Below are 72,089 nucleotides of genomic sequence, written 5' to 3' on the forward strand. Positions count from 1 at the left end.
TCGGACCTACACAACAACGTGAACGTATGTTAAACCCTGATACTGCTTATAGTTTGTTTGTTAAAACCCGTTCTTACCGTGTAAATAAAATATTACGATGTCAGCAATTATTTATAGATTTCACAGGCCTCTTACGATTATTGGAGCGGACTGATAATCTTAGGTATGGGTTGCATTGTTTGAAATAGTGAAACGCCTGTAATTACAGAAAATGATTTTTTTTTTTTTTTATCAATGCTTGGACGACGTCGAACGGAATCAGGGCTATGTGGTGTATCGGAATACAACTACACCAATAAAATATAAAGAAATTGATTTTTACATGATTTCCTTACGAATGACAGACATCTGTACAAATATAGACGTACTATGTAAACATTAAAAATATTATAATTCGGTGTGTTATATAAGCCACCGACAGGGAATGGTAGAGGTATCTTACAAACATTTTCGTTCCTCACCAAAACACTAGTTCAGCACAGAGCCATCCTCATTGGGGAGGCGGATATTTCAGTCGCCCCCACGTCCTTTATTTTCTTCAAATTGTTGTTATTTATTATTTATATCACTAGTAAAATTCATAAATGTGAATACACGTATGAAGTTCGCACCCCCCTATAAAAGTGTCTAAGGCACCACTGATTCGACACGCCATTGAAATACTAAATTCTATAATAATATTGTACTGAGACTTCGAACCGATGGTGTACCGTGTAGTTGTAAAACGTGCTACTAGATCGCACGACATGTAATTTTATGCCGTTTAAAAAAGGAAAACGAAAAATAATAAAATTGTTGGAATAATAACTTTTAAAGTGTATAACAGGTAATTATATCAGTAGAAAAATCATTCAGTTAATTTAATATATCAAATAATAAGTCTAAGCATTGGGTCGAATATGTACGATAGAAGTATGATAACTCTTAGGGAGCTGATTGAGTATTTCTGCTGTTAATAAGTCGTAGCCTGGAAATTTAAAAATTGTGAAATGGATTTCAGTTGATGAGAAATAGAGGAGTGAGACATTTTTAGTGATGATTCAAGAAATTGCTCGACTTCTTTGATTTTTTCCGGGAGGAGTGTAGTATTGTGTGGTTGAAATGTGTCAGCAAAGCGGTTTGTAAAGATGTTGAGTAAAAATTAAAAGTTTTAGAAAAAAAAGTTATAGTTTATAACTTAAATTATTATGACTTAAATTATTAATTTTTATCTTACAAACGTGATAGTTTAAATTTTAACTTAAAGTGTACGGTACCATTTATTTTTTACTTTTTTAGCTGTCTTAAAAGAAAAATAATGATAGTATATTTTAATAAAAAGTAAACAGAAAAAAATATTATTCGTTAATATTTTCTATGTACCATGTTCCATTATTTGTAATAAAAAGTTAATGTAAGAGATGATAAATACTATTTTAAGATGAATTAATTGGCTTTAGACTTTTTAGAAAAGGTTCTTATTTTTAATATATTTTAATATTACACGAGTATAATTATGTCTGGAAATTGAGTTAAAAAATTCGATGTAAAAGTAATTTTATCACGTATTAAGAAAAAGTAATAGAGTTGTTACAAGTCTGGGTTTAAATTAGAAACTAATTTTTCTTAAAAGTGAATTTAATTTATATAGTAAAATATTAATTTTTTTTCAACCAACAGTAAAAATGGTTATGGTGTCATCAATTAACTCAAAAGAACTGAATATTACGTTTAATAAGCATGAGATTATTTATGTTGACGAATATTTTTGAATATTTTCGTAAAGTTCAAAATTACTACGTCGAATGTATCTTGAATAACAATTATAAGTTAAAATAATGCTCATACGAATTATCATGGTTTTACATCAAGCATTGAACTAGTAGTAATTTTGAATTTCAGGATTAAATGTTTAAATTTTTTAACAAAAAAAAAAAAAATAATAATAATAAAAAATAAAATGATGTATATCATATAGTTGCTATTACGTTACAAGTGCTTCCGTAAATTTATTACAGGTACGTGTAGGTTTTTATTAGTATCAGGGTAATTTATTATATCTAACCGACAAGTTACTGCGATATTTTATAATTTAAATATTTAAATTTTATTTTAATACACGTTTTTCGTCCAAACGATTCCTATGTGGTGTGAATAACAGTGTGCACAGTTCGAATGTTATGCGAATTCATAACGAAACGAACACATAAATCTGCTGTTTTATAATTTCTATTTTTTTTTTCGTCATAATATTAATCGAAACAAAACAAAATGAACGGTATTCCTGTTTCGCATTGTACTGCAGCGATTTTACACATGGATAAATCGGATTTTTTCCCCTCCAAAGGAAACGGAATAATTACATAACCGTACGGTGTCAAAATAACCTAACCTAGGTGCAGCAAAATTTCGTTTTTAGATATCTGCGCACATAGTATATAATATGTATACATATTTTAATAACACAAGTTAAACCGACCGGTAGATATTGCATCAGTTAGAGATCGAGGTACACCGAAAATATACAATCCGCCCGTTCGTCGTACACATTCTTACATAATATACGCATGCGTGCGCACGTACATTAATTGGGTTAATTTTCGGCGATAAACACGTGTAAAACACGTACGTCTATGTAAATCGAATGAATTACCATTGTTTTATTCAGATTTATTTTTCTCGTTTTTAATTGGACGCATTGTTACTTTTTATCCGTATAAAATATGGACGATAAAACACTGTTGATTATTGTCGAATTAACGACGGGCCATCGCGTCGCTGGAACGCCGTAAATGATGTTATAACGATCGTCCGAAGGAAAAAAAAAAGAAAAAAACAACAACAACGACCGAAAAAAAAGGGTTGAGGATTCATTAAGCCGTGTTGGTTACATGTAAAACAAATATTCGCGCGCGCGCGCGCGCGCGCGTAGCATGTGCACGCAATATACATAAATACGAGTATGTGTGCTCGAGCATGATTTGTAAGTAAGCATAGCTGTTCGGTCTCGGCGGAAGGTAAGTGCTAAAAATATACAAGTAAGTACGCGTGATTCCTAGGACCCTGGATATAAAACGACACCGAAATCGGTTCCTCGTGGTTCATATTGTTTTCTATTCGCAGACTTACACGTTACCAAGGCGTGAATGCCGCACTCGCATAGCGATGTGCACATTAACAATGTTCGCCGTGCCGTCAACGATCTCGTGTTGCAGGACGTCGTGTATCCCGCGCGCGCGCATATTTACCATCATTATTATGACTATTATTTTTATTATATTTCTCGAACCTACCCCGATCGGCGATTCGGAGGGACATCGCGCAGATAAACCGGCCGAGAACAACCCCGCCGGGTAGAGTTTATCGGTATTTTTCCTCCGCTTTTATGGGGTTCAACCTGCACAATAAACCGGGTACCGGAGCGCGGTACCTATACCTATACGTATTATTTGCATACATATGTATTTACTGCCTCGTGTGATGTAAGATATTGATATTGTTATCGCCACGCATAAAATCCGCCTTTTGAATACATACGTGCGGCATGTGTGTGTGCGCGCGCGCGCCCGTGCACTCGTCCCACTGTCGAAAAAATACAGAAATGCATTGCGCGCACGTCGCGCGTTATATTACGTTATTATGCCCACGAGAAATGAAAATTTAAATTTTTAACGCTCACGTGTATCGCACGTATACAGCACGTACACAGCTTATATACATGTAGTCGTCACAGACTCGAATATTGTCCCCGTTCACACACACACACACACACATATCAGATATTTGTTTTAATATACAGATTATATATTAGATTATATCGGTAGCTATGTGTAGTTGCAATAAGTATAATAACCGTTGTAAGAAAGAGAAAAACTTTTACAACGGTCGCTTCCTCCGACAATCGAAAGCATATACGGTCCACGAAAAATTCTAACAGCACGGCGTTGAAAAATTGTCAACGTACTTAATGTAATTTTAATCTAGTCGAAAAAAAAATGACGACCGACAACTCTTCAGCCCCACACCCCACCTGCTTCCGTAACAGTTTACAATGGAAGAAAAGCGTAAAAAAAAAAAAAAGATACGTTTACTATGGATATTTATACAATTCGGATGGTCGACGTTAAAATATTCAATACATTACCCGCGATGCCGTTTGAATTCCTATTATTTTCGAGTTTCTCAGATAGTTCTCAAGAATTTTATTTTCTGCAGACGAAAATGTCTGCGCTGTATACAGAAAATATATCAATGAAGAATGTTGATTCGAACTATTTGCTGTTAACGAAACACGTATTTCAAACATCTTCCAAAAACGTTAATAAGTGTATTGGTATTATTTATGCTAAAAAAAAAAAATAAATAAACTCTATAAATAATAAACTCTTAAAATAGTTATAGACGATGGACGAACTTATCAACCCGATCTAATGGAATTTGTGTAGTTAATAATTTCTTGGTATTTTATTGCAAAATCAATAACTATAGCGAGTAAAGATCTATTTGAAAACACTCTTTAGACATTCATAATGTATGATATATTTATACATATATATGATATTGATAAGGATTCATAAGGATATATTTTAATATAAACATCCGATTATTGCTTAACCCTTATTGGGCTCAAAACTCGTATAGTAGTGGTTTCGAATAATCATTATTAAACATTCAATATTTTTTATAAATAAAATGTAATTTATTCGGTAGTTTACACTTGATTAAACTTATTCTTGAAAAATATTTTTACTTACATTTACTTACATTTTTACAAATATTTCAAGGTCTTAATAATAAAATGACTTTTCTATAAACATTTATTTTCTGTATTAAAAGTTAAAATTTGGTCGAATCAAAGTCTACATAGTATAGAAGTCATGTTCTCTTCAGTTCATTCAGTCGGCTGATTATATTAATAATGAGGTATTAAAATAAAGTGTTTAAAATAACATAAAAATTAATTCTTCGTTTACAATCCCCTCCAAATAATAACCAATTGAAATTTGGTCACAGATAGTTGTTTTTCTGTAAACAGATTTCATATTGCATATCTCAGGCATACATATCGTAATAGTAAAAGCTTATTCAGTATATATACATAATGCACTTTTCTACTAAATCTATAAAAGTAAAATATGACAATTAGTATCTTATTGATAACGTAAATCTTAAAATGTATCGGTAATATCAACAATAATTATTTTACACTCGTTACGGTTTTAAGTTTCATTTTCGCATCCGATGACTTGGTAAATAATGTTCATGTTCGTCTGACTCTATTGATCTAAAAATTAATCAGATTCCATAAATCATTTGTGTATGTTTATCTTTTTTTTTCACTGCGGTTACTTTTAAGTTAAGCATTCGATAAAATAAATCCGTCTCACGGTCTAGGGTCTAGGGAACCCGATATTTTACCCGTATAATTTTTACGTAATTTATATTATTTATTAATTATATTAATTATATTATTAATTACGATATTTTACGATAATACGCGTATGATTATTTTTATTTTTTGTAATTTTCTACCGAGGCTAATAAAGTGAAAAATAAAACACCCTTACCGACGATGATGTTGCGCCGGACGTTTCTGAGCTTAGAGCTTATAAACTCTGGTTAACAGGCCACTACTCGTTAACTTTGAATTCTCAATTCGATTAAACGCGTATTTTTCACATAACATAATTCATATTACACACAAGCGTCTAATATCGGTTTGTTAATTTCAACACCTATACCGTGGGACCAACCAATTATTCGTTTACCTCGACAACGGATTTGCATGTACCTATTTGCACGTGATACTTGTCGTATGTGCACCGACTTCCAACACGTCATGGAATTATGTTGGATTCACTAATCGTATACAAAATATTCGTGCATTTCCGTAGGGAAAAGTAACACTCAAGTTTCATGATTAGATTAAATACCGCGATCGAGTTTTTCTTTTGGGTAAATAGGAATTACAACTCTGATGCGATAGACTATAATCATTCAAATTACAAAGCACGTCCATTATTATTTCTGTTCCGTGGAATTACAATTCAGAAGAAACATATGAACATATGCATATTATTATTATTATTAGTCGCACATCTCCGGGCTATCGGTTTAACATAAAATATTTTTTATGCGCCTACCATACTCCGAGTACACGGTTTACTGCTGTAATGTAATACATAACGCTTCAGATATTATTCTTCGGGTACTGATGTCGAATAAAACTTATGGTGGCTGTAAACTGATTCGTGGATGCATATATTTATCAGTCGCGCGTGTATCGCGTGCATTCAATAAGATTAAAACAATAATCATACAGAAACCTTGCGCGGTTCCGGTAGAGTCGTACGTGACTCGTGTATTTGAAATTCTCTTTAATTTCATCGGAAGAGGTTTTTTTTTTTCTTTCATAATACCGTGTGTATGCTTACAATAAATGGTGCGTATTTGATATACACACACTCCATAGTCGTAATACAAAAAGCTTTTTGGTCATGTGTGCGAGTAAAATAGTAAATTATATTTCTCTCGAGTCACCGAAAAAAAAAAAAAAAGGAAAAATAGTAATAATAACAAACAAAAGCAATAACAGTAACAACAACCGTGTGTGTGTGTGTGTGTGTGTGTATATATATATATGTATGTATATTATAGTCTCGTAACAGATTTAATCTCGAGTAAACAAAAACGAACAACTTCCATAAAAATGTTTTTCTCCCCTCGTGCGCGCCGCGTATAGTCGTCGTCGTCACGGCCACCGGGGGCACCGCCGTCGTCGTCATCCCCCCAACGGGTGGGCTACCACCGCATGTTTGTACTGGCTTGGAACAGCAGCGAAACACAATAATATACTCGAATCATTCCTCCGCACCGTTTCTCTCTCCCCCGTGCATTCCTCTCTTTCTCTCTTCCCCGCTGCTCGCTCCCCTCTTCCTGTTATTCAACCCCTAGAATTTCGTTCTCTCATTCTCTCTCTCTCTTTCTTTTTCTCACTCCCTCTTCGTCCCACCGTCTGTCTGCCTGTACACATGCGCACGCGAATCCAAGGAGCTGCTGGTATAATGGGCTCTTCGCCCCCTCACCGCACGGCCGGCGGGATCCTCTTTTGCACTTATGTTGTGTCTCAGGACTCGTGTGCGTGCGGTTTCGATGAGCTTTGAAAGTTTTAGATGTAAGCGCGCGCGTGCATACGTTTCTGGAGACCACTCCTCGGAGTCGATTCCCGTGTGCGTATTGCACACGGATACAAATACAGTTCGGCGGTCGCGCGCACGGTGGACGGCGCTTGTGTAAGATTCACGGATGTAAAGTTCAGGCTGAAAACCACCTGGACCGGTCCGGACGTATCCGCGAATATGTTTAGCGAAAAATACGCTTCTGAGACTACCGTCTTGCTCGAGAACCGTTCCGAATCCGTGAAAACTAACATTACGTTTCGATGAATAATAATCGACGAAATGCATAAAATTGCAAACATCAACGGCTTGCCGGCGGTTGTTTCGAAGTTCACATATCGCTTTTCACCCATTCCACGTGTACGACACGACGTTCGTTCGGTTTTGTACGGACTCGTTTTCGCGCCGGCCGCATGTAGCGCGTACGAACACAAGACGGGCGCGAGAAACAATAATATCGAAAAAAGACGAGGGGCCGTGAAATCGGGACCGCAACGTCGTATTATTAAACTTAATGTAATGCTAAACTTAATGTACCCCGTCTTGCTTGCACGCACGCGGCACATGCACGTTGTGCAGCAGGTGCTTACGTCCGACGTACAAGTACACATCCATACACGGAATAAGGATATAATCGTGGACACTGCAAAGGAGACGGGAAGAGGGAAGACTTTCGGGTTAAAGTTTATACACACGCACACGCGCGTATATATTATCCGTCGAGCGAGTGTTATTAACTTTAGCCCGGCAGGGCGGCAGGGAAAGGGATCGAAACGGCGTCTTAAAACTTTAATTAAGCCGGTGCGCGTAATGTTCAAAGTTATTCGCTTCCGCGCGCGCGCGTGTTTGCCTTAAGTCCTTTGAGCTCGTTAAAGAAGCACACACGCAGCGCGTTCGCGAATACGATACTGTACGCGGAACGGGGTAATGAATATTTTTGTCCACTTAAAAACTACATACGCACTCGCGCACGTCGGTGGAAACATTATTTTTATTACGATTATTTAAACGGCGCCCGGGTTCTTATTGAGATTTTTATGCGGAAATAAACGCGTGAACGTCGCTTTAACGTACAAGCGCGCGCGCGCCACCGATTTTTAATAATAATATTATAAACGACTCGTGTTTATCTGTTTTTTATTCGAACGACCGACTGCGTGTAAGCAACCGACTGTGTCGTAAAAGGCGGCGAATAACGGAAAAGAAAAGAGACCGTAAACACTCCGTAATTCGGGCTCAGTACCTACAAATTATTATTATTATTATTATTATTATTATTATTATTATTGTCGTTATTGTATATACGACCAAGCGACCGTGTTCGAATCGCTTGTGTAAATTCATTAAGGGGTATTAACGGAATAAACACACTTGTGGTAACGTAATAAAACGTCGGTGTTTGTTCGTCATCACCTTTTCACCTGCTTTTCAAACGATCAATTTACTGCGCTAATAAAAATACCGTTTTGAGATAAACGTTTTTTTTTATTTATTTATTTTTTTTTTTTATTGAGATTTTAACAGCATATTTCAATGTCTCGACGATCATTGGACGAGATATATGTTATATCTTTATTACTACTATAACGCGACTGTTATGTTGTACAAGTCAAATTATTGCTTAACTCTTTTTTAACTAACGCGTTATCGACGTTATGATTACATAACGAATAACAATACTTATATACACGTGTACGTTTGAATAAAATATTTAGATTTGTTTATACTCAACACGAAATTAAAAACGCGTTAACTGTAATTTGTAAACGTACAATTACATTTCAATAAAACTAACGCGCGCACCTGTAAAACAATACATACATATTCAGTTGGAAATAGTCGCCAGTATCCAGTTTAAAACAATCTCACGCGCGCTGCAGCAGAGGAACAAAACAGAAAATTATATTATGCCACGTGAAGTCTACGCAAAACTATATTATACAATTTTATTTCATACTTAAATACTAATCACCGATTAAACAGTTTGTAGTAAAAAGTTGAACAATGCACTTTGAGGTTTTGTTCGTGTGCACATAAAGAGTGCGATTAATATTTTTCAGATCATTAATCTGTAAGACCCTGACAGTCCATTGCATAGAGGGCTATACTTTGACGTTATCCGTACATATTTTCAACGGTCTTCGAAATCGCGTTGAAAACGTATCCACGCAATATCTTATGTATGCAATCGGATTACCGCGAGGACACGCTTATGCACTCGTCCTTTGGAGAACGCGTTTCATTTCTCGTGTACAATTTCTTCCTTTTATGTACCACAATGCTTACGGCGAACGGAGAACGTACACATACGTGCACGCACACTATGCGCATTATATGTTTCGAAATATAAAAAAGAATCGCCACGTTGCACACGCGGATATTTTCTTTGCACATGTATTATTGCGTGGCGTTTCCCCAAATAATTCTGCGGTATCCATTCCGAGAACTACACTGTGCACGAGCAATTGAACACCGACATACGGTCTGCATGGTTTTATACACGAACGCGTGTGTGTGTGTAATATCGTATCCTTTGTGTGTCCTGCTTGGTCTCCTCGTGGATCCTTCCTTCTACTGTGCATACGTGTGTGTACGCGCGACGTTGAACTCTCCTTGGTCGTATTTGCGTTGTGTCCTGCACACCATTATCTTCTTGGTCGCGTTTTCCCGTCTTTTTGAACACACACACACACAACTATATCAGTATACGTATACTATTAGTTTGAGTGCGTTGTTCAGTGTACGGTACATAAAACTCGGGACGTATATAAGTTTACAATGCAAACCTTACCTACATAATACGTTATATTCTGTTCTATACACGGTAGCGTTATAACGTACATTACAGGACTGACAACTCCGAGTACAATTAACGGTGAACATATATCGTATCGGTACGTTATATTGTGTACAGGTATTATTTCTCGCACGATTTGCTGTAGTATTCGATGCGGAAAAATCGTTTTACATATCGCATGTATTATTCGTATTATTTTTATACGTGTGTACGCGATAATGTGAATCTCGCGTCTGTTCGTTTATGATGATGTTATAGCGGGAAAACGGACGGAACATATTTTATTTCAAATACCGACCGCATATTATCGAGAAATAATAGAACGTCAAAGTACGTTATTGGTTGACGTAAGTTTTTGACGTGTCGTACAATTGAATTGCTGTGTGTAGCATGGTGTTCGTTGTTAAGAACTAACAAGTTAAAATATGTTTACGTGTTACATTGAAATTAGATCACTGAAAACTAACTACAAGGTAATAAAATAAACGCATTTCGTGTTTATAAAAAAAAAAAAAAACCCTGTTGAGATATTAAAAACTTAAATTACTTGATTAAAAATTATTTCAATATTAACCAAATTTGAGTAATCCATAGAAACATTTATACGCAGACTACGGAACAATTGAAAATCATTATTAAGTTAAAAAAATAAACAAATTTAATTACCGAATCGAGTATACAGTGCGTATATACCTAAGATTTGATTTTGATTTTTAAGTATTAAGTTGAAAATAATTAAAATGTAGTCAAGACCAGATTATTCATAATTATTAAACTTTAACATACTACAACTTTGCCAATTTTGTAATTATAAAATGATATTTTATACAAAAAATACCGCACACGAATATGTAGAAAAAAATGGTGTTTTTATTTAAAAGAAAAAAATCAAGTTATATCATGCATGAGCGTACCGAACGGGTTAAAAATTTTAAATTTGGCTGAAATTGTGTATTTCGATTGTTCCCTTTCATTCCCCGAAAACTCCATTTAAATACAAGATCATCAAACTGAAATATTTATTGGTACCTCTTAGCGTGAACAACTGTATATTATTAAAAACTGTGCCGCATTCAGGTATATGAATAACGAATAATGCAACGAATTTCAAAATAATAGCTACGTAAACCGATTTAAATAGTAAAAACGAAAACAAATGCATTAAATACTTAAAATCTTAATATAAATGCAAAAATAGACAATATTAAAGTGTTATACTCGAACCATGTGGTATATACTGGTATAATAGGTAAAACGACCTGGTGTTGTTCGTTCTGCTTATTTTTCAAAACGTACTGTAGAATCATTATAACATTTTCGTGGGCCTGAACCCGTTTTCATAATGCAGTTATATTACGAGTATATCTAACAATGTTTTCGACCTTATATTACCGTGCGGTATACATGGCGTTATAATTTCCATTCCATTTGTACGTCTAAAACTAAATTAAATAAAGAGAAGATTTACGTTTTTTAATTTTCTATTTCAGTTTTTCTGCAAACAGCGTTTGCATTTATATTATCAATTAAACGTGTGTATGTGTGTGTATTGGATGTGTTTTTGTGTGCGGGTGTGTTTATACTGTGTATATGTGCACATCCAATTTTCGCTTGCGCGCGGCCACGGTCCCGAGAGCATTAAGTTGATGTAAAAGTTTCGTCGGAGATTATATTTTGTACTCCCTTCTCTCTCTCTCTCTCAGTGTATCTCTCTCTCTCTCTCTCTCTCTTTCTCTCACTCCCTCTCCCCCCCCCCCCGTCCAAGGGGACTATCCAACGGAATTGAAGCATAAATCACGTTGGCCCCAATATACGCCCACACTCCGATTCACCCTCTCGTTTCCGTACTACCCCGGTCGCATTATAACTTAATTAAGGTTTGGCCGGGCGGTGCACACGCAGAAAACCAAATAAATAAAATAAAACACACCGCCTGTGTATACATTTATACGTATTGCATGAATACGGCGATGGAACGCGAAACAGACGATATCGTGTCCCGCAGTCGTTCGTTTCTGTCTGAAAACGAGGAGGAGATGGGAACCGGAGTCGCGTGAGTTGTCGCCGCTACATTATCTCACCGTAAGACCACTCTCGGTTATTCAATTATTTCGCCTCGACGACTCGACAATTATAATTACTAGTCCGGCGAAGCGATAAACTGTCGTGACAAATCGTTCGTAGAGAAAACGGCACTTCAACTGTTACACGTAATCCAATTATTTCGTGCAAACGGAATGGCCGACCAACCCACCACCCATCCCGCACCCCATCGGGAACGAGTATACGGACATGTACGCGTGTGCGTGCGATAAAAATATATATCGTACGCGTGAAGGTGTCTTCGGGGCGATAAAAATTAATATCCCAAAATATTTCTGGGCACCGAACAACAGCTCTATAATACATGGCTGCCGAGCGAACCACGAGCAACGCCATCACGGTCGATGTGGCGCTCGATTACGCGGAGCGTAACAACACTCGGTAATGCGTATGTGAACGCGAACGAGCTACCCGGCCGTTCGAATGGTCGACGGTGCCCGTAAGACGCACGTCAAACGATCGTGGCCAGGGTTTTTCGAAAAAAAAAAACCCGTCCTAGATCCGTTAAGTTATTTTTCGCCGACGCACAACGAGACGGTTCCAACGTTTGGCTGGCCAAAAGTCCCGTTTTTAAGACCTACAGAACCCTAAATCTTACCGTCAACTATTTTTCATTTGAACATTTCGTGGATAAATCTGACAAATGTAGATCCAATAAGTTTGATGTTCAACTGAAGTGGAGTCGGTTTGATTAGAAATATTTTTACGCGAAACGTGTTAATTTAATTCAGCCAGAATAATAAAGAAAAATACTTTTTTTTCGAAATTCACTTTTTTTTTTTTTTTTTTTATGTTAGTTTACGTAGTAGTATGATAAAAAAAAGGTGTTACGCGAACCTAACCTAACGTAACCTACCGTAGGCAATCTACTCCTATACAGCGGCCGAAAGAGTTTCTGGGATGCAGGAAAAGATTTTTCTACGTGAAAACGATTTTCTCCTATACATATTCTTCTGTGTATATACAATAAAAAATATGCATGAATATACATTATTCTAATGCATATTCAATGATGGATAACGTAAGAGTCGATTAATTGAGTTTACTTTATGTAAATAAAGCCCAAAAAATACAAAGTAGGTAAAGAAAAAATTCAAAGTATTCAATGTTCACTTCACATTTGTAATAGATACATAATACGACACGTTAATTTTATATTTATTGCGCTGTAATTTAAATGAAAAACTAAAAATAAAATTTTAATGATTAAATAAATCGGCTCACAAAAATTATTCCTATGTATCGAATACCTACGTGCAATAAGCAATAAATCCTATGTAAACTATATATTGCACTATTATTATAATTTTATCGCCTTATCTTATGTCTGAAAAATATTAAATACCTACATTTTAATAGTGGCTCAAAATTATGTTATATCTCTTACCGACTGAAATCCACTTGCATTAAAATAATACACAAGAAAAAGTGTTCTAGTGTTTCATCCCCTTTTTTTTCATTTTAAGTTTAGATATGAAAAGTTAAATATTGTCTGCATTAATGTCATGAATGAAAAAAAAAAATAATAATGTTTGGCGTCAGTTGTTATTATTTAAATAAAGTATCTCTGTATACACAATACCGAGGGGGCTGGGAAAAGTTTTTTGATTCTTCGCGATCTCCAGAGAAGAGGGTGCAAACCGTCGTAGTATAATATCTCAATTATTATTATAATATTAATTTTGTATTATTATGATTGCAGTCGTGAAATATCTCGAGCACCGTTATTACTCCAATAGAAAAAATTATAAGACGACATGACGTCAACGTATATGTACATGTAAACTCTCTTTTGGTTTGGATTTTGTTATTAATTTTAATAAATGTATCGATTAGGTGGTGTAACTCAAATTTTATAGTATCCATAAAGCGCTGAATTGAATAAATTTACTCGTTGATTTTCATATAAACATTACACACGTTTAACTTTTAAGCCAGTATACACATTATAATATATAGGTACCCAATATGAGCAATTATAATACAAGAAATATCTGTTTGTTGAATTATAATACACAAGTAATATATAACATATGGACCAATGTTGAGATTTATTTAAACAGTTAAATATTCATAATTCTTTCAACGGTTCATAAGTATATTTGCATATTTCTAATTATTATTTGTACTTTTTAACGAGATTTTAAACTATTTGCCGTAAATATCTCTTTTCTAAAAAATAAACCATCGTATGATAATTACTGTATTTATAAATAGTAATTGTTGAAATGTTATTGCATCGAATCTGAACGATTACGGACGAAAAACATGTAAGGTCAAAATCGTGGAACCGCGATGCGTTCAACAATTTTAATCATAGCGTTTTTGTGCAAGTAAAAGATAGTTATCAAAATATCGAAATCAGTATTTTTCTTTAGTTACCTATCATTACGCAGGTCGTATCCTTCGTATCCTACGAGGTAACCGGTTCTCAAAAATATGTTACAAATATGTTTCTCGTTAATTTCTCAAATATATATATATACATATAAATGTATATTTTCTCCCACCATTCTGTTAAAACTAAACAAAATATAATTACATTCGTAGCTGTAAATCGATAAAACGTGTAATTATTATTTCAAATTTTGTTTTCTTGCATAATACGCGCTACATCGTTTGTTTAATTTTATTAAAGCACCTCGGGGGGGGGGGGGGGGCGAAACCCACCATTGATTTTATAATAATATATTACGAATTGATAATATATTATAACCCGGCCATAATATATTCGTGTACGCGTGAGTAGTGTAACGTGTACGAAAACCGCGCGGATATATTATAACGTCGCAATAACGGTCTTTTGGAACAGAACGCATCGATGAGATATTGCTGAACAAAAATAAATATGGTACACGAGAGCGGTTGACACTGCGCGTTAAGCATTATATCGTTTTGTCAGGGACAGGCCCGTCTCGTGTGGGCGCTTTCTACCGGGGTTGATATCGTTCGGTTCACTGGTTAGGTTAGAACCCGAGAAGAGAGAGCACCCGGACTGAATTGTAAATATATACTATTGTCGTGTAAATTTGCATACAGATTTGTTTTCGTAATAATAATTTTCGTGTCTGCAGCGTACGACAGCCGCACGTTCTAATTTCCTCGTCAACTACGGCCTAACGTATTGATTGTAACGTGCATGATACGTCCATCGGTAACGCGGAATTAATTTTTCCTGTAAAACGTTTCACCTACGTAGCATATTAAAGTTCGCATTAATACGATGCGCGTTCGTTGGGATCTACATGAAACCGTCGGTTAGTCACGCATTATTATGCGCCCGTTCGTCGTACGGTTTAATTATCACGTGTAGTGTTTCGGAAATGTTTTTATTTTTATCTCATACATATTAATGCAGTAATGGACGTTTAAAAACGACGACAGCCGGTGCACTATAACGGGTCGAATAAAAATAAAATATTATACGTACACGTACATAACGAGTTCGTAAAAAGGGATTAAGCCTCGTTGGTCGTGGTCCGAAGGATTATAATAAATTTTGATTTCGACGAAAATTCCGCGAGCGAGACTCTCTCACTCCCTCTTTCTCTCTCTCACACACACACACACTGTACACATTTGTATACATGTACATAAATAGTTTAAACTCGTAGAAAATGTATTGAAATGTATACGGCGTGTTTTATAATATAAAACCCGATGTACCATTGAACGGGGAGAGAGCGTTACGCATAACTATTAATTATTAATGGTCGTTGCGTCCCGCGTAAAAAAATCGTAAACCTCTCACGCGTAATACCTGACAACTTTTTACAGCGCACCAGTCGATCAACAACGTATATTCGACGGTAATGTATAATACGTGCGAACGTATTATTTCGGCGTCCGTGAGATATCTTCGGAAATCGTTTTCGCGAGATTTATTGAACCGCTCCTCGGTACGCAATACCAGCGGCGAATTTAAGGGGGGGCGAAGGGCCTCGGCCCCTACATTGGCCAAAGTTAGGTTTTATTGATTCAGTAGTGTTTCTATTTTAATCTTTAGAATTTTATCTTTTATATTGTTTCGCTCAAAAACAATGGTATAAATGATATATTATTATATATAATATAATGCTATAATGTATGAGAATTTCAACTTTTACTAATTTTGGCAATATTAACTGTAACAACATTGACAAGTGAGCGGTCTTACTCAACGCTAAAATGCATAAACACATATTTAAGAACAACCAGTGGCGGCGTGACGGCAGATTTTTGAGTCCCTGGACTCAAGTCACTGAGTGGGTAGGTGGGTGGGTATTGACCATTGGGTATCGAGTGGGTATGTAGCATGTAGAACGAATAGTGGGGGAGCTCTTTTTACAAGCTACCCTTAAATTTCTTTTTAGGCGGGTGGGTGAGGGTTGGGGCAAAATCCTAACAGGACTCATGAAGTAAAATATTTCGCGCCGCCACTGTCTTGAACCAATTATTCACACAACAAATAAGGTAAACAATGAGCAAACGAATCATAGGAATAAAAAAAGTATTCGATCTTACGCCTTTTGATTTTGACGGGTGGGCAACTAATTTTTGTCATACTTTTAGCTAAATAGGTAACCTAACATATACCATAATAAATCACTTCATCCAGGACTTATTATATCTTCGTTTTTACCATTATGATTTATTTTATAATATTTTAATATCAAATTATAAAAACTGTACATAATTAATTAATTAATTTTTTTGTACTTTTTTATCTTTACAAATAAGTAAAAATCAATACACGATCCTAATTTCATATTCAATATCTTTATAAACGTATTTTTACTTCACCGGATATAGTTTTCTTAGCAGATACGAAATTATCATGCTTTTATCTTGCTATATTTGTTTTTTGTTAGTTAATTAAGTAAAAGGTGTTAGCAATATTTGCAAAATTATTAATTAAATATCTTTAATTATTAGTTGAGCCAATAAATTAAGGTATATTTATTACTTTTTGTAAATTTGGAAATTGTTTTAGAGTATCTTAATGATTTTCTTTTAGTCTAATCTTATCCTTTGAAACTTTATGCCCTAATAAACTACATATTGATCGAACACATTTGTTTGATTTTAATTAAAACACCGTCACTCCTAATTTGCTAAATACTTCTTCAAATCGATGCTGGCCAAACAGATAATTTAAATTCATCGACTTTAGATACAATTATTTCGATTTACAAAAGACAAAACCTTTTTTATAAATCATAAAATAAAAATACAAAGTAATAAATTTTTATTATGAATGATAATATATATTCTCATGGACTTATAATACACAAAGTTCCAAAAACGGTCTGATAAAAAAAAAAATACCATTTTGGTGAAGAGAAATATTATACAATTACATAGTTGCACGTACAAAAACATTGAAGAAAAATCTACGAACAAATGTTTTTAGGATAAGTTGAAAAATTAGTGAACATTTAAATCGAGAAATAACTTTTTAAACATTAAAAATACATATACTGACGACCTTTAACCGTGTATGCTTTAACTTGTTGCTTGACAAGCTGGATATCCGCTGCTTCGGTAGGTTTGCACTTGTTGAACGTGGTCGTGATAATACCTAAAAAGTCGCTGAGGTTGGACAGTTCATCTTTGCACCCGCGATCGTTGTTCTTTAACAGACCTCGAATCGCCCGGTACGTTTCGGACAATATAAGGCCGTTTAGAAAATCGCTTCCGACGTACTGCATCAACCTCGAGTAAAATCCGAGATTTGAACGTATACGGCTTACATGGTGGGCCACCAGAAACTCCGCGAACCACACCATTCTCTCGTGGCTGTTAAGCCGGTTTTTGATGTGCTGAAACTTGCCGTGAATGTTCAGCTCGTGGAGGCACGTCATGGTGATTATGATTTGTTCCGCGTAATCGTCTTCGGGTGTCTTCGTAGGCGTAAACGGTAGAGCCATTAGCGATGCGATCGTCCCTTCGACACTTTCGGCACAAGCGGCCAACCCTGCCGAGGCGTCCGACGATGGCACGACCGTTGCCACCGCTTGTTCACGACTCTTGATTTCCGCGGGCTTCGAGTCGATGGCACTCGCTTCTGCGGTAACTGTTGCTCCGCGTTCTTCCGGCTGGGTCACGACAAATGATTCCTGTAAACATTTGATGTCCGCGCTTTTGGTCGACGGTTGGGTCCTCGCCTTTACGCTCCGTTCCACGTGCACGATTAATCCGGTCGGTAACGTTTTGAAATGTGGAATTTTAGATATCGAAACGCAGTACTGAGGGCAGTACCATAATCGATACCTAAACCGGATCAAAGCAGTCGTGCCAAAGTTGTACATTTCCGAGTACGGATGTTCCTTGAGAGCATCCAGGACAAAGGCCAAGGCCTTTCCTAGAGCCTCGGGATCGGTTATCAAACCGCGTTCGATCACACCACCGAACAGATGGGCACATCTGTTTAACGCTTCTGCGGTGTACGTTCGGAAGCATTCGATCTCGCTGAACAAGTGCTTCAACACGTAATCGAATACATTTCGGTCGTGTTGGACCGACGACTTTTTGAGTTCCGTCAGAGTGTCAAGAACTTTTTCTACCGAATGTGCGAGATCGGCACGATGGTCGAAAATCTGTTCGTAGCATTTCAACGCTTCGTCTTTCACGTTGACAAAAGAAAACGAAAGTTTCGGGACCAACGTGACGACGGTCTCGGTTCGCAACGCGAGCAGTTCGCGTCGGCGGAAGATCGGGTCCGTCGAGACGATATTATGCTGCTCGGTCGCGTTCCCTTGCTCCGTTGATTGACCGTTTCCGCGACCACATTCTGGGGATTTACCTGTAGTCCGGGCAAGCGTGGCTCTTCTGGGCAACAACGACGTCATGTCGGAAGAATTACCGCGTCAACTGGCTGTTGAGAAACAAAAAGAAATCAAACCAAAAACGATTTGCTACGTTTCACGACGAATCCGTGCGACGGTTTTCGTAGGAGATGTACGTATCGTTCAGACGGTTATGAGAAATAGGTTGCTTTTATTTGATTTCGATTCTTTTTATAAGCTTTGAAATCCGTGAGTTGCTCGGCAACGCCACATGCTGGTCACGGAGGTTCTATAAATTCATTTAAACTGTTTATTGCACATTATTTTCGGTCAACACGTATATTGTCGGTGAAATATTTCTTCAAAAGACTCTCCATAGTGTTTGCTACCTGCAGTTAATACACTTTTGATGTATTATGATATTAAATTACATTCTCGTAACAATCAGTATTAAATTATATAAAAACATAAGTGTTTAATGTAGTATCATTCTAAATTAGATAATAAGTCTTATTTGAGTTTATTAAACATTGAGAGAGCGGAAAGTCACTATAAGGTTAAATAAAATAATAGTTATGTTCCAAAAAACACTGCTTTGTCATAAGCATTCATTGTTCCGGAAAATGACGTATAGCATTAGTTCAGATTTTAATTCATCGAAATGGGTAACAGAAAGTATTCGTACGATTGTTATTACAATATACTAAACAATTTATCCTCGACCAATTTATAAGTATTGTATTGATATATTCTATTGATTTTGATATATTTATAATATGGACGGATATAATATTAAATTTATTATATTTTATAATTTTACTATCTGATATCTATTATTTTTAAATTGTACTATGTTATCTAAAAATATTTTCAAAAAGCAAAAAGGCCAAATCATAGACTTTTTATTAACGAATGGCTTCAATAGTTTAACGTAAGAACAAATATTTGATTATTAATAATTTAAATTTTCATTCTACATAAAATATTTATCTACAAGCCGGCACGATGGTTGGTCAAGTTAGGATCTAATGCTGAGTCGGACGGACCCGTACCGCTAGTCCGCAATTGCGGACGGGTCCCCGAATTAATTATGGTAATTATGGCCCTTAATTTTGTACCTATTAATATTATTATTACATTTAGAGTAAATAGAAATACGAAATAAACATTATTTTTTTTCCAAATCAGGAAACGTATTTTTGTTTACAATCTTGAGAAGTTCTCGAAAATAACATTATCATTCTACCATGTATAAATAGATTATAGATATATGGATTGAGGACCGCTATTGTGGTGTACCTATGGATTTCGATATAATATTGTAGGGCCTCGAATTTTAATGATGTCCAGGGCTTCGCAGAACCCAGAAACGGCACTGGTTAGTGTAATAATTTCATCGTAACATTCATAAGTACAAATTATTATTATTTTTGTATTACGCTATGCTCTAGCTAGTGCGTTTTTAGTGTATGCAGTGCACACTGTGCACGCACCACAAACAATAAACGGAAATTTGGTGAAATTTGTGAGGGGGACTGAGTATTATTTGATTATTATACCTATAGATACCACTGTACGCAATTATTTATTTCAACAAGGCAATTTACAAAATTTGACAATTTGACATTTTTAATCAACAATTTAAACAAAATAACAATTAGGTGCCTTATCTTACACATTTTTGGAATAGGTATTCTAAACAAATATTATTAATTAATTAAATTAAACAACCTATACGAATATTATTACATATTATTAATATTAAATTAATCGCGATCTTCTAAGTCATGACAAGAAGTTTGTAAAATCTTACAAAATTGATTTAATTTTTATCACAGAATATTTTTTTTTAATTCAGTTATTAAAAATGCATTTTACAATTATAATAATTATTGCATTTTTAGTCACTTATCAATTTATTTGTACTTTATATTTTTTAGGGGTTTAATCCCCTCAAGCCCCCCCCCGATTTCCGTCTATGACGCAAACACAAATTCAGAATACAAAATAGTTTGTTTTTTTGTCGCATGTGATGTGCCCGCATTAACTAGGAGTAGGACATAGTTTTAGTATTTTTAATCTTTATAGATATTATAATTTATAAGCTTCATACTCACATAAAATAACCCCCTCTTCCCCGAAAATATATCGTAGTTACACCATTGTTTGAAATTAACATAATGATAGTTTGGTCTAAAAACTGTTGCTCAATTGTATAAGAAATTGATATTTTATTACATAGGCAGGTAACAAAAAATATAAATATTTCATTAATGGAGGGGGGCTCACCGTCCTCCACCAATGAAAAGTAATATTTTTCCTTGACTATTTAACACCCTATTAACCAATATTAACCCGAATAATAACGGTTATTAACACCCAAACGTTTGTTTAAATGTTGTATTGCGGTGTTTGAACACCCGAATATATTCAACACCCGAAACCCGAAAAAATTATTCAGGGCAAAGCCTTGAATATAATACAATAATTTCGTTTTAGTTATTTGGTTCTAATTTTTGTTATCTGCTGATTTTGTTGGTTTTTTTGTGGATTTCTATTAAAATCTACTGATAGCCAATTATCAATGAACGAAAGTAGAATTCGCTTAATACAGTCCAAATTCGTCTCGTGTGCTCGTATAAAATTATTCAATAATAAATTTTTTTTTTTTGTTTTTATGGCATATTTTTAGAGCTTATTTAGCGATTTTTAAGGTAATATTATAGCGCATATTTATGCAATTTTAAGTGCTATAAAATACCAACCCTGTTCATCATATATATATCATGTGAGGGTCATTAATATTTTGATTATGGTTATGGATCCCTAAAAATTGTTTGGCCCCAGCCCCCAAATTATCATGATCCAGGCTTGGCGGCACCGCACCAATGAACGAGATCTCTCCCATCAGTGGCGGCGTGACGGCAGATTTTTGACTCCCTGGACTCAAGTCAGTGGGTAGATAGGTGGGTGGGTATTGACCATTGGGTATCGAGTGGTTATGTATCATGTAAAACGAATAGTTGAGGAGCTTTTTTTACAAGCTACCCTTAAATTTCTTTTTAGGTGGGTGAATGAGGGTTGGGGCAAAATCCTAACAGGACTCATGAAGTAAAATATTTCGCGTCGCCACTGAGAAAAACAATGGGGAAAACTGTTTAAATGGGTTAGCTTTGCTTAATATCCATAAACAAATTGATGTAAAACCTGAAAAAGTATTGGATATGTTTTCAAAATTTAATTCTAGGAGATTACAATCATCTTTTTCGTTATACATTTAAATGTATTGTATTTTTTATGTTATATATAAATATGTTATTTGTTTATTCTATGTATTTTTTTTATTTGTTGGATATTATATATAACAATATTATAAGAATTCTTACAATATTATTATGATTTAAATATAATCTTCAACAAATAAAAAAAATTCGCATTTAAAATTATTGTCTATTTGTATGTATTTGTTAATTATAAAAAAAAAATTAAAATTTGCATTCTAGACTATGGGCCCCCCCTTCAAAAAAAACTAAATCCTGGATCTGCCATTGCGTAATACCGCACATTTATTTATAACAGGTGCGTTTAGACATACAAATATACGTGAGTACGCAATACAATATGCTCGCGAACGATTAAAACGAATTGTCGGTTAATTAGTTTCGGCACGGTCGTTAATATGGCCGAGCGATGGGTTTTATTCGCCGCTTTTATCGTTTGGCAAAAGACGTTTCGTAGCCGCGAGCCGTAGTTCAACGAAAACGGTCCATTAAGCTGCGGATTGTGCGACTCGCAAAACGGACTGCAAGAAATTTCGATAAAAAAAAAAAAAAAGCGCTCCCGCTTATACCTATCCTTACCGGTCGTCGGCTCCTGCCGGGGGGGGGGGGTTGTTAACGTTTCCGTTTTCCGGTGTCCTCGACAAGAACGCGCGAAATGCGCTGTAAACGGAGCCCTACAGTTTGATTCTGAGCGTAAGGGCCCCGTAAATGTAATTTATTCCGAAACATTCGATAGAAAACTGAATTATGCTTGATAATAGAAAAAATAGAATTAAATGTTCTAAATTTTCGAACAAAAACTCACGATGAAAACGGCTACAATCGACTACAAAAGTACAAGTCATAAAAAATCGAAGTCGTCAGTGAAAAATATACGAGAATGAACGAAAACGTGAACACTGGGACTAATGTAACACGGTGTTGAATAAAAAATTTAAGTTCTTGCACATTTAATCATTTGTACATTGTTAGTTATTATTAGTTAAGTGCACGTAACGGCAATAGCCGGCGACTGGTGGAATCGCGAATGCCGAACAACGCGTACCGTCAACATATCCAACTTGAACACGTTGATCACGTTTTTTGAATAATTTTTATAACGATTGATGAACGAAAGCGAGTGCTTCGTTTGCTTTGCCGATCTCGGATCGTGGTTGTCTAGTGGAAGTACAATTTTATTTCCCTCCCAGATAAAAATTTGGAGTTTTGCCTCCGTCGGGGTACTGATTTGCCTGTACATTTGAGCGCAAACATTTCGGTCGACCTCCTGGACCGATTTTCACTGATTGAAAAATTGCATAGGCTTCAATTTCTACGGCAAAAACCCTAACCACGCGGACGGGTGTACCTAACACCTGACGAGCGACCCGCAGCCGTCGCTTCATTTTGCGATCAAGTCCTTTTTGGCAGCAGTGCTCCCAAAACGTCTGCGAGCGCCGAGCTGTACAATAAACAAATGAATACGTACAACAGCACAACTCTTACGAATAATAATAATAATAATAATAATAGAGCGCGCGAACGGTCGAATGATATAATTCCGCCGTCGTTTCGGGGCCGTAAAACCATTCGCCGGCTGGGGTAAAACGATTCGGATTTGTATGTGCGCGCGCGCGGATAATCGAACATCAAGACGCTCGTCCTTAGGACTTCTTCTGCGCGCCACCGCATACGCACACATAATAAAAACAACAATAACAAAGAAAATAATAATACTTTTATCATTTGCGTGTGCGCGTGTGCGCGTATGTGTTTATTTACGCGTATGTAAATGCGCGCAATAAGAATCGTTAGCGCCGCCGTAGCGATATCGCGTACCCGCACGATGCCGGTTACGTACGCAATAACAGTAATATAGTAATAATATCAACACTTAATACAATTACACGCGCAGGACAATCGGTCGTCCTTTACGTATACAATATAACACTCCTGGTTAGGCTTTTATTTTGTTTATTCGTCCGTTCGTTTATTGCTACGTATCAACTGTTTGCTTATTTATCCGTATTTAAACCGTCAACAAAGAGTCGTATGAGTGACTATTTTTTTTTTTTATATACATTGACTAGAACGAATGAATAATATCCAACAATCGCGTTTCGATATTTTTTTTTTTTTTTTTAATATCGGCCGGCATGCGAACGGACATAGAAACCAGTAAATATAGTTTGCGGACACGACACGGTGTTACACGCAGATCGACGCACGTCGTTGCCTCGGTGACGTGATCTTCATTACTCGACGTTGTTTCGGAAGTCCGAGTGAAGACGGACGGCGTGAAAAGTGCCCGTAATGAGGAGAACCGGGGCGAGGGCGTAAATCATCGTTCAATAAATTTTCTGACGCACGCGCGCGGGTGTTTCTCGAACGGGGTGCACGTAAATTATAATACGTGTTGGTGTACGCGCGCGCACCGGGGAGGAAACGGTGGGTAAAGATTACGAAGATTTATGCGTGCTTGGGGTTTTTGGCGAAATCCCCGGGAAACGCCGGTTGGCGTAAATCACGGGCGGGGGGTGTTAACACATTCGGGCGCGTGAATACGGGATGAATCCGATTCGTTTACGGGGGAGGGGGTGAGCCTGGCTTTTCCGGGACCATTAACGCGCCGCCGCCGCCGGTGAAATATCAGCTTTTCGGATTAAAGTTAAAACCTATTCCCTCTTCCACCCGCCGCCACCGCCGCCATCTTTATCTCCTGCACACCCGCGGCCGCGGCAAACCCTATCATCCTTCGCCACGTTCGCATACATTACAATCATTATTATTACTATCATCATCACCGTCGTCGTCGTTATTGTTATTATTCAAAATCCGACGAACGCGCGAATTCGGACGCAGCGTTCAAAACGGAACCGAGATCGCGGCCGACACGATAAAAACCTAATTAAAAAAAAAAAAAAACGGTTACGCGCCCGAACGGTCGGTGTACGTTTCTACGTGGTACGGATTTCATCGAACAGCGTTTTTATTTCCATTACCTTAATCTGCACGTTTTGTTTTGTACTCGTGTGATAACGGTAAACAATTATGTGTTTATTGCATGCCGTTCCGATTCGATTGGTTCGCGAGCATTGGATTCAGATCTGGTAATACGTGTAAATGTATAACATCATCACAGCTATCATTCGCAGGGACAGCTAATGTTTTCATGATATTATTTTATGTCCACGAATTATTTCCCTATTATAAGCACTGTAGATTTATGTTGTAATTAAAACGGGAAAATAAGAATTAGAATAACGCAGTGACAAAATTAATTCTCGGTTATTCAATAGAAGTTTTTTACCGATAATTCATTTTTATTCCGTTTAAGTTTTCTTCCCCGTAACCACCACAAGTGTACATTGAATTCATCCTGGAACAAAATAGTTGTTCTGGATAATAATAATATTTTATAGAACATTTTTAATATTAACGAACTGTTTACGATGTTTATCTAATTATTGTACTATGCGTAATATATGATAATATATAAAATACAAATTAAATATCTTACAACAAAGTTATGACCTCGTAAATAGTATTGCCCATTCGTGTATAAATGTATGCTGCAGTATGTTCATTATACAGTGTAGTATTACGATGAATTTAATATTGTGTTTAGAATATAGAAAGTTGTAGTGTATGTTTTGTATTGCAAAACCAACGGTTCGAGCGTCATCCCCAAAAGTTTGTCAATAAACGATAAGAATCCACCCTATTTATGAAAAAATATAACATTATCATTGGGATCGTACAGACCGCTCGCAACAACGGGACCGGGTAGAAGCGAAAAGATAATGGACGACGAAATAAAGAGGGCTTCGTTTTGCTTTATTACAGCACATCCAAAAAGAAGAAACCTCTTTCACCCCATTTCTCAGTCGGGAATCGAAATTTATGAAATCTCTTTATTCTAATGCTAAAAAGGTATAATGGGCAGTCTAACTTAACCCTTCGCCTTTTCGAAACGATAGGGTTTTTTTTTTTTAGGAAAGCATATATTTAAAAATTCCCCTATATTTTATGCGCCTAAGCCGGAAAAAAGGAAACCCTATTCAAACTACATTTCTTTTGTTACAGGGATTTTTTTTTTTTTATGTCGTGTTTCAATATCAGTATTTTATCTTTATCCTTATGTAAATATCACATTATCAAAAATTATGTCATACATAAATGTATTATAATAATATACATAGTGTATTTTGAGGATTATAATTTTTTCTTCTTTACCTATTATATTATAAAAATTAATTAATATACGAAAACTAAAGTATTTTAAAACCGTCTATAGTTTTTATGCCGTAAAGTTAATGATGTGCTACATAAAAAATGTACACTACATCGTAATTTTACAATTATCGCATAATATTTGTACCAGTTACTTTTAGTATCAATTTAGTTATGACAATGTGAATTAAATTTATTTAGTATATTACATGATAAACGCAAAACTAGCTGGCTCGTAATTATAAATGATCATGACGGCCGCGTGAAATTTCATTAAAATTCACAATAAACATGCAAACGATGTATAATTTCGATACTGAAATCCTATGTGCGAAATTCACTGAACCGTCGTTCGAGTGTTGGAAATAAAATAATGTGCTGTTGAACACGCATACCATACGCTTTAAATATAAATACAAATTGTCCAATTCGTATGACGCGTGTGTACGTGTAGTACGTGTATAAATATATATTATAATACGCGGTAACGACCATTTTCGTGGTCGTCATTTAAATTTCATACGAATCGGTCGAGCGCACCGCAACGATGCGTTCGTTCCCGGGGGCCAGGAGGTAAAAAGAAAAAACGATTGTTTTTCAATGAGACCGAATAAAACGGCTTTCTAAAGTCCGTTAACAGGACAATTGTGTTTTTTTTTCATTCGGGGGTTTTTTTTTCCTTTTTTTTTTTAACACTAGAAGAGCCTTTCTCGTCCTGCAGTAATAAGGTGTTTATATATATATATATATAAATATATACGTACATATAACGTCACGTCGAACCTCCAGAGTACATTTTATCGGGTCGTATTGTCTTTCCAATTGATTTCACGCGGCAGCGGCGGTCGCACAAACGGCATATTCCCTTCCGCAGCACGCCCCGTGCAACGACGAGCCGGCGGGCCCGCGGGGTACGATTCGCCGGAGAACCCTGCCGCCCGCGCGCGCACACCGCAGCAAAGGCCCTGTATTACCGTCTTGATGGCGGCCATCATCATCAACGGGATGGGCCGATTACACCACCGCCGCCCTCTCGTCGTCCGCAGCACGACACGCCGCCCGTTAAAAATTCATTTGGACCGCCGTTCGATGGCCTCGTTTCCCCGTCGATGGCGCAATATAACCTATAGAAAGCCCCCGGAAGGACCCTTTTAAAAGCTATATACAATATATACGAGTGATTTCTAAAAACTCGCTAGCTCCTCGCCAAATCGGCAATAGCACAAATGTTTATACGTATATAGCACGCAACTAAGTGTTGCGGGGTCGCTGTAGAGTGCTCTTCTTAACCGGTTGTTGCCCTCACCGGAACGACCGTAAAACACGCTGTAATGACGCTTTTGATTTTTTCCTCCCCCAATTCGCTTTTATAATATTACACACACACACACACACACACACACACACACACACACACACACACACACACACACACACACACACACACACACGTGTATTAGAATTTCTATCCAACGAAACGAGACGGTTTTTTGAAAAATGGCAGGGTCATACACATAATAAATATTAATATGTTCAATTTAATAATTTAATTTCGACATTGCACTATAATAAATAATAACTATAATGTTGAAGGTACACCCACAAGTGTATGCTAATCGTTAAATTTGTTCGTCTACGATTGTGCACTCCGCGAATGTCAATAGTTTAAAAGTGTATTCGATAATAATATTTAATGAATTCATTACATATATGTGTGTTACTTTAGTAACGTTTTTTCCGTTATATTATAGAAACATTTTTTTACCGAAAATTTCACTGCTCCGTAAAAAATTCGACGTATAGAGCATTTCGTTGAATAATTGTTCGAACTGTTTGTGCATATATACTAATCGTATTACGCCCACCGTGGGTGTGCATATTCAAATTTGTTTTTCGCATATTCGACGTGAAGAGATCACGGCGGACCGCTAACGTGACAACTATGCTAGACGATCATCTTAACATATTATATGCGCCGTTAAACTTGATTAAAATATTTTAAAATAAGTGTACAGTGCGGTTATGCACGAATGGGTTGTGCAACGCGAAATAGAAACGGAAAAATTCGTGAGGTTGACGATGACGGTGGCGACGCGTTGTTGATAATATATAAAAAAAAATACAAAATAAAACTTAATAAAACGTACTACCGTGCTAGTATAATAATAATATATCGTATGTTCAATCTTTTGCCGCAGCAGAGATAAATGCAATCCAATTTAAATAACACTCAAGCGTCATTTCGAGCATACGTATACGGCGGACGAGCAATATTATTACATTACAGATGTACACACACTTTGTTAACCTTTGTCGTGAACCCAAATTAGTTTTTCACATTCTTAATCGGCTCCGTCGCAGACCACTCGTAATCGTTGCAGTAGATACTCGCGCATACCTATACACGTTTTTAAAGTAATTTAAAAGAACCGTTTCTGCGATCTTATCCGAACGCAATTTAGGATAAAAACTCGCGTATACCTTATAATTTATAAAGTATGAGTTTATAAGTATGTGTGTGTGTGTATTATACGCTTTTAAGGGTTTGTATTGTTTATCGCCCCCGCCCCTCCTCTACTGCTATGTTCAACAGTTAGTGTATAGCATTCTTACACGCGACGCTCGTGTTTTCTACGCAATAATATTTCGAACAACCCGAGAATATAACATATCTAATGTAATTACAGCGCACCCTATAATATCCGTTTCTTTCCCGTTCAAGCAATCAATACTTTTCGATCGAAAAACCGTCCCGAGTGATGGAAGTTATTGTATTCTTCTCAGCGTTACCATTAAACGGACAAGATCTCGAAGCGCGATGCAAAAAAAAAAACATTTAATTTATGGGTCCGTTTTATTCAGGGGGTGGATCCCTTGGGTCAGGGACGAACATCGCTGTCGCGCGCAGCGTCCCGGCCAACTCTGACGTGGGAATATTAGAATTTTTCAATATAAGCACACATTATCGTACATGTATTGCATAATATTGTTTCTCGACCGTTCTGCTGACCATGTGTCCCTTTGTTTGTAAAACGTACACGCGTACTTACGATACGAGTCCCGGCACCGAGGCGATCGCAATACACGAACGTTTATTGACTCGTAATTTGTCTGGCTGTCGGCATGTGTTCCGCTCGCGCGCGCGGATATTCTCCGACGCTATTCACCGACTTCAATACGACGGCGTGTTGAAAATAAAGATTATTAATTCGTATTAATCGATTCCGTTTCGGAATGTGCGCGGAATAACGTTTTATTAAACATACCGCAACGCGCACTGCAACGCACATTTATAATTAAATACGTGCGCGCGTTATGGACTCGTGAACGAACGCGTTGCATTGCTGACCGGTACTTACTGAGCGTCGGTGTGCGTAACGTTCCCATTGCAGTACATCGGTTTATTTCCGTTCACGGAGATATTCGTATTGTACGCCGTCGGTTCCATCATTATTGTGTTCGAGGGACGAAAAGGACGCGCGACTATCACAATAGCCGTCGTGTCCTCTTTTCTCTCGGTATGTTTTCCTGCACATCCCGGCCCCGGTACAGCAAACGCGCGCGTTACGATTTTGTTACCCTTTTTTGTTGCTGTGTTTTTAGATTCACCGCCGCCGCCGCCGCCGCCGACGATCGTATAGGTATATACCGTGCGCCGCAGCGATTAAACGTACCGTTATGCCAACGAAAACATTAAACCGAACAATAAATTATGCTCCTCGGGTGACCACGGGTCGTCGGTGATTTACGGCGGCCGGACAATCGGAATGGTGCGTACGCGTAGCGGGGACGGACAGTGGGAGATGTAGTTGGTATTATATATTTTACGTAAAACTCCGGTACAATACGTGCGTGCACAATACGTAGGCTTCGCACAGGTATGTATGGCTGTGCGAGCGCGTGTGCACGCATGTTTGCGGAACATCTCCGATCTCGAGACCCACCCACCGATGCCGCCGGAAAAAAAAAAAAAAACAAGATTTACGACCGAATGCAAATGAAACGATGTAAAATAAAAAAAAAAAAAAAAAAAGAAGAAAAAAAAAGTTTTACGAATTAAATCTGCCACCGCCGCCGCCGTGTATACGAGTGCGCGGCGTATTACAATAATGATAATAATAATAATAATAATATTAATGCGACGATGATAACAATAATAATCAACCCACTCGGGTCCACGGGCAATTTACCGTTTATGCGGATTAAAAGACGGCGGAAGGGAAAAATAACGACTCGAAGAGGAAATAACGTAAGACCGACGACGACAACGTATATACGTATATACGTGTAATGCAGTCCTCTCGGCGTGCGCGTGAATATATATGCTTGTTTGTGTGTAGCATGAGTTCTTAATTAAAAATGTACCGCTTGATGGCGGTGGAAGAGGCGCAGCGACGGCTGAAAAAAAATAAACGACGTCTTTCGAGGGCCAAAAGTCGGATTAAAAAGAAAAACAGAAAACTGCAACTTTGTGTATATATATATATATATGAATTGGTGACGGGCGGGGCGCTTCGAATAAAGCGAACCCGGTCGGAAAAAGATGTACCGGCGGGGTATATACGTTTTTATGGGAAGTTTAATAATCCAAAGACTGCGTCCTTTCGGTGCGTTGCACGTTTGTGTGTTTGTGTGCGCCCGCGTTGCCTCGAGGTCTCGAAATTAAACCGGAGACCCTTCCACCGACTGGTCGTAAGCCGACCCCTAACCGCACCGATCCCTTCACCGAGCTTCGCGCGTAGACGAAACAGCCTCGGACGAATGTAACGAACCGCCGCCAGCCGTGCAAGAGTAGATCGTGGTGCCGCACGTCCTTTGCCGGAAGGGTTGGCCGTGGCGGGGACGAGACTTGCTCGATCCCCGCGCGCAATTATTACGATTCCGCGCGGCGCTCGGGTTCGAGCAGCGTTCGCTATAGATCTCGAGCGCGCATTGCTCCGGGGACGACCCCGTACGCAAGCGACCGATAAAATATTCAAAACAAACTCGAAAACTTCGAGATGATGGCACCGAAAACTTATATCGGGCCGACCGTCGCCGCGAATCCCGTTCCTTCTCTTCGTCTCGTGGCTGTCTTTTGTTTGAACTATTGTTAAGGGGTTGGGGGGGGGGGCTTAAATTGTACAAGTTTAAGTACTCCGCCCCCGCGCCATCACTAATTTCTATGGTCACATGGATTTGATACAACAAAAATCAAATAATGATTATGTGGTACAAAATAAGCAGCTCAACACTTGTCAATGTAACATCATTTATTTATTTAACGTGTTCCGTTATTTCGTATTCCGATTATCGAGTTGGTTATAAAATCCCATGGTTACATTCTTTTTTTTTCCTATTCGAACTTTTTTCATTATCAGGTGCTGATTACGGATGAATCGATAAAAAACAAATTAATAAATAAATAAATACGGCTGGTTAAATTAAGCCTATGCTTTTGCGTTCCTCGTACGTACCCGGGACACAGAGCGAGAATTATCCCGAAAAGACAACGGATGATGAAAACACAAGTTGTACCGCACGAAAATCCTAATCAAAGTATTGAGGTTTTATTTTTTTTTTTTAGTCAACATTTAGCAATCAATAAGCATTAATTTGCAAGGCTTTAGTTTAATCGTAAAAAAAAAAAAAAAAAACTAATGACGGGAAATACACGTCCCCGACCCCACCGATATCATGGAAAACAGTTTTTAAAATATTTCGACTAGCAGGACATTCGTAGATATTTGCAAACCAACATTTCGTCCGTAAAAGAGGTTTTCCGAAATTCGCACACGTCTCCAGCCCCACCCTCGGTGTATTTTTTTTTTTTTTATGATTAAACCAAAGCCTTGCGAACCGTTGCTGATTGCGTGCGGAATGTTTGCATGGACGTCAAATCGAAATGCAAATTATTTAGGGGCACGGGCCGGATACACGAGCGGGTTTCGGACACCTCTTTTCCGGACGAATTATTGGTTTGCGAATCTCCGCGGTCGTCCTGCGAACCGCGTTGCCGATCGACTGCTAAATGTCGACTTGAAAACCACGTCGATATTTTGATCGGGTGGTGTTGAGGACGGGTTCGTCCGTTCCGCGGGACGGACTCCAACTGTTACCGTTCAAAACGGTTTTTCCTCCGTAAACGTTCGTCGACGTTATTTGTTACCGTTCGGGACGGGTCACGAACGCGCAAAGTGTGCAAGTACAAAAGCGCAGAAAAACGCGTAACAGCGCGAGACGCGTACGCACGAGCCCGTAGAACACGCGTTCCGGTTGGTTTGACGGCCGTTAGTCGTCTCGATTTGCCGTCGTGACGATAACATGACGCGCGCGCGTACCGGCCGCGTTCGTGCACGGCATGGTACGCTCTGATCGTATTTTGCGCTCGACGCGAACGAGACCGACCGAAGCGCGCGAATGTTTCCGTCCGGCCTGTGCAGCCGCGGTCTAACGGACGCGGACGAAATCTGCTACAAATGTTATTTCAACATCGGTAGTGAATTTTAACGAATCCCCGCAGCGATAATAATGCGAACGGGGTGACGTTCGACCCGTAACCCATGGGCGTGCGGTGGAAAAAAAAGCGTTTCACGTGTTCGCCCGACGACGTATGTAGACCGCGCGCGCCTCGGTATACCAGTGTACGCGGTTTTTATTTTTATTTTTTTTTTTCTATTTCTTACCTACTCGCGTGTCGCGACGTGTAACTCGCGACCATCAGTGCCCGCCCTTATCCCGTTAGCTGCACTTGCGTTACCAATCGGTTGACGGTAGTGCACGCGTGCGAGGTATAGTTATCGACGGAGAATACGGAGGGCGAAGCTCGAATTGTCTGCCGGGAAACGACGTCACGAAACGGATTTTTTTCAAAGGGCCCAACACGTGTGAAATGTCAACGCGAGAATCGTTTTCACGTGACGTACGTATATACGTCCGCGGGCTATTCAGAAACAAATATTTGTAATACGAGTATTCTTTTTTTGTTGTTTTTTCTTTAAATTTAGTCACTCGAAAGTGGTATTTTTCGGAAAAAATAAACACACACACACACACACACACACACACACATTTATCGCCACCACCATAACGGACACCATTATTACACTACTACACTACTATTTCTACACACGCGCGACGTGCATTAGACTTGCAGCAGTTGCTGACGAACGGGTACAATAATAAACGCATGTAACGCGCGTTCGATTCTCCTTCGTAAATATATTGTTACGCAACGCGGTACATGCGCTCTCGGGCGAGGTTCGCATGAACCCGACGACGGTTTTACAACTGTTATTTCAACACGCGCCGATACGTACCGTGGAAAACATCAGTTGGCCGCAGTCGCAGTGACAAAAGTACTGCGATACATATAATACCGTTTACACGTGTATGTAATTTTGTATTTCGTATCGCATTCGTCGCCGTACCGTGTACCGCGTGGTCAGCAGCACTTTTTTGACCGCAACGGCGGCCGACCGGTGTTTTCGCGATAAATTATAGCTGTAAAACAATCGCCGCAAACATTATATTGCAAATATGCAATATAAAATTTGGTGTTTAAATTCGGTGCAATATGAATCGTGGACATTTTAAACCTCCATAGACGTGCATACACAAATATGCAAATGCATATAAATCCGTGCTCTAGTTATGATAATTAACCGTCTGTTCAAACATTATACGGTTCGCGGTCCGATTTTTGTTTTACGGCAACAGCTCTCCTTACATTTATTTGTACGCTCGTATGCGATTTACATCAACACTTGTTTAGTGTATTATGAACTTATACGCGTATTATTCTGATCGATTGGTTCGCTCTGGGTCTTTTTTGATTGAATCAAATCGATTGTAAACCACATTATATTACGCGTTTGTTATCCATTGTGCGACGTTGTAAAAACCGACAGCAACTATCGCCCCGGAGCTATAAAAACCGATTCCCGCCCTGCGTGCGCGCAACCGATGCCGGTATTAGTAATGTTACCCAGTCGATTTATATACGCCTGATGCGGACTATGGCATGTACACATATATTATAATGTTTAGTAAACAATTCGATTGACGCCCGCAAACCGATAACATTTTACACCATCGAAAATGATATTCATTTTTCGTTGAAAAATAACCTAATGAATAAAGTAATAAACCGCAAAAGGTTCACGGGATTTATGTTACCGTTCCCTCAGCCGGTACGACGCATGCACTGTAATTGTGAAACTCGAACACCTCGTTCGAAAATATTATCACAATGTGTACAACAGTTATATTTCTCGTTTCGCTCGGAACCGTAAACGGAATTATTTGAAAAACGGCCGGCCTGACGTATATGTATAATACACATTGGTTACGGGGAAACGTCTCGGGAAGAGTTTCCGGGATAACGAAACGTAAAAAAAAAAAAAAGGAAAGAATATCCGTGTAACTCGTAGAACAACTCTAAATACGGTTTCCAAAGCCCACCGTGTATCTGTAAGTGTGCAGGTTCAGTGGGACAAGAACTTTGACACGGTCGGGAAGAGGTCACGAAGACGATCGAAGAGCAATCGTTTGCACGATACAAGGGATAAGTGTGGCAGTAGCAGGTCACCGAATCGGTACAAAAAAACGAGTGACGTCCAACCTAAGATAATGCACCAATAATGTCCAAATAAATATCTCTCGCCGGCAGTTCCCCTAGGCGATTCGCGTACCCTGTCGACCGTTCTCTCTCCTGTACGCGCGTATCTCTTCGTCCGTGTACACGTACGTTTACGACCGGTCTTTTGTCGCGGGCCCATAAAAACTTGTAGGCGACCGCCACCGGGGCAGTTCACCGTGCAAATAATACACGCGGAATGCGCGTGCGCACGCGCCAGTTCGGGCGGCGATAAACGTTTTGGTTTACGGCCGCGTTTGTGCACGTGCGAACGCGTAAACGCGCACTTAAACGACGATAAAAACCGTCCCTGTACGGATTTCCTCGTCGCCGAATCTCTCGTCGTCGTCGTAAACCCGGCGGACCCGTACGAATGTTTGCCGACAAACACGACTCGTCACGCGCAACGTTGTTCGAACAGGGTTTTTACGACCCCCGACGACCGCCACGCGATTTCTCCGTTGTCCTGCGGCGGCACCCTCTCGACACGGTCGATGAGTGGTTTTTCGGTTTTTTTTTTGTACGTCTCGTACCGTACGAAAACGCGCCTTGACAGGCAGACGTATAATAGAGACCGTACGACGCACCTATTCTCGACGTGCCAAAAGAGCTCTGTAAAGGTATGTATGCATCGAACGCGCTCTTCCCGGACAACAACCATCTCCTGTGACCCCTCGCGATTACGGTCCCCTCCCCCCCTCCCGGTACGTGTGTATAGCAATAAAAATTAATCTCCGTGACGGTCGTTTGCATACGATGTATTTTTTTCGAACACTAAACACGCCCGTAAGTTCACCGTTTAAAAATCGCATCGAAATCAAATGGCTCGCGAACGAACGGCCGTTCCATACAACGCAAAGTGTACGAACACATTATGCAGATTATGCGCGCGCGTGCAGCGTTAAATGTATCGTATTATATATATAGTAAGTACTCAAGTTCTCGATTGCCACTCGGAACCGTACGCGACACGTATAATGGGCGCGCGACGGATACGATTATTCTTACGATTTCGTTTTGCATTTTAAAACTTTTAAATCGCACGCGCTGACGCATCGTACGTACGACAACTAGCGTCGCGTTTTATGGGTGGAAAACAAGGTTCTGGTTGAAAATGAAAATCGCGACAGTTACACGTCGTGTACGCACGTTTGATGCTCTTATAACTGTTCGGGTGCACATTCATTATATCTCGGTGACCGTCGTAAGACGTGATGATCACCGCAGTACAATAACAGTACAATGCGGACCGTTTACCGAGCTCGGAAGTTTTCGCCGCGCGAATATTGTTCGCGCAACGTAAATACGAGTACAATCGAACCCGAAGCGAACACGTTTGGCTCGCCAAAAGCGTTTCGTACCATACCTAGTCCGATTCGTTTTACATGCGCATTATGTTCCGGTGGAAAACGATTCGGAACAAATGCCGCGCGCGTCACACATATACTTATGCGATATAGACAGTAATGCCGACGCTGCTGTTTGCGAATCGGCTTACGGTATAACCGTTTGCTTACGTGTTGCGGTGTAGCGTTTAGTGTACTATCCGACTAAATAAAACTACGGATCCGACCGCCGAGCCGTGCGGTGTCGCTACGGCAATAACCGTTATAGATCCACCGCCGTCCGGGCCCGACTCACAGGTACGATCAATTTCATAACCGGTATTTACGACCAAACTCAAAACGGTTGACCGAATGCACGCGACGTTGACGCGAAGGCCGATTTCAAGTTCAAACCGTACGCGCAAACGGATCGAGATAAGAATTTTCGTTCGGCGTTCCGACGGTATTGCGTTACGCCCACGTTTTCTCTAAGACGAAGCATATATCGATCCGTTTGGTTACTGCCGCTAACAACGAGGAGACCGCGTACGAGTTATTTGAACGATTCGAATTCAAAATTTACAACGATAAGGTCTTAAAACGATACGGGACAGTGTTTGACGGTGTGTTCGATTCTTGTTACGGCCTACATGCGTGTACAAACTGGTCGATCGGACGATGGTTAGCTCTCTGTGCGTCGGGTCGAATTCGGAACGCGTAATATGAGACGGCCGATAAACTTTCGTCGCCTTATGGTCCGGGCAGGTCTTACCGCAGCGGGGACGTAAAAAATACCGTCGTCCTACGGCCCGTTGCACGTCCACTAATAACACGAATATAGGGTTTACGGATCGCGCGAAAACCTTGTTCTACCGTGGACCGCAAAACCGTCGAAGCGTCACCGTCGACAATTAGTACGAGAAATTTACTAGTACATTTACACGTGATCGAATACGCTATTGCTGCGAAATTAGAGTGTGATATGACTCTTGACGTCAGTTCAACATGAGCGTATAAAAAATTAATGTGCCCACGGCGGGACATTGTCATGCGACGGTTATTTCGCGTTAATATCGCGCAGGACGACGTCGTTTCTTCTTTGTCTCCGTTTCTTTGTTGCGGTTCGACGGACTTCCGTACTTCCGCGTCGGTAAAACTCGTCTGGCGTGCGACCCAAGCGTTTCAATTGCGATCGTCCATTTCTTGACCGGTGGTAATAATAATAACGACGATAACGCCGGAAATCGATGACGACGCGACAAAATAACGCGCTAACGTTACCATACACATATTATGTAGAGAGTGAGAGAGAGAGAGACCACGGGTTGTTATCATCTCTCTCAACATATCCCCGCCGAGGATATCGACCCGTCTTCGTCTGAGTCCACGATATTATATACTTCAGCGTACATAAACATAAATATTGTATTGTGTATTATAAACGTGCGTCGTGTGCTTCGCATCTGATTTATTTATACGAAAATTTTCGGACCAAGATAACGGGCGCGCCGGGAACACTGGTCCCTAAAGACCTATCTACGCAGTGTACATTACGACTATATTCTTATCTCTTAAGTTACAGCAGTACTTACCAGCGAGAGAGATTATGTGCACGTAGATATCGTGTACACTTGTACGACTGCAACGTATTTATGCGACGACGTCACCGCGACGATCATCCGTGTGCTGTCCTGTAAGGGAAATACGGTTGTGTACATCGAAATCGCGATTACGGTTTAAAAAGTTTTTTCAAACAACTCTCACGGATTCTTAAGTGATTTATTGATATTACGGTCGAATAAAATCAATTTCGTAGCGTAATAAATTTATTACATGCATTCATACTAAAATCTAAAAACATACCAACCTACGTCTCGGTCGTGTCGTGTCTTTGTTGTTCAACCAGACAATAAAATGCAACGTGTGTGTGTGTGTGTGTGTGTGTTGTGTGTGTGTATGTACATAGATAAGATTTATATGGAAAAACTTATGTAATAAAAAGGGATATTGACCGGACCGATAAATCACGCGGCGCTACACAAAACCTATTGTGATGTTTGAGATAGGTATATAATTATAAATATTCGTCGTCAACCGTCGAAACGGTGATAATGCTAAACATGTCAAAAATAAATAAATAAACACTACTCGTTTACGGATATTACCTACAGTATTATGATTGTAGGTTATGGAAACGAAAACACCATGTGTCTGCGATCGGATGATATCGAAACCGAAAATAGTTCAATATGCGAACACGTTTCAGACAGGCCGTGGATCGGATAAACAAAACCATTATAAATGTTAAAACTCTATTGGGACAGTGAACGGATATGCTTTTTAGCGGTCGAATTCACGTATCGATTGAAGATTTCAACGCTAGTTGATCAAAAATCAACGGTTATTGAGATACGGGCCCTTGAAACACATCAAACCAATTACAATCTCCCCGGATGGGATTTCCGTCAACCTGAGGTTGGCCCGATGATACACCTAGAAAGTAAAGGGTGGATGGGTACTACAACATGTACATTAAAATAATAAATTTTACACATATTAGCTATTATTATAATTATTGCTAATATTAATAATGATAATATTGTATCATTCATGCTTCATATTATTTCTGTGATATTATGCGTATAATACCTACAATAAAATGAACGAAAAACTTTTAGATTTAGATTTTTTCGATGAACGGTTGGGTATAATAATATCTTGCTACACCTTTAAAAATACTTCTCGGACGCCACAGGATATAAACAGTGGCAGAACTTCGATCGTTGAGGCCCGTGGATATCATTTTTTTGAAGGCCCTATTATACCTGTAATCTAACTTTCTAAACAACGGACGGTCTATTTCAATACAACAATAAAATAAATAAATATTCATAGTGAAATAATGATATATTGAGTTATTATTACGATAGCAATAATAATAGTTTGGTATTTACAATGATTTTTTCCTGCTACGATTTTAAGCAAGCTGTGTGCCGATTTTCAATCGAAATCATCGCAAGTCGCATTGAGACATGACGCTTCTTAGATAATTGTTAATCTATTTTGGTTTCGGCAACCTCCTTTGGGCACTTGCTACAATGACCGGTAATGTAAGGAACGAGTGAAATGCCGAAAAAAGTTCAGTATAACTGAAAATATTTTTTGAACAGTACAGGATTCCACGGTGCGGAACTGGTTTTAACGACGAGGCCGGCGGCAAATCCCGTTTCCAATCGTACGCCTCCGGACGAAACGTATTCGATTAGGCCGCGCCGAGCTCTTGGGTAACGTTCGTTTTACGAAGTCCATCCCTGCCCTATTCCCGAGGGGAGGCGTACACGACACGTCCGCAAGAATTCGCGGACGACAACGCGTTTCCGCCCGGATCTGGCAGCGCGTTATGAATGTTCACAGTTGCGATGGCACGCGGCGATCGGTCCGCGCCTAGCCGATAAGATTCGGTCTGTTTGATCAGTGCGGTCGGTAATCGCGGGTCAACGGGCGGTTAACGAAGTCCGAACCCGTCCTCGGCAGGACACACGGTCGTGCATCCCGATGCCGGGTTAAATGTTTGCGCGAGGACCGTCAGGAGGGTGCGTGCCGGCGGGGCACAATCGCCGCCGGACGGGCAGCGCAAACATTGACCGGTCCGTCGGGTCAGCACCGCCACCGCCCGCGGCATCGGTCAGCCCCGGGATCAAATCGCGGGCCGGCGTTGTCGACCCCGTTAAGTTTGAACGACGCGTAAATTATGTCCACCCCTTAACCGAGGAGAACGGGCACTAGGCGCGTGTAATATTACGTTTTAATGAACGTATACTGTGTGCGTACGGATAATGGTCTGTAAATTATGTCTCGTAACCGGGCGCACCACCGCGTGTTCACCAGTTGTTACGACGGTTTTGATTAAAAAATAATAATAATACGATTAGGTAAACGAATAAAAGTTTATTTGCATATAAAGTACGTTACACTTTTGAAATATTATTATGCGTTATTAACTATAAATAACGGTTTAATTTCTCTCGCTAAGCTATCACGCACCTAAATGCAAATGACAATGGCTCATACGGTGCAGAGCACTTGTTAATAAATACTAGTATACGTATAAATTATATCACAGCAATACAACGATGTTAGAGGTATTGTATTTTAATTTTTAACCAGGTCTATTCAGTTTTGTTATTATTTTAACAGCGCCAATAGTTATACATTATGTTCGAGAGTTAAAATATTCAATTCGAAGTCTTAACGAGACCGTCCAAACAATCACAACATTAACAGTGTTTTGTTGCACGCGCCAAATCAACCATTATTTCTGTGAGTGTGTAACGCGTTTTCCGTGTACCTGTACGCGTCGTAACGTATTACAATTATTGGAATGAAAAACGGCTTAATTTCAAACGTCGTACGTTCCACTCGTCGCCAACCGTTACGATAACGAATTCAACACTTGTACAGGTACATATAAATACTTTTTATACATTTAACTGTTGAAACGATATGCTTTTATCGGCATTGCTTTATATTTTATCGTACGTAATCGGTGTCTGGTGAACACATAAAATATGTGTATTTTGTTGCAAAGAGACGTACACCCATAATATAGTCGTCCGGCGAACGGTCGCCACATTGAACATGTATTATTGTGTTCGATTAGTTTATCGAAGCTTACGCCGTAAATATACATAAATAATATAATAATGAACAAGTACACACTACTATGTAAATATTCGGATAAAACGAATAATCACCATTCCATTGCGCAGTCGTTTGGAAAGCTTGAAAAAACTTTTGCGTGTATAAATAAAATCGTTGTCCATGTTTATATCATTCTGCGTACAATTTGGCAAACGTCTTGAGCGCGTATACAATCGGTGCCAGTAAGTTAATTCAACCTGCCAGATAAATAAAACAATACGTTCAGCAAATATTAACAAAAAATTAAATATAATTCGCACGAACGCAGTGTATTTCACTACTTTTGGGTACATATCATACACCAATTGTTTCAACGATTCGAGTGTTGAACATTATTATCTTTTTCCTTATTTATATATTTATCTTATTTATCTTCTAATTGATTATAACGCAATACATTCTCTATTGCGATTAGATTAATTTAATTCCTAGTTTATTAAATTTATTTCGATTTACCATACAAGTATATTGGATTCGAATCAAACATTACCCGTGAAATCCATTGGTCGAGGAATAGAGGATGGGTATCACCGACGTACGAACGTTTTGCACTCCTACAGCTGGTACGTATGCCGCTTGTGAAGGACGATGCACGTAGACACACGTAGACTCGTGGCGCAAATGTAAGGGTCAGATATCGAAGGGGTTGGTCCCTGAAACAATTTCAAGTACCGGTCCAAGAATAATATTGATGTCCATATGCACATATCGGCCCCCTCGTTTTTCTTCGACCTATGCACACGTCTTAACCTATTAATTTTTTTCATGCTGTAGTATATATATATATATATATTTTTTTACTCGTGTTTTTAGATTCGGTAACTTTCTCGAGCTCGTATCTGATGTTCGATCTCGTTCGCGGTTTTGTCAACGACCACGGTTCGTCGCGCGGTCGTCGTGCTCTGGCCGTGCCGAGTTCTTGCGGCAGATGCGCGCCGAGGTCGTCTTGAACGCCGTCCAATTACGTGCGCGTATCATATCGTACCGGTATGTGTCCGGAGAAAAATATTTATACGCGCGAGTTTTCCTACCGCGTGTTAACACGAACAACAATAAAATTAATCATATAAAACACTATTATTTATTTATTCATTTTTTTTTTTTTTTTTGTCCGCCGTCGTTCGTTGCCAGGAATCTGCCACCGTGCGGCAGCAGCAGTGAGGATGAGTTACGTCGCAGCAGCACGGCGCTGGAACGGAATAAAAAAAAAAAACATTTAAAAACGAATAAACGCGTGATAAATAATCAAAACGAAACTAACGAGGGGGGAGGGGGAGGGGGAATCAGAAGAAAAAAAATACCAATCCGTTTTCCACCAAAACTAATCCACCGCACGTCTAAATATAAGCGTGTGAAACGTACGTGATACTATATAATTTAACCGTGCGCGCGTTACTCGTTCGTGTACAAATCCTATCCTGTGCGACCCGTATATATTTGTATGCTTACGTACGTATCATCGCGTATAAATAAACGACGGCGTGACACCCGTCGCCGCGCCCTGCCCTGCGTATTTTATAAATAATACGGCGCGTAGGTACGTTTACATGCCCGTTGCGGGGATTACGCGTGAAAGCGTGAATTTATCGTTTTAGCGGAGGGCAACGGGGTCGCGACGATTTATTCGACCGACAGGCATGTTCGTTACGAACGGTACCGCCAAAAGTCCATTTCGGACCGATAGCGGTCTCGTGCGACCACGAATCCGTGGACACCGTAGGCGAGTTTGTATTTCGGTAGGTGCACGCAACACTTTCGGGACCCCTAACGCAACGCGTATGTGCATGTTTAAACAGTTGCAACGCTTCGGCGATCGAACAAACACAACTCAAACCTTTTATTCGGTTTTTGCGGTACACATCGGTCCCGACGGATGTGTTTTCCTTGAATCTCGTACGTTTCTCCCCGGATGCCTTCCAATATTTATGATTCGTACTCTTGCAGTCAATTGTGTCGTTTTTTTCTTACCGGATGTTTTAGAATAAATTTCATTTGATTTGAGCAACATCCGTTGGAATACGAGCGCTTTACTCTTAACCGTGGTATCCCATTTTCCACATTTCGGGGGATGACCGGACACACCCGATCGCCCCCTAACGTACGCGAGCCTACGATGGACGATTAGCGAAAATAACGTAGATAGAATGTGGTATCCACTTGCATGGTTTTAAGAGTTTTCTTATTTTCAGCCCCGATAACATTGCATAGCCGAGAGGTTACTCGCGTAAATATAGCGCGATGCACCGATATCGTCTACACAAACGGTTATAGTACCAATCACGGAACCCGTAAAATATAGTTTGTGTTTCACGGAACCCTAATGTCTTTAATTCCAATTCAATTTCAAATTTTTCTAAAAAAAAAAAAAAAAAAAGCAAAATCAATATGCCCTAAAAAATGTTTTTAATGATACTGTTAATATTGTTAATGATTATTCTTTATTGAAATTACTTTAAAACGCATTTTTTTTTTTTTTTTTTTTTTAAATAACATAAAATAATATTTTTCCAAATATATTATAAAATAAGTTTTTCAATAATCATATACATCTGGCGAAACCACGGAACACACTTTGGGAAACGTTGGTCTACACCTACCACCTATATGTGCACCGCTGTGCGTACATATAAAATGGCGAATAACAATTCCTTAGTTTATGCCTACGCATTGTTGGACTTGTGCGATTGAGATTTATGTGGGACAGCAGCGATCAGATGTGTACAATGCATCCGTAGTCGTTTATATCTCTACGCACGGCCATATCATTTCACAGTAATACGTATTGAGCTGCACGCCTACGCATACGACAGCTACCATGTATACGAAATATAATGTGCTTAGAAGTCCAGTGGAGTGTAGGCAAAGAGGTTGACAAAGATGATATTGTAATATTGAACTAAATCATACTACACCCTCCAAGGAGCCTATTTTTTTCTTTTTGTTGGTTTATAGAACCATACGAAATATTGTGTTCGACAATAGAATTTCATATGATATGAAAAGTGAATTTCTACAGAATTTGAAACGGTATCCATTTATAATGTAGGATTAGATTTTTCTTACGTGTGAAAAATATTTTGCTTATTGCAGAAATTATACCATTCGTACCGCGCTGTAACGGGTAAAAAATTAAATTAAATGTAGGGATACCAAGTGCGCCATTAAACGCATACATTACGATAGTAAAAAAAAAAAAATAAAATAGCAATAATTTACCCAAAACCCACATATTGCACAATACTTGACACATAATGGAAGCCGCCGACACTCTTTTGAACTGAAACCACCATGCTATATTGTACGAATGTAAAATGTGATGCAACCGGTATTTCTTCTAGAAAAATATTTTGTATTTGTTTTAAATTATGTATAGCAAAAGACTTTTAATTAATGTGATATTCATTGTACATGTATTTTATGCTAATGTATTTTATCACCTAAAATGTTGCTGTTGTAATAAAATTGGTATACATTTATTTTAATTATTTTTTAGGTTTAAATTCTTTCATGTTTAACGTTATTTATAATGTTATACAAACTGTATTTTTTAATAGAATTCATTATTTTGATAAAGATAGACAATCTTTAAAGTTCAAACCCAATACATAAAGTTGCCCACCGTATTTATATATATAAAAAAAAAAAACCGTTTCGTACATTTTATTTCGTATCCGTACGTACACAACTTAGTATTAAGTGTCACGTGAAACGCAAGTACTAGTATAGTGAACTTTGGTATACTTTGGAGCGGGGAAAAACGTCAGCCGTAGTCCGTAGCCCGGTCCCATATCCCTGCACGTATTCGAATGTTGATAGGATTTCGCGTAAAGGATTTTTATCCGTCGTGTCGACGCAGCGATGTGAATGGGGGAGGGGAATCGGTAAACGAAGTCAACCGGGCAATATCGGAAACCTCGCAGTGTTGGAGAATTTTGCGCGCTTCTGACACGGTTCGTCTTCGCCGCACTGTTCGTACCGCGCATGGTAAGCAGGGTCTCGGTCTGTCGTCAAAAGGCCCAGTCCGCGATCTGATCAAAGGGCCATTCGGTTGTACCAAAAATTGTTGGCTCTGCTTTATTCATTTTTGTATATAATTAACAATTGAAAATTATAGAAAAAAAAAAAATTTATTTTTCATATAAGGTACGCTTTAAATAATATATGCATATATATAGACTCCTCATCGTACTATTCGACAACATTTTACACCGGCCGTCAACCCGACGCAACCGACGACCGGCCGAGAGGAACCGCGGACGTGTTCCGATGCCCTTCCACCGCGGGAACAACAGTGATCTTTTTTAATTTTAAAACATGAAGTTCGACGGCCCGGTCCGGCCCCGAAAGTGAGCCGTACATTGGCCAAGGGAGGTCGGGGCGATTGAAAATCGTATTGTTCGCCGCGGCGCGCTCACGGCGATGGCGACGCGCACGGCGTGGTCCTCGCGTACCGCGGGCGGCCGCGCGGAAACACTACATGACCGTCCGGGCGTGTGGTGAGGTGAAGGTGGAGGGTCGTTCGTGCGCGTACGCGTATTGTATTTCATGGCCGTTTGTCACCGGCCATTGCGTTCGCAGGAGTTGATTTACGGCCCTAGGAGCTCGGCGCTCTCTCTCTCTCTCTCTCTCTCGCCGGTCGGCGGTCCATCGAAAATCCTGAGACACGTGTGTGCGCTTGTCCGACTCTCCACCCCCTCATCCCCGTCACCGAAAATAATTTATACGCACGCGTGTATACGCTGCACCGGTGTTATGTACAACACATATACATATATCTACACGCGTTTTCCGTATAAAATACGCGTTCGATACGCGCGCACGGGCGTAGTGACCGTCTCGGGGCGAACATTTTTGAATTCAATTAACGCGCTGGCGTTTCGACCCGCCATTATCGCACTGGACTTCCGGTCGGATGCGCACGTCCGGCCCGGGAGAGCGCTGTTCACGCGCCATTTCTCTCGGGCGCGCGCGCCGCAACGTAATAACACGCGCGAATCGCCATCGTTAATGTGCCCGCGCGCAGTCTTCGTCGGACCTTTGTGTGCCCCGTCGCAGTATTTTTCCCCCGACCTTTTCGCCGTCTCACCGCGACCTTTGCCCGGGGGTCGTCGTGCGTTGTGCAACGCGTACGTGCGCCCCCGTGTTGAATGTGCTGGAAACGCGTAATGGGAAATCCATAGAGCGAGAATACTCCCGTGAAATGCGCGCGTACGTGTGCCTACAGATGAACGCCGGTCGTCGACGTGTGTGGGAAACACGGTAGTACGAGCGTCGTTCATCATATCGTTGTGCGCTGGAACAGGGGTGTGCGCGCGCCCACCCCTAGCGCGCGTTGACGCGACGGGCGTGGTGGGAAAATGTGACGGGATATGGGAAAAAACGAGATCGGAAAACGAGCAACGAGCATAGTTTTTTTTTTTTTTTTTACCCGTTACCGTGTGCGAGTTTTATTCGTTAGACATTTTTTTTTTTTTTTTGCGAAACTTTTGAAAAATATCCCTTATTTCATCTGTGTATCACGCATATGTGTGTTTTATCTATGTATTCGCATTACATTAAATCCTAGCGACCGGCGCTGAGCTTGAGATCGGGAATACAAATACACATCTGTATTTTAGGACCGATGGAACCGAACTCTAAAAGGAATTACGACTGTCAGATGTACATTTTGTACACGAACAAAAATATTAAAAGTGAGCGTACCTCAGGTATAATATACTGTCAACGGCCAAGAGGTAGTTTAAGGCAAGACTCCTTCAACCAATTGCTATTGTTTAAACAACAACACTTTTTAGAGACGTTAAGGACTGTACGATGTAATAAAATATAACCCGACCTGCAATGGGATCGTTAAAGAACGTATCGTTCGAAGGGATCGTGACTTTAGTTCAAAAATCGCTTAGTAATGTCTCGATAGCGTTGATTTCTAACGGGACGGTGATTATTATTTGTCTCTCTTAATAAATCCCATTTATCATTTTAACCCGTTCGACACATTGGTCCGATACAAACAGTATTACGATTAAACAACAGCCATAGGGGAAGTCGGACGATCGCGTACACATAAAAATATAGTCGATCGCAACGCGCGCGTATAAAAATTGTGTACAGCGCGATAAAGTCTCCGGTACGGTAAACGCGACTGAACTGCTCGAAAAGATGCAACACGGGGCGCCGCGGTATTAAATCCATTTGTCGGACGTTGTTATGTATTGTTTACGGGCGGGTCCCGCGTCTATTGCTGCTTCGTTGTTAATTCCGTTTTACGACGTTATAAACTCGAGACGAATGCGTTTAACAGTACACGCGTATACAGGTATATAATACCTATATACGCTATTGAGCGCGCGCCCTTACGTACTGCTTTTTCGCGAAAACACACCCCCGCCGAACGCGCGCGCACACACACACACACATGCGCGTATACGCACATTTATACACATTACGCGTTACGTGCGCGTTGTTGAACGCACGGCATCGAATTTCCCCGGCGCGTTAAGATGAATAATTTACGCCAGACGGTTCCGCGTGTACCGTGTACGTTTTATCGTGCAATTCTCTAAAAACCTACGCATTACGCGCCGGCTGAACTACGTTTTAAACGACGTATCAAATAATTTACAACCCGTAAGAACCGGTGAACGCAGGACGAGCAGGAGGTGGTCGAGGCAGCGGTAAAGTTACGAACGCGCGTTTACACGGGCGCACGAATATATTTATTGCGCGCGCCGACCTCACCTGATCAACAAACAGTGCGGTTTAATTTTTACATTCGCACATTGGAACGCGTGAGAAATAAAAAAAATAATCATCCGCAGCACCGTGATGCGTTTGCGGCGGCGTGCGGGTTTAGTTGTCACGGAAAAGATATGCGATTCGATGCGATCAGACGATTTTAAACGTAAACGAGTTAAAACTAAAAAAAAAAAAAAAAAAAAAAATGTTAAATTAATTAATGTTACTTTTTGAACGCGTATCGCGGACAAAATTAAAACGTTTATCATAACGACCTGCTCTCCCGGTATGCGACGATTCACCACAGTCACTGCATTGCGACTCGGTGAATTGGTAAGCACTTTTTTTTTTTTTTTTTTTCGTTTTACGTTCCCAAAATTACCTTTGCGTATTTATTTGTTTATTTTTTCGCGGTAGCAGCTGATAATTTACTGTTTCGAACACATTCGTTCGGATAAAAACTCTAAAAATCGAAATACACAAATCGTAAAAACTAACCCCGTTCTCACCTATACACACGAGTACATGTGCACGTAGTCCCCAAGGTTTGCCTTCCCGGAGAAAAGCACGAGACGATTGGCCAATATACATACATGCGTGTGCGTTTATAACGTGATCCGAAGGAACATCGCCGCGCACACCGTTATTACGACCCTCACGATCCAGCTGGCTCTCGCTATTATTGCGGCCGATAAATTCGTTTTTACGACACTCGAATAAGACGTACAGGTCGTTTTTATTTCCTCTCGGTACGATGTTTTTTCTTGCGCACGCGACAAATCTTCGGTGTGCTGAAAACGAGCGGGCGTCGCGCGACCGTATAACGCACGACCGAGAACGCGCGCGCGCGCGCGAGAGAGAGAGTGAGAGCGAGATTAGTAGAGGGTGGGAACGAGCGAAACGTTATATAAATATTATGCTTCGAGTGCAGCACTACGGTTTTTATACGTGTACGGGTAATGTATGTGCGCACCGCTCGGATCTAATTGAAATCCGCCATTTTGGTCGGTGTTCAGTGTGCCGTGTTGATGTTTTATTGAAGCCGGTTCGCGAGTCGAAACTTTCCACCCCCACCCACGACCCGGGAGCGACGCGACGGGTAGCAGTGGTGTACACGCCGGTTAATCTCTCCGGGAAAAACTCTTCGCTCGTTTCCGTTTTCCGCTCCGGAACTAGGTGCCCGGGCGAGGAGGGCCGCGCTTTATGTGCACAAGAAGACTATATGGCCCGTGAATTTCCCGTCGCGCGTCCCTTGCCCCGTATCGCGGGTCCCGGCGCAATGGAAACAGCAGCAGCAGCAGCAGCAGCAACGTTCGGTCACGCGGAAAACCGGAACCGTTCCTGCACGCGCGACCACGTACAGCAGGGAAGGACGCAAATGGTTTTACTTCCGCTTTTACTTCGTACCATCCCCAACCCCATCCTCGATTTTCCTGCTCCGCACGGAAAACGCGCGTTCGGCCCACCGCGCCGCAGCGTATATTTGCGCGTTTACGCGTGCGTGTTCCGCATAAGCTTTCCCATCTCGTGTCCGCTCGCCCCGTCCGTACGCAAATACGTAAGCGTTTCGAAGGCGCAGGAAAACACCCCGTCACAGCCCAAACGAGTTAGATACAATTCTACGTTCGATTCAAGTACGTACGCGAAGACGTGATGACGGTGACGGACGGAACGCTGTACTTTTCGGAGACGACACAATGTTTTCGTAAAAAAAAAAAAAAACACGTAGGCGTGTAGGACGGGTTTTTTTTTATCTTCTTCCGTTTCAGCGCTGTTGCACCCGCGCAGAGCCGGTCCGGTCATTAATTTATGCACACACACATTTATACGTATAAATTGCGCAACAGCCTATCATTTTGTCACCGGGGTCGCGTACGATCTACCGAAAACCGTCGTGTTCGCACTTTACGGTGCGCCCATTAACATATATATATATATCGATATGTATATTGTTCGTATTTTACGTTTATACGTAAATTAGTAAATCGCATTGGCCAGACGATTTGCTGCATGTGTTTGCGCTGCAATATTTATTTGTACGCGCACGGAGAATAAACCATAAACCATTCGATCCGCGTGGGACGACAGACATTATTCCGTCCCGACACCCGGAGAGGAATGTTCAAGTTCTGTTCGTAATGATTACGCATCAAGTTTTCATCGCGAGTACAGGCAGTGGTGTGTTCTCGAATTTTTCGTTGGAGATATTGTGTTATTATAAAAAAATAAGTGATTGTATAGTATGATAAAATATAAATATAAGTTGATTAATTATATTGTTCTGTGTATATATTTGTACGACAAAAATAAAGTATTCGAATTCAGTCTAAACACACAACGAATCAATAAAATATCTAAAGTGGAAACAGATTTCAAAATAAAATAAAAAATAAATAAAATATACTATAGTTACATAACGACAAAAAAAAATAATAAATATTGGTATCAATCATAACAATATAATTATGATCTAAGAATAGGTGAAAGTGGATAAAGTTTAGTTTTGATTTGGCACCAACAAATTCAATAGCTAGGCTATTCAGCTGTTCAATAGTACATTCTTCCAATTTGTGGAGACCGTGAAGCCCTTTATTGAATTAATAGAATGGACTGTTAACAATTACGTGACTCATTGTTTGGAATCCACACTCACCCCGAGCTTTCTGAGCCAGATTATATTATTTTTATAAACACAAATGAACGACATGAAATAAATGAATGTTCTCTTTCTCTGTACATTCATATCAAGTCATTTCTTTTTCTAGAGAGCCGGAAACTCTCCCGTCCACAAAATGTATGCCACTAAGTATAGGGATATCATAGGTTTTAATTTCTAGTTTGGTTAAAGGTTTATACACTTTTATGAATTAAATTATAATTTAATATCATAAAAATGTCAAAAATACAGTGTCGCTAAGCTTTAATTTAGTCAAATGTAATTATATGATTTTACACAATTTTGTATTTAAAAAGAAAACAGAATTCGGATTCCAATAGGAAAATAGGCAGTAATGACAATATTTACATTCAATACGATCACGACTTATCGGGTATTTATGTTTTCAATACAATTCGCTATAAATTCTAATAATAGATACATTCTTAGAAAATTTCAAAAAAACCTTGTTTATACATGAATTATTATCATGTTATTGATGTTACATATTATTAATATGTATTATATTATAATAACGTATTATTTTATATGTATAAAAATATGTATAATTTCACTGGATAAATTATTATATTGGGTTCTAAAATGTTATTAAACGTCATATGAAAATCTCGACGATATTCCATCTACTGACAATTTTGCAAATTTCAATTATTTTTCATTTTAGGGTTACTAACGTTGGTTTGCTGTTCTCCTGTTCCACAAATGTTCACAATCGTTCGCTTATCGTACTAAATGTATGTTCAGATTGATAAAAAACTTTTTAACTAAATAATTAAAAGAAAATGTTTTATAATAGTTAACCTTAAGCGACCATAATAGTTACAACATTATACAAAACAAACAGTTATTGATACAACTCGAAAACATTAATTTTTCTACACTCATAATACTAAACACTTTCGTTCGATTTAAATAGTCCTCGCTGGCTTCTTTATTTAAACACGTTTGTATTATTCACCAGTAAATCAGTACACGTATTTAATTTGTATTTATATTTGTCTACCGTAATTTGTAATAGCTTTGCTGTAATGTATCCAACAAAAGCGAAATAAAAAAATAGTCCATGCGATCGGAGTGCGGGACCGACTAAAATGTATCCAATCATATTATTAACTACAACCGATTTTTTTCACTCACGTACTTTACCCTCAATCGACTTTTCAATGGCTTTGTTTTTCATCCGTTCGTACTATGGTGAGCCGATAATTCGCCCCTTGTACACGAGGTGTATTATATAAATGTACAATATCAATTATGAATATAGCTTCGCGATCTATAACTTACTGTGCTACATTATCACCGCACTATATTACGGTATACGTGCCGAGTTTGGACAAATAACAAGCATTATTATTATTATTCTATATATACTGCGGTAGAATATCTACACCGCACAAAGATTTACGACGGTTGTTATTCATCCCCGCAAATGCGACCGAAATACTCAGATAAAAACGCCCGCGTTATTTATAGATCACGTTAAGTCTTCGGGTGCCGGTATTTCTGCAAAAACATTTCTGATGTATTGTTATTGCGTACAGTGTAACGATCGAGTGTATCACTTGGTCTCGATTACGTAATATTGTTTCGATAGTGACTCAATTTAAAATGAAACATTGTACAATATTAAACTAGATTAAAAAAAAAAGTAGGCTTAAAAAAGATTAATTTCCAGTCACATCGATATAATCATGTGTTGTACTAAATATTATAGAAATTCGATTGGTATTGAAGCATTCCATTGACGGAGCACAATGTTTCGACTGAGTATCGTACAGCATTCGCGAAGGTATAACTCTGCTCGTACAACTGGAGCGTGAGCTCGATCGCGTTGCCCGTGAAACCGATGTTTGCAGAGACGTATTTCATGTTTAGCCGAGGTCGATAAATTTTGATAAGAATACGTGTCAAGAGATCGCGCGGGAAGAAAGCACACGACTTCCGACGGGGTTTTTCAAGTATCGTGATTCACGGTTAAAAACAACGTACGACACGAGCACTGTAAAACTTTCCGCGTACACAAGCATACGGAGTGCACGCAGTGCCGAAAAATTTATATAAATATAATTATGTCATACCTATGTACCTAATCATAATTATAATGTATATTTATATTTTAATAAGCTATTGATTTAAATGAAATTAACAAACGCTCACATAATTTGTATTGCGTTTAAAAAAATATTCAGTTTTTGTGAGTTTTTTTTTATAAATTAAAATATTTAAGGACGCATTCTGAAGTTTCGCCCCTGGCGCAATATTTGTTTGCTACGGTCCTGCGCGTCGGTCCCTCGTGAACCGTACGCTAACACGTTCGTGCGTCCTCGGGAAGTGCTCTCCATCGCCCTTGTGTCGATAGTTCCGCATCTTACGCGAATGTGGTACTTTTGTAGACAGAAACTCGTACCTGAAGTTTACCTATAGAAAATGTGTACGTTACGATTTGTGAGTTTGAATAGCTTTTAGAAGTAATTGCGTACAAGGATGTCCGTGGAACAAAAACGCAATTGATGTGCGTGTCTACGAAACAATGCTTTATGAATAAACGTTGTTTATTCGCCGATACGGTTTTATTGAACCATTTGAGTCCAATTGAACGCTGTGAACGCAACTCAATACACACATGCCACAACAGAACCGTCGATCAATTAATTATTGATATTTTCTGATTGTTTTATATTACATCTAATTACGCTTTAACCACTGATTGGAATTTTCGTATAGTCAATAACAATCATTGTCCGTAGAATGTAAATATACTAAGAATATATATATATATATATAAATACTCGTACATAAACACACATACGAATTGACATTAGATTGCAATATATGTCGTATGGGGTATGAACTGTGAACATAGCATACATACGTACAGTATTAATAATTATAAGTGATTTAACAGAAGTCGATCGATTCGACAACATTTTTAATTGAAAATATATATACCATCTAAATATTAATTATAGGGTTATACCAACAATAGGAAACTGGCTTGAATATAATGGTGAATTTAATTTTATGTTTGTAACAGAAATCAAATGTGTACATACACATACATTTTTAATTATTATTGGAAATAGTTTGTAAGTTTAAATTTAGCAGTATAATATTTTAATGGTATACATATGTAAACGTGTAAACGAGGGACGAAACTTTTATTCGACGTGCTTATATGTACAACAAACCATATTGTTGATTATTGTAGGGATCGAAAATTGTAGAAACTAAAAAGACAAAATATGCATTCAAGTATGCTCGAAAAAATTTTAAAATATGCATTAAAAATGTTCAATGTGCAAAAAAATTATTATGAATTCCAAAAAAAAGTACATCTGATGTTGTTAATAAATTAATAATAAACACAGTAATTATTTAATACTGAAAAAAAATGTATAACTGGTTGGTATTTTTATTGAACTGAAAATTTAATTAAAAACGTTTTCGGTATTTTTTAAGTTAAATATGAAAAAAAATATGAGTTGTATAATACCTGTTAAGTTATTGCATTGAACCACTATACTTTCTTAACATTTTAAACTTCAGTTAACCGACGATTATTTGAAAGAAAATATTTATATTGACAAAAATTTCTTTCAACGTTAGGTTAGATACTTATGCTAGAACCTTATATAGGTTAAAAAAATTAATTTTTTTACACATTATTAAATATGCATAATATCTACATGAAAATCAATAAAATATGCATTTTTTCTCTTTGGTTGACCAAATATGCCAAATATGCATTTTTAACTTTTTATTTTTAAATTCGCCTTTGTATTGTTCGGATTACTATCTCGGTCTGGTATAAATTAAGAACATTAGAACAGGGGTGACCAATTTGTGGCTCGCGTACCAATTGCAACTCTTGTCATTGTCAGATACGGCTCACGATTTATTTATGAAATTAAAATTTATTTGTTATATTATTATTATTATTATTAAAATATATAATAAATAAATTTAAAAATATTTTTGGTTCTTAGTATTATTTTATTTACCCGAGTAATCCGCAAACCTATTTGTGAAAGCAACCCTTGTTATGGAACAATATGCAATTCTAACAACTTTCGAGTCCTATCAATTACAATTGATCATATAGTATAATTAATTAAGTAATTAAAAATTAAGTATTGTTAATTTTTAATAAATAATGATTTATGACCATTTAAATATTTAAATAATTAATCTAACGACTTGTACAGAAATAATGTCCTTGATAATCGTTGTACATTTATTTATGGTAACTTGTTCCGTACATGATTAAATATGGATACTCAATTAATCGTATTTTTATATTCGTTTAAAAAAAATATAATATTTATTTATAGTCTTCGTTTAATTTTTATGATATCTCATTTCCATGAGATGTTGTCGACTAAATTGTTTTTTTCACGATTAAACAATCATTTATACGATTTAGTATTTAAATATTTAATGGGTTGTTGTGTAACATAATATTACTGTAAACACTATTAACGGATAGCTTAAAATTAGATATGGGTTTCATTTCCTAACTGTTATTAGAGATAGTGTGAGAGCGAGAGAGAGAGAGAGAGAGAGAGAGAGAGAGAGAGAGAGAGAGAGTAAGAGAGAGGAATGATTTTATTATAATTTATGCAGTTCGAAATGTATCGGTTTGTTTGGTTTCGATACACAGCTGTTACATAAATGCTTGAAAGTGTTTTAAGTAAGTATGGTATGTACACATAATATACCTATCTCGATGAACATACAATACCGATATGGTATTTATTAAATTCGTTATATCAAACGCCTTTCACGTAGTGCATTGAAATAAATATTTCCATAAATTTCCGCCGTTGACGAACGACGCGGTTGGAGAACAGTGCTGCAGGATATGGGCCTACTCGGACAATCAAAAACACATCAGTTCGTGATCAGAATGTCAGAGGAGGACGTCGGTGTTGTTGGCCGTCAGTCGGTCGCCGGTTTTTGATCGTGAACTGGTTTTGAATATTTTCTAGAAGAAAAAACCGTACGCATACGAAAATGTACAGAAATTATTTATACACACGCGCGCCCGCCAACAACAAAAACCTGCGTCATGTCGCTCGTATAATCGCTTTAGATTTCCTGGAGATTTCTTACATTATATATATTATTTTTATTATTATTATTTTATTCTTGAGGTCTGCCAGTAGGAAAAAAAACGAACGGGCGATAAATCTCGCCGACTTTTTTTTTTCTCCCGCACCGAAATCTAAAGTGACTGGGATACCGCGCCGCACTAGAAATTATTTTCGGTGCGTATTAAAACTTTAAAGAGAGACTGAGCCAACGAGCTCGAAGAACGCTGGTTTGAATAAAAAAAATAAATAAAAAAGTAAACCCGTCCTCGGATTATTACGGATCTTGGCGGGAAAAACGGGGGGAAAAAAAAATTAAAAGAATTCGCACAAATCCTTTAAATATATTTTCCCTCCGCCAGCAGGTCGTTCGCGCGCGCGCTCACACGACAGGTCGTAATTAGAGTGCGTACCCGCGCATTAGCGCAATTATAAACCGTCCGTCGTATGCCACTGCCTGTGCCACTGCGATGTGTACGCATATCAAATGCGTCGATAATCGTAATGCGGTTTTTTATATGACAGAAAGGAAGAATGATGGCGGCGGAGGATAACGCGAATCCTGTTTCTCACACATCATCACGGCGCGCACGAACGGAAAAATGAAAATAACAAATTTACGGGCAAACAATTACTCGAAACCGAACGGCTCGCGCTCGACAAACGGCAAAGAGTTCTACCATCGTCATCGGAAGTGTAACGACGGTGTAGTAGGGGTTATTGATGTCACCGTATCCATAACCCCGTGACCTTTTGTCCATCCCATTCGATTTTTATGATGGCTTAAACTGTTCACATTAGTGTACCGTCGTGAATACGATAAAAGTGCCGGAGTAATGCAAGTTTCTTACATGAACGCGTAATTATAAATAGTTCACACGAACATACGAATGATACGAATGGAATGAATGCGGGGAGAGCATTAACTGTCACTTTTGAATAAGAGTTGATCACCGGAGACCAGGATTTCCGTGATAGATTTATCGTCGCATCTTCCGCACTCGAATCCGTTACAGGCTACAAAAATCACGACGGCCCTCTTCCCCGCATCAACGCGGGGCCCGTCAATGTTTCGTTAAACGTACCAATTGTTTTTAATCTCACGGATTGTTAATCTGCATAAAAAACATTCTGCCTTAATTCCATTTTCACTCGATTTGCCCCCTCCGCCGCTAAGATTCGCTCACGAGGAGAAAGCTCCCCCCGGAACAGTACGTATCGGTGATACGTCGTGCGCGTTTCCGACAACTCGACCGTTCACGACCGTAGTCCGTCGTATGGTATAATACGTAATGCGCATACAATAGCGATGACTATAATAATAATATTAGTAATAATAGGTACAATACACTTTATCCGTGCACGCTGCTGCGCCGCGTACGTACACGCGGTTTTACGTATAACGCGTACGGACACGTGAAAACAGTAGTCGTCGTCCTGTACAACCCTTGTGCGAAGAGACAGAGAAAACCGTTCGTTTATTTTTTTCTATTCTTTTCTTCCGTCCGCACAATGCATTAAAAACGTGTTGTACTGCCGTGCGAGACGCTGCACGAAGCCCGCGTATGTTAGCTACCTGCACGGGTACCCGACGTGACGTCACCGAGGCGCTCTTTGTTGTGCGCACGCACGCATGTCCTGCGGGCGCGTTTCCTTTCGCTTTTGTTTCCATTTTCTATCGGTATAATCGTGCGTGCGAAGGATCCCCGCGCGCATGCGCGCGCGCCTTACACTGCTGCACACGATCACCGCGATATAGGGGCGCGCGGAGACGGTGGAACGACCGGTGACACGGTCGGCATAAATCAAGTGAAACCGGACGGGCCGGGGCACGCCCATCGCCGTACGGAACAGGACACCGATATTGGTGGGCACTACGACTCCGGCCGGCATTTCTACGGCTGGCATAGGCGTACGAAATGTGTGCGCGCTGCGCACCGCGACGACGCGTACAACGGTCCGTTCGGGATCCGTTTTCACTCTCCGGCGCTGCCGCCTAACCCTTTCGGTTGCGCCCGAAAATCGAGACCAATATCGCACCAAACGAAATGTGAGGCGTTACGCTACGGCGCGCTCGCGGTACGCAGTGACGTAGCAAGGGTAATTGTGCCTGTGCCAGGGTCGCTAATCGCAAAGGGGCGCGAAATTGTGCAAGAGTCGTATTTTTGCCTTACAATCGAATCGACATTTTTCCGTTATACTTTTTGAAATACGTAGATGCTGTCTATTCGTACACGCTAAGTGCGAATTTAACGATGAAATTACGAAAATAGCGCGAGGGCGTTTAAATAAAAAATTTCATACGAAGGAATAAAATCATAAAGCGAGAAAAGCGAACGTTCAAAGGTTAAAATCAACACCATAATAAAAACTTATAAATACAAATTTTATAATTCGAAAAAAAAATTTCATAACACAACATCAAATATTAATCGGTTTAAAAAGGGCTTTTTTCTAAGTTTGCCGGGGACGCTAGTCTCCTTGCGACACTGGCGGTACGCGGCCGACTCGTACGGGACCGGACTTGACGGGTCGCTGGAAAACATCGGCTTGCGACTTCGCGATGGTTTACCAATAATTGTCGTGTGCACCGGGACAGAACCTATGCACCAAGGGCATACATATTAGACCGCGCGCGTCAACGCAATACACGCGTGCGCGAACCAACCCGATGTTGCACCCGCTGCACTTTTCTTGCCCGCCGCACGAACCCCGTTGTAGTCGCGTTACGCGTATTGTAATGTAATATTCATATAGCCGAACGTTTGTTTCGAACGGAATGAGCGTGCGGCTCGGGTCGCACGTGTAACCTATTCATCCGTTGATCTTTGTTCGAAATCGGAATTCGTATGCAAAAGTGTGATTGCGTAACAAGTACCGGTGCTCTCGCGAAGCTCGTAACGACGGTCACATTGTCGCGAGCGCGCCTCCAGGTATCTCCGCAAATTAGTGGGTTGTCTGCATTATTCAAAGAACAACGACACCTCGCACAATGAAATCGTGAAAACTATGCGATCCGATGGTTCTCCGACGCGACTGAACTCCGTATGCGCACAGCGATTGTTTTACTTTCGAACACAGAAATTGCTACGGGGTGATTATTATTATGCTTTGCGTAGCGCGATTTCCGTGCACGCATCGATCGCCTGTTGAAAATCACGTAGGAAAACGATGTGTGCGCGTGCACACGGCGATGCGGTCAACCGATCCGACGTAAAGAATTCGAAGTTTTTTCGTGGGTTTTGAATTTTCGGAAATAAAAGAAAAATCCTCTAATAGGTATACATAAATCGTTCTGTCTCGGTAAGACCCTACGGGGAAATGGTGTTTTATACGAAGACGTTCGTTTCTGCTTTTTCCAAAGACGTATTAAACAAAACGAGGACGTTAGAGGAGATAAAAGAGGCAATATAATTCCGCAATGCGGGCGTTATATAAAGGAGATATATATATATATATATATATAAATATATACATTTCGCGAGTATAAGAGAGTAAATGGGAAAGAGTTGGCGGAGAAGAGTCATGCGGCGACGGCGGCGGCAGCAGCGGTGGAAGAAGAAAACTCTGATAAAGCAATAACCGTAGATCTGTGTCCGGGGGGCAAGGTTTACCTAACTAACTCCCGGGGCATTATCTCTGAGAAAACTTTCAGCTAAATTGACTATTTCCAAAGGTCTTCTTCGTTTTACTTTATGCGGCACCAAGCGATTCCGATTTTTATCAGGCCGTAAACTTTTATCGCCCCCACCTACCCTGCGCACACTGCACACCCTGTGCTCTTACCAACGTTAAATTTATTTGTGGCTGTCATATATTTGCCGGGACGGAAAAAATGGATATTACTGCACCGTTAAAATAAGTCGTGAACAACTCACCCCATTTAATGGCGCTCATCTATATGAGCGGCTAAGTTTAATCAATCCATTAACAAGACCTTTGTACACTGTTATTTTTTTTTTTTTTTACTTTATTATTTTTTAACTACTTCATTGGTGTGTCTGAGTACAGATTTACCGCGAAATTGGCCAATTATACGAATTGAATTGATCGAAATTAGACTTAATGCGTTTCTCCATTTAATCAATGGAAGCATTTGAACGATAGGTAGGAGAACAATTTTGAGTGCTTCTACTGTGGAAACGCGTTTCTTATAATACGATGATCGACCGCTGAGTCTGCGTTTTTTCTACCAAACAAAGTTCACACTGATGCACGTTTCACGTGATTAGCATTCAATAAAATTAATAGACATTTATTACATTATTTTCGCATAAGCTTGTAGGTAAAATAATCAAACCATATATATGTATATAATAGTATAATTCGACCACTACATATGTAAAAATAACGTAAACTATTCAAATATATGATTAAATGTTGTACGCAACTCTATATGGAGAACAAAACGACTTAAATACCTTACAATTTTTGTACAGAAAAATGATTTTCAAATTTCGCTGCACCGCACAAACATAATGAATGTGGTAGAAAAACTTTAAACAACTATAAGAACACAGTTAATTAGGCTAAGTATTTAAATAACTGTTTAATATGTTTATGACGTTATAAATATACATTATAGAGTGTGTAATATTGGATATAATCGAACCCTCGATAGATTTGCCAATTCTTTTTCTTTATCCTTTCGTTTAATTTGGCTACTATAATGACCGTCACAAAACCTATTTCTCCGATTCCCGGTATTGTATTTGTCATTATAAATATTTTCGACTGCGTGCGCGACGTCCGGATAAAACTGTACAGTAAAGTTAAACAAAATACATTTTTAAAGTTTTTCATTTGTTTCGGCAAAACAAAAAAGAATTACTCGGAATAAAGTTACGCGATAGCATTACAAACAGCGTATATAAAAAAAAAAGAAACCCATTTAAAAAGCCAATTCAAAACGAAATGGTACACGCGAAGATATTAGATCAACGTGATGGTGGCGAATAATGGACCAAAGAAAGAAAGGCGACGAGAAAGAGAGACCCGTAAAACGTTTAAATTCCATTGCTACCGACGACGACGACGCGAACAAGTCGAGTGCTAACGTTTAATCTTCATCGATATGCGACGTGTATTCGATGAAATCTAAAACTATATTTAACTACGATCCTCAACGGTTATATTCCGGTTTATTCCGATAAAGACTCTACTACGGGCTTATACGGAAAAATAAAAAAACAAAACAAAGTCAAAGTTTCGAAAATCGAATCGCGTTCCAACACCGAAGGGCAATTACAATTACATCAAGAGCGTATTTGAGTTGAGGCCTTGGTGGGGGAGGGGAGCGAAACTAATATTTCTTCAATAAAAACTTAAAAATAATTTACAGTACATTACCTACAACAGCTCATGTTCCTGTTAAAAATGATGACATATTATAATGATAGACAAGTAATTTATATTCATAATTTTTTATGCATTACATTTTTTAAATAAATCAATGTATTACGTTCGAAAAAAAATACGAGTCATAGGGGGGCGAATGCTCCCTTCGAACCCCCTCCCCCCTCAAATACGCCCTTGAGTTATATCGGTGTTCGAGAACGCGTTTTTGGTACGGTTACGCAACGGTGTGTGCGCGTGCGCCGCGACGTTTACGACTACGTTATAATAATGTGTGCAGGTGCGATGGAAATAAACTGTGGAAACGATGACGCCAAGTGCCGTTCCGTGTGTTGACAATGAACTACTTATTGAAATACGTTTCGAAAACGTACGTTCGATCGCGGGCTCGTAAACGCGCGTTACCGTCCTGACCATCCGCGTGTACAAACGCGCGGTAAACGGCCGTAATAATATCGTTGTTTTTGTCGTTATCGTCGTGCGCATCCAGCGAAGAACCGCTGTCGAAGGAGGCGCGCACGGATTCTAGGGCGATTTGGTCGTGCACACGCGCGCGCGCGTAATACGATTATTGTAGGGATCCCAGATTTATTTTTAAAAATACGGGACACTTTAAATCATACCGATTTTTGAAATTCTCATTAGTGTCAATTGCGGGAGGGGACAGGGGACTTATGTTAGCGATTTTTCTCGCAGTTACTAATTACACTATAAAATAAAGTTGAACACAGATTTTGATACTTCAAACAAATATAAATTATAATTAAAATTAAAAACAAATAATTAGGTGACTTGAGTATTTTTTTTAGATTTTTTTTTTTTTACAATCAAATATTATTAGTTATCATTTGATTTAGATATTATAGTTGATAAAATTTAAAAAATTTAATTTCTAAAATAAGTTATGTACGATATACACTATACAAAATACGGGACAAAAGTGTTTTTTTTTATACTTGTGTCGGGACAACGGGACACTTTATTCAAATACGGGACGTATGGGATCCCCAGATTATTAACATGATATGCCCGTTATGGGCCGTGCGTAACAACCTATAATTTCGACGCACGGTGGTCGGATTCGACCGACTGCTCCGCCGTGCGCACCACCCTCGTGGCCACGGTCAAGTATACGAACTAGGTGCCGGAAAATATCGCCAAACACACGCGTGCGTGCGTCACACGTAATTTATGTAAATACGAGCGGAATTTCGGATTTCACGCGACAGCGCGCGCGTACCGCCCGCGGATGAACAGGTATCGCGCGGCGTAAACAAAAAAACGCGCGCGCACCCGTTGAACCGTACTGCATTAATTGTATATACGCGTCGTGTGCGAATTATACCGGAGTAGGCTTGTAACCGTAATACGCACTCTATCGCGAACGTGATTTCGAACATTAATCCAGCGGCCAACGACACGTTGCGCGGCGGTCGTATTGTTAAATCGGTGTTGGGTTTGGTTTTCGGTGTTCCGTCATGGTCCCTGCGCCGCTCGTACTTAAACGCAGTGGCGTGTCCAGAACTTTTGTTGCGGATGGGCCACGAATTTTTTTCTAACTATTTATAAATCATATTTTAATTTTTCACTGATCATCGGGCTTGCACTGGTCTAGTACTTATATAAAAATGTGGGTGGACACATGCCTAACGGGCCCACCCCCTAAACACGCCACTGCTTAAACGGCTAATAACAATTAACTAATGCGACACGCATGTTTATACGATTAAAAAGTCGTGTACGCCGTTTTTATGTACCGACTGATGTGGTACCGTGCACGATACCTGCTTACGAACAACGACGAGAATTCTCGGTTAACCGGTGAAGTGTACTCATACCCGCCATCAGGCGACGAGTACAGTGGCACGGGGTGACAGAATCGGCTCGCAAAATGTGTACATGAACAAAATCCTGCCACCGAAATCCCACAGATCGAAATTCCGCCAAAGAAAAAAAAAAAAAAAAAAAAAAAAACGTACGTTTAAAGTAACGTTTCAAAAGATGTTTTGATCATATTTCATTTCAAATTCCTGGGCGATTTTGACTTCACACTTTACCAAGATTAGGACAAGCCCACAGTGAATTTACTATTGTTGAAATGCGTTAAATAGGAATATTTAAAAAGTTATTTGGGACGTATACGTTTTAAAATTTACTATTTTATATTTATTTACTACGGTATATCGTGGTCGTTGCAGTTCAACACGTTGATTGATTTTACAAATTCTTCTTTCAATTATTTTTTACAATGATATTTCAAACAACTTGTTAAACCGATTTTGTCCAAACACTGTTCAGCGCCTATCTATACTACAACGACATTCGTGTCCTCGGACATTTCGTATCATTCCCATTTCCTCCGGGGACGCGGTCTACAACTTTTTTTCGATGGTCGAAGTCAACTTCAATGTATTACATCGACCGTACCCTCCGCATATGCGTTGTCTATTCGTGCCACAACTCAACAAAAACAACAAAAGTCGCCTAATAATATTACATTGTTATTGTGTGACGTACGAATTATAACGCGACACCACGGAGATCCGATGGGAAAATTAACCGAATACCTAATGATACGTTTTATTATTTATACGCGTGCGAGCGGTTATGTTCGTGTAAATAAAATAAATAAATAAAATACGCCAGCGGATCGTGTTAGTTTCCCGGTGTGTTTATAGGTGTAACTTTATATACGCGTTGTATGTGCGATGTGATATAATAAATATTCAATAAAATATGTGCGGGTGTGTGTGTGTGCGTGTGTGCACGTTACGAGTGAATAACAATAATTATAAATCCGTATCTGGCCTTGATTTTTCTGTTTTTTTTTTTTTTTTTTTGTTACGTTTTCGTTTTTGTTTTTAATTAACGCCTTGGGATACGTGACCAGTAATTAACCGGGTGCGTGTTACCTCGTGCTTAATCGATGTCGTAAATATTAAACGTGAAACTTTACCCAAAAAATAGAAGCGAGAACTAACTATCGTATCGCGCCGCCGCTGCAGAAGACCGATAGCGGACGGAAAAATACGACCCGTCGTCCGTACAAACAGTGTTAGAGCAGAGCTGATAAAAAAAAAAATTTAAAAAAATTATGATAGTGTTATTACAATAAAACTACGATGATCGTAATGAATAACGATACAATTAAAAAAACACTCTAACATCAATTCAGGAGGGGCAGCTAATTATATTGTTTTTCCCAAATCACGATGAATTATTATTTTATTTGACTATTCGCGAACGAGGGCGGTAATTGTTAAACATTGGGTTATACGTTTATTGCGCAGCAATCTTAATGCGGACATCGTGTCCCTCAGCTATCGATCAGTGTTTTCCGTTCGATTTTTCCGCAATTTTCTATATAGTACACGCAACGTTATTTAGTTAGCAACCGAATAAGATTTTTTTTATCACCGCAGTCGTATTATACTGAGTGCACACGTTCATGGTGTTTGTCTGGTCCATGAGTCGTAACCTTTTCTAGATTGTTAATCATTATTGTCTAGTGATTTATATTCATTATTCGTAATAGTTTGTACGTGCTATCCGTCTAACTCCACAGCCTCTGTAATGTGTACATTAAAACAATGATGTTCTTGTACATAAAATACGGATCAAACTACATCTTCACGGTTTTAGTAATACGTTTTTAATTACGTGTGAACTGTTATTATAAGTGTTCTAATACATAATCCGTCAGAAATCGCGAAAGGTGAAGTTTTCAATCGCTCATGCATTTCTCCTACATCGCCTGTAGAAAATAATTATATGAGACTTGTGTACGTGTGCAATCTTATACGAATCGTATATACTATTCAGACATCGTGCCGTTTTTTCCTCCCCGTTTTGAACTGACAACATTGAAGGTAGTGCCAAATGTACTTTGATAAAACGTTTACAAAAAATAATATTAGTTTTTATCTTCTGCTGATCTATACGCATATTTTGAATATTTTATACACGAAATTTATCAAATAATATTAATATTAATTAAAATATTATTAATATTTACAAATAATATTAATTTAAAAAATAATACTTTGAACAGTTCGTGCTAGTTGAACCATACGTATCGACATTTAAATGTTTATCTAGAAATGGTCTTTCGAATTGAATCTCACTCGATTTTCGTTCTCATAATAACATAAATAAATCAACATGGTATATTATATCGTAATAAATGCGCCAAATAATAAATAATAATAATTTTAATATCCCACATTATAATTGAATTGAAGTTGTTATTAATTATATCCTTATTATACCATTTTGTTCGTAATGCAAAATACCTTAGGTTCATCTTAGACCGTGAAATATTATATTTACATTGTTATATAGGCTTTTGAATATCTTATTACAAGTATGGTGCATACTGTAATTAACTACTTTACATAAAATATTACACTGTTCAAGTAAACATAATTAAAAAACAAAAATAAATTTTTTTTTTTATAATTAAGTTTTGTTTGAAATTTGAGTATAAGTAGTATTTATTATTTATAATTTTAAGTTTTAATTAATATGTTAATTTATATATATATATATTATGTAAATGTATCAAATCAATATTGAAATGTTAGATGCAAGTATAAATATTTTACTACATCACGTTTAAATGAATTATCATGTATTCTAATTTAAGACTATGAGTAATTTAAATGATATAGAAATATGTGACAGTGTTATGAATTAATTTTGGATTCAAAAATTCATAAATTGGCATTTCTCTACATTTCTATATAAATGTACACAAAGAACTTGATCCGTAACAAACCCGAGAAAAACGAATTGATATACATAAAACACGTTATGCATATTATTATGCGTTGCCTATAAAATAAGAGAAAATACATTTTATTATATTGCAAACGACGATGTAATTTCTATTAGATATTTATATCATATGAAGTAATAAATAATTATAATTTATATGTTTTATATATGAATAATACATATCTAAATATAATAGATATTTTTACATAAATATGTCTAGCAACATTTTTATATTGCATATTTAAAATATTGGTAGATTCCACTACGTTATAGTTGGCAGGCAAGTATCATTAATGTTATTTTTACAAGTTATTATCGTTACTTAAATGTTGTATTTATATACACTGCGTGCATTCCACGGTAGTAGTTTTTCTCGCTATTAAAAAAAAAAAAAATCGTCGTTGGTTTCATTGCAGAGGTTTTAACTTATGAATCATCGGTGTAATCGATTGACATTAATTTACGAGTACTCGAAACATATAATAAGATGTTTAGGTGTCTTACATTAATATGAATACAATTCTTATGCATTTTGAAGGTTTTTCTATAATTTCACATGTATTACTCAATAAGACCACCTGAAAATTGATATACAAGGTGGTGAATACTTGTAATGTGTCAAATCGTACATAAAGTGTGGGATGGTAAGTATCATTAATTTTTATTGTATCAATCCAGACATTTTATATTACCGATAATTTATTATGGGTCGTATATGATTCGTCTACTGCTGTTGCGAATACCAACATCAATTATATACAAATAATGCATACTGCAGTATATTAATGGCTGTAAAAAATAATGTAGTATAATATTTCCAATTTTTAACTCTAATTTGAATATTTTTAATTGAAAATTATTTAAAAATGTAACATAATTTTTTTTTTACATACTACATAATAATATTTATAGTTTTTAAATTGATAAAAAAAAAATTGAAAAAAAATCATAATCCATATGTTATTGGTTTAACAGCGAATCGGTTCCGTAACTGAAATTAAATTAATATAAAAATAAATAAACAAATAGTTAATATATACATATATATATATATATATATATATATATATATATATATATATATATATATAGAAATAAATAAAAGCTTATTTTGAAATATTATTATTATTATTATATTTATAAAGTACGACCCGGTTTCAAATTAAAAATTCATCGTCGAGTATATACAAAGTCAATAAAATCGCGACTGAGTATGAAAAAATGAAGAAAGGAATACATTGATAAAGATGTTTGTTATATATAATATGTTGATGACACTTTCATTTTATTTAGAGGTTCAAATAGAAGAGCAGAAAATGTAATTAAAGATTTAAATTAAATAAATAAAAAAATTAAATTTACATTCGAAATACAAATAAATAATAAATTTAATTTCTTAAAGCTTAAAATGTCCATGATAAATAAAAATTTGAATTTAATCATTACTTGAATATACACATTCCATACTATAATTCCACATGATTCTAATCACCCATATTTTCAAAAAATATTAACTCAATATTTTATAGACTTGAACGTATTTCATTCAATAAACCTAATTAAATATGAATTCAATATTATCTAAAATATAGCACATGATAATAATTTCAATTTAAATATTACTAAAAAATGCATAAACGTAAAAAAAAATAAACCTCAACTCACCTATTAATATTTTCAACTATTGCAATATGAATACAAAAATAATATGTCTAACAAATTCTCTAAAATTCAAAACAATAATATTAATAATGTACAGATCGCTCTTAAAACTAATAGTATTCAAACAATCATAAAAAAAAAAAAAAAAATAGAACTAAAAACTTCAAAATAAATTCTCCTTCTTTTGAAAATTCTAGCATATATAAACTTAAATGTAATTATAATAATTATTAAATATGAGTAGACAAATATAAATTTTCAATTAAGATATAAAGAACATATTTCTTAAATATAATGAAAAAAAAACTGCCCTTCATTCAAATTTTGCTCAACATGTTTAGAAAATAACCATAATACACATTTTGATATCAATGAAGACTTAGAAATATCCTTTAAATTTATTCAGTGTTAAAATAGTTTCAAATACACAATGAGCCAAAGAAAAAAAAATTTTAATAATATTTTAAATGTACAAACCTATTTTAAAAATAATATCTTATAGGTATCAATACATTTTAGATAATAACCAATGTATTTATATTTTTTAACATAACTTTGTCTAATAAAAATTTAATTTAAATAATCTCTTCTGCTAAAATAAATTATCGCAATGTATTCCTTCTTTCATTTTTTCATATTCAACCGCGATTTTATTGGCTTTGTATATACTTGACGATAAATTTTCAATTCGAAACTGGTAGTAGTTTACAATTATAATAATTCCCCAGGCTAAGCTCTTTATTTATTTCTATATATATAAACTATTTGTTTATTTATTCATATATTAATTTACAAGTATTAAACAATTGATAATTTTTAACTAAAAAAAAATATAGTTATTTAACATTTAATTAAAATTTCAAATAAATAAGATAACATACCAGAAAGAGCACATCCGGAAGATTATAAAAAAAACAGACACGTTCAATCATTTCAATTGTACAGTCACGTATTTTATTATTATATCGTTTTGAATGTACCTGATTACTATATTATTATCTCAATGTTATCTCGACATTTCGTTTAGAAGATATACTTGAAACGCAGTAGAATAACGATGGTACTTTGCGAAGTTCTGTGTACGAATACCGTAAGAAACACTCTTGTTGATTTACAAGTATGAGCAGTGTATTATTTTCAGGTGTAACAGTATATATATATAGTTTATGAAATGTTCTTTAAAAAAAATGTATAAGATAAAAATCATACTAATTATAAATATAGAAAACAAACCTATGAATATTTATACTCGTGTTCATAACTAAATGAGTAACACCTAGTATTAACATAACCAACTGTTGTACCAAGTAGATAATATGATTATGGTTTTAATAGGTAGATTAGGTAGATACCTACTATTTTTCCGAGACTAATAATTTCACAAGTATACAGTAGCGTATTATATCTGATCTCTTGTTCACAAAATACGCGTTGTACTGAAGTTTTTTGTTTAATATATTGTTAAAATATAGTAAGTCAAAGTGAAAATCTTTTTTAAAATTCAGTACAAACACCGTACGTATATTTGATCTAATATAATTTACATAAATATTATGTACACATAATATTTCGGGTATTCAAATAAAATACTCTTAAAAATCAATGATGTTTGCGATTTAAACTCAAAAATAAAAAACTGTTCATGGTAAGAAGAAAGAGAGAGAGAGAGAGAGAGAAAGAGAGAGAGCGGGGCGAGTTAATTTTTATGTAAATAAAACTCAACCAACGGGTCCGTGTCGTACTAATTTTGTACAATAAAAAAGCTAATTAAAGTAGTTTTAAACTGCAAATGTTCTCTCTCGTTATTTCTACTCTCGTCCGTTTCAAGTCTCGTCGTCGTATACCTAACGAGCCATTCGAATACAAGCGGTGAAAACATTTTATTCGACTTTTGAATTAACATTTATTTACTTTTTAATTTTTTTCCCAAAACGTTCCAGTTCAGCTGCGGGTATGGATCGTCGAACGCGCGTTCCCCGTGAGTCGCGTCCAGCGCAATCGATTACTTTCGACGCGTCTCGTTGTGGACAAATAATAATAACGACCGTGTCGTCGGGTGATCAAATACTCGTACTCAACGAATACCTGAACATATATCCGATTAACTGCGTACACGTAATGGATTTTGAAATTGGAAAAATGTGTACGCACGTCGATAACGCGTTCTTGTTGGCTCGTACAATTTATGCTCTAGCACATATCTTACATACATACGCGCGTACATTTTATACATAGTATTTACGCCGCATAAATACATAGGTCGAGATAAGTTTGTTTATCGCGTTTTGATATTCTTAATAACCGTTTGATTTACACGGCTGAACATTTATACACGTATAGGTAATATATTTACATAATATAAATCTTATGCACGCAATCTATATACATGGATTTCTAACTACATTCGATGTACTTACTTACACTCGTGTGCGGTGTGTGGGTAAAACATGATGAGACCTTCTTTATAAGCTGTACACGGATCACATATAAATTTATATAATAATAATAATAATAATAATAATAATAATAATAATAATAGTGTATGTATTGAAAAAGGAAAAGGATGAACGCACCGCTTGTAAATATATATATATATATATAAATGTAATATAAGCGAACAAGTATATATATATAGATATAAAGGAAATAAATATTAAGGAGAGCACTGCAACAGCGTATGTGTGTGTGCGTGTGTACGCAGCTGGCGGGATAAGTTTTCTCGGTGGCGGCAGCTCAAGTTATTTGGGCGATTAAAAAAAGAAATATGGCCGGTGGTGGAACCCTCGGGAAGACGTCTTCCTACATCAACCTCCTTCGACCCTGGCTCCCACGCACCGACTTCCACCGGCTGCGTGCGCTGAGTAACGATGTTGTTTCAACGTTAGCACACACAGCCGCTCCTCTCGACCCGCCAGAAACTTTCCGCGTGCGGAAGGAAATGTGTATAAATATAAATATATATATATATATATATATATACACACACGAGTGTATACGGAGCGCACGCTTTTCCTTCTGAATATATAGTGTATTACTATTATTAGAAACGCGGAGCGTGTAGTGCACGTGGTGTGCTCTGCGCCCTCCGCGCAGCAGCCCTCCAGTAGCGGCGCAAGATCCCTTTCTTGTATAATTTATGTATACGCGTTTATATGTGTGTGTGTGTGTGTTCGCGTCGTATGATTTATTCGACGATCGTATATAGCTTTTCGGAGACAAGAGGGCAATATCAAAAAAGCAATAATTAATAGTAAGTCTCTAAAACGTGTTCAGCCACGTTACGTACATGTCTCCTCGAGACTTAATACTCCATTACATTGTACGCTGACACGTTTTATGTGTACTTTTGAAAATTGTTACACGCCATTACACGCGTAGTTCACGTCGAAACGGCACACAATAGGATGGTTGCAGGGTTGACTTTCATTCGGAAATATTTTCACATTTTACACCGACGTACAAACATATTGTAATTATTATTTTTTTTTTACCATTACGTTTTTATTAACTCATTACCGAGCATATACACTACACGAATGCATAATACATACAATATTTTACGGAGCTTCAACGTGATCGCACATTACAATTTAAATATCTGCTGGATAGGCATACACTAGTTTTGCTACGCGTTAATTATAACACAATTAAATTTGAACGGCCCTACGTGCACTCACTACATTATATAATATGAATACGCGTACAGACCAAAGTTTTATGAAATCTATTAAATGCAATTATTGTTAACGAAATAAGTGTGTGATTAAATACATGTTTGACGTGTTACGATTACACTATAAAAATAAATGAATAGTTGATCTTTTAAAAGCTACATTGTACAAATGACTTTTAAGTGTATAATTATTCGAGATTTTCTGTAGTATGTACTGTAACGTGTATTGTCGATAACGAGTTAAACAATCGAATTCGCGGCATAAACGTGAAACCAAAACCCGGGATAGTGTTAAGGGTCGAAACCCTGCTCTCGAGGTTTTTATTGCAAATCGAAAAAAGTATATTTTCATCGTTCGAACCGCGGAACGCGTTACAGTGCTGCAGCCCTTTCACCGTGGCTAGTTTATGCGGTATGCAATTGCAACATTAATGTACAATAGCTTACGGTTTCAAGAAAACGTTAACCAGAACTCACCTCGTAGTATTGTGTAACTGTACCGTGCTCGCGTTTGACCGCGTAACAGCGTCCAATCGCATTGCACGTTATACGTCACTGGGCCCGAACCGAAAAATATTCGGTCCGAATTTTTTCGCGTATAGTAGTACGGAGTGTCCCCGAATTTTCGTTCCGAACTAAAATAGGCTAATAGCTAAGTAGATGATCAACGTCTCAAATCAAGAGCGTCCACACGTACATAGGATTCAAACGTGTACGTACGGTCGATAACCGAACCGACCCGAATTTCGGTTCGGGCCGTCGGTTCGGTGCAAGTACGTATGGCACTCACGTATAAAATCGGCATTTCGTTTTTTTCCGGTTCGGGTCCGGTGTATTCGTCGGTTTTCCGACATTCCGCGCGACGCGTACGCGCGTAAACGAAATATCACACCGAAACGGTACGGGCGCGGTTTTATTATAACACGACCATAGTACACCCGTCACTGCGTCTTATGTCGTCGGCGGACCGTGCGAGATTTTAGGTTCGTCGGTGCGTACCTACCGCACTGCGAGCGGTCGACGCGCCGAGGTCTCCGAATTCGAAGGCCCGGACCGTAATTTTCTAAACAATTTGTTACACACCGCCTCGGCCCGACGCACGTACAAATGATAACCGTACACCCTATTATGTAACAGATTTGATGTGCGCGCGTATGCGTA

The 72,089-nt window shown here is 38.2% G+C and overlaps 1 protein-coding gene across 2 annotated transcripts; it reads right to left on the minus strand.

Annotated features, from left to right (window-relative positions):
• Positions 1-17,463: 17,463 nt before the first annotated feature.
• On the minus strand, positions 17,464-29,656 carry LOC112682154 (CCR4-NOT transcription complex subunit 1-like). 2 transcript variants are annotated; one of them, XM_025552668.1, is made up of 3 exons: positions 29,368-29,656; positions 27,082-27,441; positions 17,464-19,213 (listed from the first exon to the last, which is right to left on the minus strand). In XM_025552668.1, the coding sequence occupies exon 3, from the start codon at positions 18,885-18,887 to the stop codon at positions 17,502-17,504; it is 1,386 nt and encodes a 461-aa protein (XP_025408453.1). In that variant the 5' UTR covers positions 18,888-19,213; positions 27,082-27,441; positions 29,368-29,656; the 3' UTR covers positions 17,464-17,501. The 2 variants fall into 2 exon arrangements, with proteins under 2 accessions (XP_025408453.1, XP_025408454.1); XM_025552669.1 differs by having other exon boundaries at positions 29,289-29,656.
• Between the last annotated feature and the right edge of the window lie 42,433 nt (positions 29,657-72,089).

The sequence above is a fragment of the Sipha flava genome, unplaced genomic scaffold (genome assembly GCF_003268045.1).
Source record: "Sipha flava isolate LNK unplaced genomic scaffold, YSA_version1 1_pilon_pilon, whole genome shotgun sequence".
Taxonomy (NCBI): domain Eukaryota; kingdom Metazoa; phylum Arthropoda; class Insecta; order Hemiptera; family Aphididae; genus Sipha; species Sipha flava.

Coding starts and splice junctions, on each gene's coding strand:
- LOC112682154 (XM_025552668.1), bottom strand. CDS start 18,887: ATGACGTCGTTGTTGCCCAGAAGAGCCACGCTTGCCCGGACTACAGGT.